The sequence below is a fragment of the Podarcis muralis genome, chromosome 2, assembly GCF_964188315.1.
Source record: "Podarcis muralis chromosome 2, rPodMur119.hap1.1, whole genome shotgun sequence".
Lineage (NCBI taxonomy): Eukaryota > Metazoa > Chordata > Lepidosauria > Squamata > Lacertidae > Podarcis > Podarcis muralis.
Window position 1 is genome coordinate 98,093,484 of NC_135656.1, and position 65,110 is coordinate 98,158,593.

The 65,110-nt window shown below is 42.4% G+C and overlaps 1 protein-coding gene and 1 long non-coding RNA gene across 4 annotated transcripts; one reads left to right on the top strand and one right to left on the bottom strand.

Annotated features, from left to right (window-relative positions):
* Positions 1 to 7,971: 7,971 nt before the first annotated feature.
* KBTBD8 (kelch repeat and BTB domain containing 8) lies at positions 7,972 to 32,641 on the bottom strand. Of its 3 annotated transcripts, none has more exons than XM_028719450.2 (4): positions 32,496 to 32,641; positions 23,893 to 24,103; positions 20,121 to 21,235; positions 7,972 to 12,649 (listed from the first exon to the last, which is right to left on the bottom strand). In XM_028719450.2, exons 2-4 carry the CDS (start codon positions 24,039 to 24,041, stop codon positions 12,186 to 12,188), a joined length of 1,728 nt encoding a protein of 575 aa, XP_028575283.1. In that variant the 5' UTR covers positions 24,042 to 24,103; positions 32,496 to 32,641; the 3' UTR covers positions 7,972 to 12,185. The 3 variants fall into 3 exon arrangements, with proteins under 3 accessions (XP_028575283.1, XP_028575282.1, XP_028575286.1); XM_028719449.2 differs by lacking the exon at positions 32,496 to 32,641 and adding an exon at positions 32,377 to 32,428; XM_028719453.2 differs by lacking the exon at positions 32,496 to 32,641 and adding an exon at positions 32,231 to 32,293.
* A 181-nt stretch (positions 32,642 to 32,822) lies between these two features.
* LOC114591860 (uncharacterized) lies at positions 32,823 to 51,030 on the top strand. Its single transcript, XR_013392009.1, has 4 exons — positions 32,823 to 32,910; positions 36,420 to 36,512; positions 41,129 to 41,259; positions 50,771 to 51,030. It is a non-coding gene; the product is annotated as an uncharacterized LOC114591860 (long non-coding RNA).
* The last annotated feature ends 14,080 nt before the right edge of the window (positions 51,031 to 65,110 follow it).

Consider the following 65,110-nt stretch of genomic DNA (forward strand, 5'->3'; position numbering starts at 1 on the left):
GTGCAGTGGAGAAGGTAGGGAAGGAACAGGGAAGAGCCAAGATTTTGGCTCATACCTTTGGCTGTGTGCACATGAAGTTTACCCATTATGGAGTTACAATTCCTAGTTCCCTTAGCAAACTACAGCTGTGATGATTCTTTGTGAGAAGTCATGTGCTTTAACTGTATGGTATATACACAGCATTTGTTGGCCTTTTCACTTGTCCAGTTCTGTGTTTTCAGCAGCAACCTGACACAGGTAAACTGTACACCAAGTGTGCAGAAGGAGTTTTGCTGTTTAATTTATGAACCTGCCTTTGAAAATATTATACCTGGCATATCTAAGTACAAAATCTGGTGCTAGGAGAGGTGTTTGTGTGTTTCTGGGATTGATTTCTTCCCACCTTTTGATACACTAGCTCCCACCTCCACCCCACAAGGCAGCTTACTAACATACAATGACATGGGGGCTGCTTCTATCCCCTATCCTCTCCGGCACATAGCATTGTTTGGGGAAGCTTCCCTTCCAGTGTTAAGGGATGTTTATCTGCTTTCATCTCCTATCTGCTCAGGACTCAGGAGTTCAAGTTTCTTCCTTTATCCATGATCGAACAGCCTTCCCAGTAGTGATGTATGGAAGTGAGAGCTGGACCATAAAGAAGGCTGATCGCCGCAGAATTGATGCTTTTGAATTATGGTGTTGGAGGAGACTCTTGAGAGTTCCATGGACTGCAAGAAGATCAGACCTTTTCATTCTTAAGGAAATCAACCTGAGTGCTCACTGGAAGGACAGATCGTGAAGCTGAGGCTCCAATACTTTGGCCACATCATGAGAAGAGAAGACTCCCTGGAAAAGACCCTGATGTTGGGAAAGATGGAGGGCACAAGGAGAAGGGGACGACAGAGGACGAGATGGTTGGACAGTGTTCTCGAAGCTACCAGCATGAGTCTGACCAAACTGCAGGAGGCAGTGGAAGACAGGAGTGCCTGGCGTGCTCTGGTCCATGGGGTCACGAAGAGTCAGACACGACTAACCGACTAAACAACAACAGCAGCCTTCTGAGATGAGAAATGGCCCCAATTGTGGTTTGTAAATTGTCTTCGAATTCAGACAAAAGAGCAAACCACAGATTGTAGCTTTAGATGCTGGTTTGTCAAGCCCTTAAATACCACAGGTTGTACACAGTCCAGATACTAAAACAAACCATGGCTTTATGGTTTGAGTTGACAATAACAGAAGGGAAAATTCCCAAGGGGAAATTGGGTGGCAGGTTGAGGGATTATTTTGCTGAGAACCAGTGGTGTGCTTAAATAGCTCTGTTTACGAAGTAGTTCCAGCCAATCTCTCTTCCCCACACACACCCTGAGCCATTCCCAAATCTGCTCCAGAGGGTTGGGGGGGGGCAGAATAGATCGGGAGTGTGGGGGATACAAGAGAGGCAGGGGAAGTTCCATTGCTCAGCCAGAAGGCCTTGTGCTTACAGAACTGCTTCATTGGATACCGCCCAAATTTTTGGCTCTATTTACTAAACACAAGTAAAGTAAGCATGATAAATTTGACCACTCTTTTTGGGCATCAGAAAACTTTCCGATCTAAACTACCTGACACAAATTGTTCAAAATTTCCAGAAAACCCACATTACTGGAGAGAAAGGGAATAATTAAATAGCGGAGAAGAGATATATTCGCAGGAGGAGAGGTGGCATCCAGAATCTGGAAGGCACAGGATCAAGGGAAAATGTTTAGACAAGGATAACAGAGCAGTCAACTCATCAAGTTATAGCTGAAATGTGGAAAGGGAAAATTTAGGCAAGGGGAGAGACTGGCAAGCTTGTGTGAAGTGAGACATTATGGGTGGGTTTGTATTCCATACTGTTGTAGTATATAAACATTTAGGTCTAAGGCCAATTGAACACCACAATGGGTGTAAACTGACTCATAAAACAGGTCAATATACTAGCATAAAACAATAACTTAAAATGTGTTATAAAAGACTGTAAAGTGTCTCTCTCAGCCGCAAGAGAATATTTATATATGCTTTCTAACACCTAGGAATGCGCTATTTACATGAACTTTGGCTTGCTAAGATTAAATCTTTGACGTTGGTAATCAAGAGTTTGCAAAGGAGAATAGTGGAGTAAAGGAGCTCACATAGCAATTCCTTGTATAGCAATCCTGACTTCATTCATTCGCCGCTCATGTGCTAGAAAAGCACCAACTACGTTACTCTCAGGAATGAAAGTGAACAGGAATAGTGTGAATCGTTGTTCCTGCATTAAAATGGGTTTTAGATCACAGGTCGACTAGAACAAAATTTGTGAAAAGCTGGCTATCCAATAATTCACCACGCCACCTGTCTGTAGCAAAGGAAGAAATAAAAAGAGAGGCCCACTACATGGGCTCTCCTGACGTAACCACTCCATTTGGCTCCTCCTTTCCTTGAATTGTTTCCATGCAACAAGCTTTGTGAGACCACATCTAGAGTACAGTGGTACATAGCTGTCAAGAGTCCCTTATTTGGCGGGACAGTCCCTTATCTCAACGCCATGTCCCGCTGCTGTCCCTTATTGATGAGGCTTCGTTTGGCTGCTGGCTGGGCTTTCTGCCTTTGGCTCGGAGGGGCTCAGAAGTTGAACATATCTGTGCCCGGAAAATCCCTTATTTTGGCTGCTGATCCCTTATTTTCGAGGCTGCTGGTCCCTTATTTTCAAATCTGTAAGTTGACAGCTATGCAGTGGTACCTCGGGTTACATACGCTTCAGGTTACATACACTTCAGGTTACAGACTCTGCTAACCCAGAAATAGTATCTTGGGTTAAGAACTTTACCTCAGGATGAGAACAGAAATCGCACAGTGGCAGTGTGGCGGAAGTGGAAGGCCCCATTAGCTAAAGTGGTGCTTCAGGTTAAGTACAGACCTCCAGAACGAAGTAAGTACTTAACCTGAGGTACCACTATACGGGGTCCAGTTTTGGATGCTGCCTTTTAAGAATGGCATGGCAAATTCACTGGAGTGTGTCCGGAGGAGCACATACAAGATGATGAGGGTTCTGGAAGCCAAAGTTCTAGGATGAACAATGGCAAATCACACAGATAATTTTAGTTACTGGGCAGTCAAGAAATGAAGCAATAAATAAATAACGCCTAGAGAACTCTACTGCTGATCAATACTGAGCTAGATGGGCCTAGGGCCCGACTCAGTACAGTGGTACCTCAGGTTAAGTACTTAATTTGTTCCGGAGGTCCGTACTTAACCTGAAACTGTTCTTAACCTGAAGCACCACTTTAGCTAATGGGGCCTCCTGCTGCTGCTGCTGCCGCGCCGCCAAAGCACAATTTCTGTTCTCATCTTGAAGCAAAGTTCTTAACCTGAAGCACTATTTCTGGGTTAGCAGTGTCTGTAACTTGAAGCGTATGTAACCCGAGGTACCACTGTACAAGGCAAGTTCCTATGTTCCTGATTCATAATCCTAATATGGGACCAGACTTGGCTTAGACCCTGAACCCTAAAAAAAATCCTATTGGAGAGCCATTGTGGTACACTGGTTAGAGCAGAGCTTTCCAAACTGTGTGTCACAACACGCTAATGTGTTGGCTGCAGTGTGCAGGTGTGTTCCGAGGCTGGAAAGGGGTTAGTTTAATCTGTGGTTTGCTAGTAAAACTGAATTACTGTGTCACGGAAATGATGCATGTCGAAAAAGTGTGTCACCTACATAAAAAGCTGAGAAAGCTCTGAGTTAGAGTTTCACACTAGGGCTAATGAGACCTTGATTTAAATCTACACTCTGTCACAGAAGCATATATTAAACAGTTACATATATAAGAACAGTTAAAACAGCAGCATATATAAAAACATTTCTTTAAAAACAGTATCGGTTTAGAAAAACAGCATAATAGGTAAAATCAAATCCATTGAGTTTGTAGTACTGCAAAATCTTGGGTTTTGTACTTTTAAGTTACCTTCTATCTTTTTTTATTAAAAAAAGGCAAACAAGTGAATAGGAGTTTTCCCACAGTAATTATATTCACACTCTTTCTGTCTGACCCTCTCATAAAAATGCACAGTTACTTTACACCTAACTGCACTGTTAAACCGAAATTAGATTTTACTGCTGCTAGTTCAGTCACCTAGCAAAATTATACAGCTATAAAACATATGCAAGCCTAACAACCATATCATTGTTTCCCAAACATTCAACCCAACTGATGTTTGTAATGCTATCAACTCTTCGTGGGAGTAAGCCCCATTAAACTCAGTGGATTTACTCCTGAGTAGACATAAATAAAAATGTCATTGCAGTGCATTCTGAGACGTTAAAAGGGTGGCTGGGCAGAGGCTGCACAGCACTGCTTGAAACAATGCGTCCACAGATACACCTCTTTACCCTGGCTTTTGACCCTTGCGATGTCAATATTTGGGACCCAGAAATTGTATTTCTGTGTTTGTATGTTGTTTTAAACATAATGCTGTGTTTTATTTGTTGTAACCTGCCCTGGTACCTTGGAGTGATGAGTGAGTAAATAATAATACAGTGGTACCTCGGGTTAAGTACTTAATTCGTTCTAGAGGTCTGTTCTTAACCTGAAACTGTTCTTAACCTGAAACACCACTTTAGCTAATGGGGCCTCCCTCTGCCGCCGCACTGCCGGAGCACGATTTCTGTTCTTATCCTGAAGCAAAGTTCTTAACCTGAGGTACTATTTCTGGGTTAGCGGAGTCTAACCTGAAGCGCCTGTAACCTGAAGTGTATGTAACCTGAGGTACCACTGTACAACTAAGTATGTTTCCGGGGCCCACTGACAATATGAAATCCACCAAAGTACCATTTTTTTGGAGTCAGAAGAGGCAAATGCATACTGGCCCCTGGGACTCTCCATAGGCCACTCCCCCCCCGGCTGGCCCCGCTCTGCATCTTCCCTGTGTATTTTTGTCCAGCTGGAATGTGTCCTTGGATTCTGATTAAGCTTCTTGTTTGCCGTAACGGAGAATAGACAAGACCATATGAGGATACGTAGAAACTAGCCTATATAACAAAGGTAACGGCGGCAGTGATTGCTGTGCCCGCTTTTGCCACAGTGATGTTACGGCTCTGAAAAGCTTGCTAAGAAGGGAATGTGGAGGCAAAAGATTCCCCACCCCTGGTATGAACCAAGAAAGCTCAACTCAAGAGAGGTTTGATCCTGGGTTAAATCACAAAACCAAAACTGACTATTTTGTGAATAATATCAGGCAATGGATCTGATTTTGTGAATAATATCAGGCAATAGGGCCATTTCCATACGTCGCACATTTGGATTGAAAGCTATCAAGAGGGATTTAAAATATTTCCCTCCACAGTTTTCAATGCATCCTCTGCAGGGGGTACTTATTGTGCTGGAAAGAAGTAGCACAGCTGAGTAAATCTACAGGAGCCTGCTTGTGGAGCCTACAGGAGCCAGTGTGGTGTAGTGGTTAAGAGCGGTAGTCTTGTAATCCAGTGAACCAGGTTCGCGTCTCCGCTCCTCCACATGCAGCTGCTGGGTGACCTTGGGCCAGTCACACTTCTCTGAAGTCTCTCAGCCTCACTCACATTTCTCTGAAGTCTCTCAGCCTCACTCACCTCACAGAGTGTTTGTTGTGGGGGAGGAAGGGAAAGGAGAATGTTAGCCACTTTGAGACTCCTTAAGGGGAGTGAAAGGCAGGATAGCAAGTCCAAACTCCTCTTCTTCTTATGGTAAGTTGGTATAAGATCAATTGAGGAAAGCTTGAGCAAGCATCTGAAATGTAAGGAGGGAGGGGGCCTTTTTGCGGATTTTGAAAACTATGGGGTAAAGCACAGGTATGCACCTCATAAACATGCTGAATACATTGAGCCTGGTAAATGACAGTCAGCAGATGGACGCCAGATCCCCAAACCTCCACAAGGTGAATGTAAGACCAGCCTGCTGTTATCAATCAAGCCAATCAGAAGCGGCTGGTGGGGCAGCAGAGATGGGACACTGCTGCTCTCCCAGCTTCCATACACAGTTTGTTGCTGGTACTTACTGCAAGGAGGGGGGCAAGGCATGGCGAACTTGGCATTGTGCACAGAACCATGCACCCCACAGCTTTCCCCCTATTCCTCCAGTAAGCGCCAATGACACACTGTGTCTGGGCGCATGAGAGCAATGGTGCCCCGCCTCCACCCCACCAGCTGCTACTGAGGCCAATGGCCTGTCTAGTCCAGCATCCTGTTCTCATAGTGGCCAGCCAGTTGCCTGTGGGAAGCAGTTTACAGAATCAGATATGATGTTTCCAATGGTGCAGAAAGAACACAGCCATAGTTGTGCTCTGGTTGGCTGTGTGGCTCTGAGGAAGTTTGGGTCTCTGTGTTTTAGTTGCTGTATATTGAACCTTCTTATGCACTAGGCCTGAGTCTTATCTGAAGGAGGAGGAGGAGGAGATGGTTGCTGTTTTCATTTCTATACCACTTTATACTTCTAAGAAAAGAAATCTCAAAGCGGTTGACAACCTACATTACAACAGCAAACAAAACAATCCAGAAGAGGAGTTTTGGATTTGATATCCCGCTTTATCACTACCCTAAGGAGTCTCAAAGTGGCTAACAACTTCCTTTCGAATCCCTACGACGGGGTGAGCTCCCGTTGCTCGGTCCCTGCTCCTGCCAACCTAGCAGTTTGAAAGCACGTCAAAGTGCAAGTAGATAAATAGGTACCGCTCCAGCGGGAAGGTAAACGGCGTTTCTGTGTGCTGCTCTGGTTCGCCAGAAGCGGTTTAGTCATGCTGGCCACATGACCCGGAAGCTGTCTGCGGACAAACGCCGACTCCCTCGGGCAGTAAAGTGAGATGAGCGCCGCAACCCCAGAGTCGTCTGCGACTGGACTTAACGGTCAGGGGTCCCTTTACCTTTACCCTAGTGTTATCTTTAATACTATTCAGAGGCTGGGACATGCAGAGCTCTTTTCAACAATAACATGCAGATACTAACCCTTATCCTTTCTTCCATCAGTCTAGTGCTAAAAATCTCCCAATGCTGCTTAGGCTATTATTATTATTATACTTATTAGAACCTGACTTTTCCCAAACCGGGGCTCAGGGCACTAAGGCTTGTAAAGACTTATCTTGAGTATATAGAACATTGCTGCTTGAGAGTGAGAAGAAAGGATTTGACTTCCTTTAACGTGGAGCTCAGGGCTGTTTTTTCAGGGGCAAATTCTATATGGTAAATTTTACCTATTGAAGCTGGTCTCAGCAGCCTGGAGCAAATACAGCTTTCTGAATCTAGGAGGATGGGGTGGGGTGGGGAAGAGATTACAGAAAACCAAGCAGTTTGACCCTGAAGTACACAGGCTGGTTCACTCCTGAGCAGAGCTGCGTTGGCACCAACCAAGTTATCTAAATCTATCTGCTTAGCGCAGCAGTGGCAATCTTCTATATTTGAACTAAGGGGTGCCATCATTATTAGGCTTGTGAGGAAGATTTCAAGCACTAGAATGGAAAGAGGATGGGGAAGGGAACAATGCAGCTTGCAGGAACCAAACTATGGGATGCCACAAAGCAGTTACATTGGTGCTAGGATAACTGGTTGCAAAATGCAATTACCTCTCCTTGCCCTCCACCCTTGGCTCGTGTTGGGAAACCCCAGAACAAATTTAGGGGGCACAGGGAATCTGTGTTGCACAGTCATTGTGCTAACACAGGGGTGCCCAAACTTTTTTCAAAGAGGGCCAGATTTGATGAAGTGAACGTGTGTGAGGGCTGACCAAACTGAGTTTTTTTTTTAGGATTTTACCCCAGGACATATACTGCCACGGGGGCCAGATTAAATCGACCGGCGGGCTGGATTAGGCCCCCAAAATGGACTTTGGACATACCTGTGCTAACAGAACTTTGTTGAGTACCACCTACATGTGAATGCTCAGTTTTAATACCAGACCACAGCCTTCCAGAAATGTGCTATGAACTTAAGACAATATTCATGCAAAACAATAAAAAACAAAACACCGGAACCGATCATATTTGAACAGGTTTATTATAAGAAAAATTAACATGACATTAAGTAAAAATGCAAAAATTGTGCAATTATGGCAAAATGTTTAAAAAATCCACACATTTGCCCTCAGAGGACTACAGTACTTCTTACTAACATACCTGAGCACTGAACTTCTGATGTCAATTCTAAACAGGTTTTGGAACACAAGGAGTTTTGATATTATGCAAACTACATGCACTGCACACACAACAAAGCCAGCTGTAGTTGGGTAGGGGAGCAGCCCATCAGGCACTACCACCACACAGCACCACTTTTATTTCTGTGAGGCAAAGCAGTGGAGAATGCACTTGGCGGAGTGTTTCTTCAAATCAAAAAGTTTTGGAATAAAACTTGGATCGTTTTTCCAGCCTGTTTTCCAAAAAAAAAAGAAAAAAAAGAAGTAGCATTTTAAATGGAAAAGTAATGTCTCAAGAAGCTAAGCTAGAAGAACAATAAAAAGGGCAGATAGATCAAACATAGCCTTGCAGAGTTGAGCACAATTACAGTTTTGCCATCTGTTCTCATGCTGTGCAGGGTTCGTTTTAAAATCAGATTTTTAAAAAAGCAAGTTTTATACTGGCAATTTTCACTAGATAATTTAGAAGCATGTAAACAACTAAAATGTCTTGGTTAATATTAACTGCTTAAATTATTCATGCATAAGACTCAGTGTATTTTACCCCCATGGCAAAAAAATCAAGAGTTATCTTTCAAGCGCGCTACGACCAACCCCCCAACCCCCCAGTGTGAATGGTTAGACAAAAAAGATCTTTGTATTTAGTGCAGATAAAAATGAAAATTAAGAACAAACCTACTGCAGAATTAACCACAGCATATTCTATACATCACATGACAGGGTCATTTGCTAACTTAAACTATTTTTTTAAAATTTCAAGTCAGATTGACATTTCTACTAAATAAATACAGGAGATTGTCAAAAAGCAGCAACAAGTCTTGTAAAGATTTTCAACAGAACTTTTTTTTTTTTTGAAAGACACATAACACCTTCTTTGTAAAAAATAAAATACTAACAACTTTTATGGGAGGGTGCTTCAGAAAGTTTGCAGCTAAGAGGCTTACAACAGCGCAAATATAGCCAACTAAGGATTAAGAAAAGTGAAATATGTGAAAGCAACTGGATATGTGTGAACAGTATCCCCACCATTAACTTCTTTCAGAATTTAGTCACAGCAACTATGCTTAAGACATCGAAGCCTTAGCCTTTTAGAGAAGCACTTGAACTTGCATCTAAGGCATTAGACTGACTGCACCTTACCATTTGAAGCATTGGCTTCATCTTAAACTATCAAGGGAACATTTCACTGTCCTTCATTCTTTTTCCATCGCTATTTCTTAATAGCATGGGCACACAAGACAGCCTTGTCGTGCTGAATGGAAACTGCTAAGCCATTCAGACACACTGCAGTACCAATTCACATCTCCAGTTGGCTACACAGAGACTAAGGTGCAGATTAGATGCTGTAGGCATACAGACTATTTTGCACGCAGTTCTGCAGCACTGCTACTCCACGGATTAAGCATCATTGTGGCAATGTAGAGTTATGAACTTTTGCAAAGAAAAGTGAAGAAAAGCATTAGCTTTTTAGTTACCCAGCCTATATCGTTTACTAGCCTGACATCTCAATGCTGTTAAAGAGAGACAACAATGAGGAAAAAAATATAAACACATCATGACAGATGCGCACATTTTGTCTCTTATGTTCAGGTCACTGTACCTCGAGCACGGTACATAAAGAAACCCAAAGACAAAAGGCTTCTTGCTGAATCTCTGGAAGATGAGGTATGTAACAGAACGAGGCTTTATTGTCCTTTCAGTTTCACAGTTGTGTTCAATGTATTGTGCAAGATTTAAAACGTACAAACTCAAGTGGGATCATGTTAGCACAAACGAGTTGGGGATTGCAAGTTGATACTTACTGAATATTCTAAACGTAATCTCTTTAAACCACAGTTTCACTGACATGCGTATCTATAAAGTCAGAAATAGTTATCATCCTTGGGTATAAGGCCGGTCACCATCTTTCAAAGTGGAACTTAAATTGAATCAAGATGAAAGCAGGGCATGTTTCATTCTTGAGCAACCATACTCCTCAACCTGTTCTCCCTGGCAAGGTATCGCCAGTAAGAGGTCTACTATTAATGCTCAGATCCTAAAGAGATGTTAACAAATCCTTAGTCACTCCAAATGAAAAGCTAGAAAGTCTTCTTAGACCTGGTCTGTACTTGACATTAAGCCAGTAAAAGAAAAATATCAACTATGGCTTAACATAAATGAGCAGCATGCTTGTACATGGAGCTGATGCAGTGCTTCTTTTATTCTTCCCCCATTTTCACAGTGCTGCTGGTAAGCAACCTAGAGTTATTATAACAACTGAAGAAAGGCTCCTTGTTTTCTTTCCTCCAAAATAAAGCAGGAGTAGCAAGCCAGTAACAAAACGTTGGCTTCCAATTGTTTGTTTGTTTAGAGAGAAACCGACCAGCAGCCCAGGTTTAGACATCATTACAAACTTGCCTCCCAGTAGCACCGCAGGAGCTCACCAAATGAAATGGCAGAGTGCTCATTCCAATTAAGCCAGAGTTTATTTTTAACCATGGTTTAAAACACCAGGGCTTTGTCCCAATGTACTGGATTCTTACTCTGTTCCAAAAGCTTTTATGTCTGGACTTCCTAAAGTGGCTACCCTTGGAGCACAAGGAAAGCTCAGTAGTGCAAACTTTCACATTATTCCACAAGTAACTGGAGTGCTTAAAATCAGGCAACAGTTAGAAGGATCCAACGGTACTAGCAAAAGCCAGAACTGCTTCTACATTAAGCTGACTGGGGGAAACCATTGTTTCATGAGAATTTGTCAGCTGCAAAGACAAGCACATGCCAAAACAGCAACAGAAGGAAACATAAGGTGATGAGTTAATATGCCATATTTTTGAAGGATGGCTCAGTATCATTTTCTCAACAGCCAGCTCTCACACAATACAATCTTATGCCTGTTTACGTGGAATTAAGTTATTCCATGTTCAATGGGGTTTACTCCCAAGTAAGTGGGAAAATAAGTGCAGCCTAACTCAACTTATTATGGATGACAAGAGATGTCACAAACTACACTGTTAAGTCTTACTGGAGGGTGGGCAAAAAAGTGCATTCAGCGCTTAACCTTCTAAAAGCTGCAACAACTCTCCCCAAACTAACAGACATTAATACTTTGCCTATCCTTATTCTATGCAAGAACAAATTTCACAAGATAAAGTCAAAATAAAATAGAGGCTCACATACAAAGCACTAAGATACATGCTTAAGACTAGAGACATTAATACTAATGGAGTGCTGTAAATTAGCAGTCCCATTTGACCCATTTCAAACTTACAAGTGTTAAAAATGTGCTAGCACCATTGGGTTTAAGCCCTTTATGGAGTGACCAATGTGTTCAACTGCTTTTGAAGCTATACATTTAATTGGCAGAAAATGGTTCTTCTGATGCCACTGGAAGTTCAAGAGTAGACAATCACACACACTAAAACTCACAGAAAAGGAGTGATGCAGCCACCTAATGGAGGCGTTTTTCAAGGTGGTAGCTCAAGTTCTGCTGCAAATTTTGATATTTCTGCAGTAGCTACCATAATTTATAAACATAAATATTTCAGTACCTTTATACATATGGAAGAGGTAAAAGGACCAGGAACTTGTCTATTTAGTGTCACTGAATCTAAAACAGCAAACTAGTGATATTGCCTCAGATTTTACCCGTATTTTAAATAAGTCACTTCAAACTTGCTCTCTTCACTTCAGCTATTCATGTTAGATTTTGCTCTCTGCGTTACCCCAATCCACCTACTCTTGCTTTTAGTCAAACTGTCACTCTGAAACAACATGATCAAATGACTCTAGCAAAGAAAATGCTGATAATTGCACTTCGTAACCCACACCTTTCACCGCAGGAAAACATCCATTAGGAAACTAAACTACTAATTCCCTTCTCCCCACTGCAACCTTTAAAGAGCACCCATCCCCATGTAAAAAAACCAAAAAACAAGCCACCAACCATTTCAGCTCACATTAAATACTGACAGAATTGAATTGGTTTTTTTCTTTAAAAACAGATTTTTCTGCTACCATTAAATACCAAAGTACTAAGGCCTTTTACCAATGAAAGGAGGAGGGGGTTGGGGACAGAAGAAGTCAAATAACTTTCTGAAGACACTGTGGATACAATTTAGCAACAGCACATTCAAAATGACGTCCAAGATCCCAAAGCTTATCTGGGGTTTCATACACCTTCTGCCACTGGTCAGTAACTTCATCGTACTGATAAAGAGAATTCTTCCTGCTGGTTCTGAAGACGTGTTCTTCAACAGTGACTTGAGTAGCTCGGACAAACAAATGAAGTTTATTTTTGAGGACGACGAGTTTAATGTATGGATTGATGGACTGGTCACATGGGAAATCCCTCTTTCGAGTCCACTTGTTCAACTCAATGTCGTAGGCCTCTACGGTAAACATACGCTGATGGTTTCCACAGGTTCCAGCAATATAGTAGATGGAGTTGTTGTAGACAGCTGCCAAACCCTGGATCCTAGGCACAGTCATAGGAGTTAGGAAACCCCAGTAATCTTTTCGAGGATCATAGCAGAGAAAAAATTCTCCTAGGGAGAGAAAGGAAGAGAGACCAAAGCATAAGAACTTACAGTTTGCTCTATTATGACAGTGGGCCAAGTCCAGAATAAGAGATTTCCCTTTCTGGCTTTCCAAAGGACATCTCATCACAATGTCACCCTAGCTTAAGAGTCTCAAACTTTTAATGCATTTTAAAAATAGAATTATTATAGGACTCCACAAAAAATGCTGCTTTTATGTTAGATATCCAAATATATACCTAATGCAACCCAACAACAGAGGGCTACAACTTTCAACATCCCCAACTATCAGCCATGCTGCCAAGGCCTGTTGAGAGTTTGGAGGGCTACAGGTTCCACAGTATTGCTTCATACAGTGATAAAAAAAACAAAAAGCAGCCCATCCAATTTCCTAGATAGGCTTTTCTGACTATCTAGGAAGCTGGATGAAACTGAATTTAAATAGTTAAATTTAAACTAAAATAGTAATTGTTATGCTTTCCTTATATATTAAACATGCTGGTGAAAACTCATTTATCCCAATTTAAGAGGTGAGTTGCATTAACTTAGATGACAATCTTTAATGGGCTACCTAAATACCACTGAATTCCATGAACACTGCTGTTCATTAAAACCAGTTATCAGCTTTGTCCACTACAGAGAGCTGTCCATAGCAAACCTATCTGAGTGGTGTGCACTGCCATACTTCCCCATGTAGAACTTAATTAGGCAGAAAACAGTTAAGATTTCCACATTAATTCACTTTCAGACATGTGACTCCTAGAACAGCATGCATTTTGCTGAAACTCACAGGAATATCACCACCAACATCATCATCATTTGGGATAGCTTAGTCAGTAGAGCATGAGACTCTTAATCTCAGGGTCATGGGTTAAAGCCCCACGTTGGGCAAAATATTCCTGCATTGCAGGGGGTTGGACTAGATGACCCTTGTGGTCCCTTCCAACTCTACAGTTCTATGATTCTATGATCATCATAATCGTGCCTTTTACCTTAAAGTCCCAGGACAGATTGCAAAGAGTACAGTATTGAAAACAGTTTAAAACAACTTCAATCAATAATACCAGTGCAATAACAGTTTGGGTAAAGCTAATACATTGACAAGATAAACCATGCTTTCTAAAGACATTTACATCAACCTTTGGCACTCCATCAAGCTTTTTACTTTTTATTCTGTTCTACGTCTACTTATTTCAAGTCTCTTTGTGCTGTTTCACTGCAGATTTAACAGAGGCTGATAATAGCTACTTTCCCACTTGCCTGGGAAAGTTCGAAATACTCCAGGTTAACAGGTACTGACCCAGAGTCTCTATTTTGGAGCACCTCTCCAGCAAGGTCTAACCTCTTTGTATCAAAATCAGGCAAATTAGCTTTCAGTACACATGTAGATTATCTAGCTCAGACATAGGCAAACTCTAGCCCTCCAGATGTTTGGGACTACAATTCCCACCATCCCTAGCTAATAGGACCAGTGGTCAGGGATGATGGGAATTGTAGTCCCAAACACCTGGAGGGCCGGAGTTTGCCTATGCCTGATCTAGCTGTACTTTCTTTGTCAGAAACTTTCCAATTTGTTTTGTAAACCACATTTCCAAGTGTTTCCTACCATTGGTAGATGTCCTTTGAATGTTTCCCAATTGAAGTGAGCCCTTTATCTCATTTAATTTCTTGACTCCTGCTAACCTGAGGTTCCCCCATTGGCAAAGCCCCGCTACTAATGGGGATAAGTTGTGTGGCATTTAAGTAGAGCACAGGCAGAGAAAAGAGACTGATTAATATTATTATTTCACTTGTAGGTTTTCAAGAGTCTGATTAGAGGTTTTATTTTCTGCACCTTTTTTTGCATAAGTGTGACTATTCAGCAGGAAGGACACTTTTCTTAGGCTCAGAGGCCCTCTAGAGTCTAAACCATTACTTGACATGTTCTCAGGCAGAGCTGCAGCAATAAAACATTTAGTATTTTGAACAGGAAGGACATTTAAATGCAACACCCTCCTATAAAATAGTTCTCATCAAGTTTTAAAATGGTTTAAGTTTAAAAACAGTTTGAGGGTTCTAGCAATGCTTGCCCTCTGGTATAAACTCTCTCGACTCCCTTTTTTGCAGTAGGGAGGGGGAATTCGAAGTGAAATTTGCTCAATATAGGAAAAAATGCCAAAGTATTATTTCTTTCTGATTATGAAGCCTCTTTACCTTCTGTTATGCACCAACTTGTTATATATGGCAAGATATCTGGATTCACTGTTAACTTCACCAAATCTGAGTTTATGTATATGTACACCCCGCCAAACCTACAAATGCACTGGCACAAACAACTGGCCTGAATCTCTGTAATATCTACTTTAAATACCTGAAAGTGAATATACCTAAGAATCTATCAAAACTAGAAAAAATGAAGTTTACTGCCTTGATAAAAGAATTCACAATGCTCAAAAAAATCATCTAAGTTTACATTCTTGTGGGTGGGTAGAGTTTCTTTAGCAAAAATGATGCTCTTACTGCACAATCTTTCTTTATTCAGAGCTTAGCAATTCATTTCTCACATTAATTAATTGGCCAAAAAATACTAAATTTTATTCATGCAAACCAGAGACCTCAACGACCTCATAAACCCCTTTATAATCAAGAAAGTAGGAGGTAAAGCAATACCTAACCTAAAAAGGTAAGGACTTTGCTCCCTTACGTACGTAAATATTCTTTTGATTTTACAAGGCTCAGACCAGGTCCCATGGTTAAAAAAGGAGGATGATACGTCAAGACTTTATGCATTCACTCCCTTATCAGAAAATGAACAAGAAAACATCAGAAGACATTATTAACCCATTTCTAAAATCAGATTTGACCATATGGGAGACTGAAACATTTACCTTTTGATTTCCTTTAGTCCCAAGAACTCAACATTCTTCATTGTGCACAGCAGCCAAATCAGGCTCATTTGAAAAGTGGGAAACAGTGGGATTATATAAACTCAGAATCTTCTACATTTATCAAAAGCCCTTTACAGCTCCAAAAATAAATTTTATATTGGGAGATATACCAGGTGGCTGGTTGGAGATACACATTATAAATTTTCTAAATCAGCCAAATATAAGGATTCAAGCATTACACAGCTTAAGTAGTTTTGAGCAACTACTCAACTCAACCAACCTTCTGGGAAGGGGAATCAACTTCCAACTATATAAAATCCTCACACAATTGACTACCCGACTTCTTACTTCATGAAGACTAAAATGGGAAAGAGATTTTTGAGACTTAGAGTAAAAACTCTGGGAACAAATTTGGAATAAGCTACCATTTGGCTCCATCTCAATTAGAACTCGAGAAAAGCACATCACTGGTACATGTGCCCAGACAGATTATATGGACTTAATCTTAACTCCAATACTTTGCCACCTCATGAGAAGAGAAAACTCCCTGGAAAGGACCCTGATGTTGGGAAAGATTGAGGGCACAAGGAGAAGAGGACGAGATGGTTGGATAGTGTTCTCGAAGCTACCAACATGAGTTTGACCAAACTGCAGGAGGCAGTGGAAGACAGGAGTGCCTGGCGTGCTCTGGTCCGTGGGGTCACGAAGAAGAGAAGAAGAAGAGTTTGGATTTGATATCCCGCCTTTCACTCCCTTTAAGGAGTCTCAAAGCGGCTAACATTCTCCTTTCCCTTCCTCCCCCACAACAAACACTCTGTGAGGTGAGGCTGAGAGACTTCAAGGAAGTATGACTGGCCCAAGGTCACCCAGCAGCTGCCTGTGGAGGAGCGGAGACGCGAACCCGGTTCCCCAGATTAGCAGACTACCGCTCTTAACCACTACACCACACTGGCTCTCAACGAAGAGTCAGACACGACTAAATGACAACAAAATCTTAACACATCAACCTCTGCTGGCAAGAATGCAATTTATCTTGCTCTCTAGTACACGTGGTGGTTTTGCCCCCAAATTATTCCCTTTTGGGAAAAAGTTCTTCAAACAATTAATCAGATGTTGCAACAAACGCTGCAACCAGACCCAAAATTAGCCCTACTTTCTTAATTTTACCCCCTAGATTAAGAACGTAACCAATAAAAACCTCATCCTCCATATATTAAATGCAGCTAATTACTTTAAATGCAAATCTTTTTGAAGCCTCGATTTCACAAGTATGGGGCATCATGCTTATGGATAAATTAACCATTTAACAAAAGGAATATTGATCTGGGACTCACACCTTCCACACAACATGGTAGCCTTTTGTTAACTTTGTTAAGACAATTGAACTTGGTTTTCACCCTCCATCTACTCATGGAACCTCATATAGACACTTTCATATTATTGCCTTTCTTGGAACGTCTAAAACGGCAACCATCAGCTGGTATTTTTCTTTCTTTTCTGTACAACCGCTAAGTTCTGTTTTCCTTATATGGGTATGTTTTATTATTTGAAATTAAAAACCAGTTTCAAAAAATGAAAGATGGGAAACCTTCAGCTGGAGGTTGTCTGCACTCTTAACTTTCATTATGGCCCATGGACAGATATGATGGAAGTGCTAAACCAACATCCAGAGGGCCATTGGTGCCCCACCCCTGACCAAGTATGAAGGCAGCCCTGTTTAGGGAAGTTTTTAATATTTGATGTTTTATTCTGTTTTTAATCTGTTGGGAGCCGCCCAGAGTGGCTGGGGAAACCCAGCTGGATGGGCAGGGTATAAATAAATTATATTATTATTATTATTATTATTATTATTATTATTATTATTCAGGTCAAGGAAGAATGAGAAGTATTTGTCTAAATGTATTTCACCTAGTCCCAGGCAGCAGCCCCACTGTAATAGATAAACACAATTTCCCAGGAATTCTGCTTCTTTTTCAACCCTTTCCACCTCACTACAGGAACCACCTCACTACAAACACTTTGCATAATGTTAGAGTACAGAAGAGGTGGGACTGAACCAGATTTTATCAGTAATAGGGACTTAAAATGTTATGTGCTACGAGTCCTCCAAGACAGAAAGGAAGCTGCAGTACATCTACCTGACCTTTTTTTGCCTGCCCTGCTATTGTCTCTCTTTGAAGCAGCACAATAAAGCTAGGGGGGGGGAAGGGGGGGGACTGCTGATGTCAAGTGTGGATCCATTTAAAAAGGAGCATCAAGTCCCATAAAAATGTCAGATGCATGTTATCCTACTATTAATTTCAGCCATTTTCACCATCCCATTTCCACACACACTCTCATCTTGTTATATTATAGGTCTCCATGAATCTCCAGAACACTCCTACCAAATCCAGGGATTTCCTGGATTAACTAGGTTTGCTTCAATATCAATCACAAGGCTACTCTAAAAGCCATTTCTATAGAGGCAGCCTACCAAGTGATTTGAAACAGAGAAATTCTATTTAAGCCAAGGGTTTGGTGACTTGAGGAAGGCTGCTCTGTTGGTAGGGGCAGCACTGGGGTATATATGCATAAGAAGGATCGGATGGATGGATGGAAGATAGGCAAGCAAAGAGGATGACTCGTTTATTCCTTCCCACCCATAACTAATTATTGCTGGCTACCCTTATTTATGAATGTGCATATGAACTTAGAAAAATGTGGCACAGATTAGAAAGAATACTTGGGGGGGAGTGGGAGCAGAAATCACCTGGCCACAGTGATCCATGCGATGGTCACCTCCAGGCTTGACTACTGTAATTTGCTCTATGTGGGGCTGCCCTTGAAGCTGTCCCAGAAACTCCAGCGGGTGCAGAATGCTGCAGTGAGGCTCCTCACGGGGTCTCTGCCATGGGAGCATATTCACCCAGTGCTTTTCAAGCTGCACTGGCTCCTGGTGAAGTACAGGGTCAGATTTAAGGTGCTGCTTTTGACCTTTAAAGCCCTTCACGGCCTAGGACCCTCGTACCTACGGGACCGCCTCTCCCGGTATGCCCCACGGAGAGCCTCAAGGTCCATAAATAGCAACACCCTAGTGGTCCTGGGCCCTAAGGAAGTTAGATTAGCTTCAACCAGAGCCAGGGCCTTTTCAACTCTGGCTCCGGCCTTGTGGAACGCTCTGCCTCATGAGACCAGGGCCCTGCAGGATCTGATTTATTTCCGCAGGGCCTGTAAGACAGAGTTGTTCCGCCTGGCCTTTGGCTTGGAGCCAATTTTATTCCCTCCCTCTCTTTTTTTTTTCTTTTCCTTCTCCTCCTGCGATGAGGCATTTTAATGAGGCATTTCAATATTTTAATGTTGTATTTTAATTTTGTTTTAAGTTGTAATCATTCAACTTGTTTTTATTATTGCTTGTTAGCCGCCCTGAGCCCGGCCTTGGCTGGGGAGGGCGGGGTATTAATAATAATAATAATTATTATTATTATATTCAGAGGCAAGTGCTGCATAGAAGATCCAGAATTTCCTTATACCCAGTGATGCAAGGTTTCTGGGAGGAAAAATCTCAATGCAAATTAGGCTAAATTGCATAAGATAATATGCGCTGATAATTTTCTGAGGCCCTAGAGAGTGACCTAATTTAGTGTGTTTTACTTGCATTTAACAAAGAAAGCCAACAACTTTGTACTCCCACACTTGTATAATACAGTTGTACCTTGGAAGTCGAACAGAATCTGTTCCTGAAGTCCGTTCAACTTCCAAAGTGCGGCTTCCGATTGGCTGCAGGAAGCCCCATTGAACGTTCAGCTTCCGAAAGAACATTCGAAAACCGGAACACTCACTTATGGTTTTTGATTGGAACATTCTACTCCCAAGGTGTTCGGGAGCCGAGGTATGACTGTATTTTATTTGCAACTGGCATCCAATCACTGTTACTAATGAACTTATGAAATGGAATATTTTCCAAGGAAAAATTAAGCACTAGAGAATTCTTACAAATTGTCCATTTTGGCAAATGTTCCACCCCCACATCACTGCTTATACCTAATCTGACTAGTCTTTTCTGAATGACAGTAACTTCCCAGGTCCTCACACAGTGACAGGTCTTTGCCAGCCTTGCTACCCAAAGTCCTTTTCACTAGTATTGTTAGGAAGTAAATCTAGGACTTTCCACATGCAAGCCATGTACTCAGCCACTGAGCTATGGCCCAGTCAATGACGCTGCTCATGTTTCCTAAAATCATTCACTTTGTGGTGTGGACAGCAATCCCAGTACATTCTACCATGACTCTTAAATAATGCAGTATGTTGTAACATCAACTACACACAATACCATTTTTCTCCTCCATCAAGTAATAACTACTGGCAGTATGTGTCAAACCAATGGTAAGCCATGGATACAAACTAGTATTACCTAGTATTACCAAGATAAAAAAGCAGGCAATACATAGGTCACCGAGTAATTAACTTCCCTTTGCCTACAGTTTAGGTGGACATAAGTAGAAACTTTCCTTTATACAAGCTATAACCCTCAATAAAGTTATTCAGAAGTAAAGGCCTGAATGAGAATTTTTCTGTGAAAATTTCCACTTGTAGATGCTCCCACACATATACCGCAGGGACACAAAGCATCTTACCCTGTAAAACATAGATATTGTCTTTATATTCCACAGCATTATGAAACTCCATTGCTACAGGCATTGGACAGACAGCTGTCCAGCAGTTCTCTCGGCCATCATAACACTCCACAGATTTCAGGGAGTTGCGCCCATCTCCTTCATACACCCGACCACCTATTGCATACAATTTACCACAGCAATGAACCAGTTTGCAGCCTATTCTGGCACGAAGCAGTGGAGTCTTAGGGATCCATCTATTGCCTGAATGATCATACATCCAGAAGTCACTTTCTGCCCTGTGGTCTATGGAGACCTCACTGCTGCTTGGTCTGTACCCTCCAGCAATGTAAATGTCATTGTCGGGAGACACAAGAATCCCCACTTCCCGCAAATCATTGGGTGGTTTGCATAGTTTGAACACTCTCCCTGTGACGGAATCTAAACAAGGCACTGTTTGCTTCTTTCCTGAGTGTTTGTGGGCAGCATCAAAGCAGATGATCATTTCTGAAGCAGTCATTCCAAGCCGTTGGGTATAGCCATTGGCACTACTTTCTCCTTTCTGTACACAGTTTTGGGCTATAGCCTGTGCAAACATGGGAGGAATTTTCTCTACGAATGCTTCATCCAACAGGGGCACGCGGATGCATTTGGCAAAAATTTCCGGCAAGTGGACTTCTCTTTTGTTGGGTTCATGTTCAAACCATCTGATAATGCTTTCATAGACATGCTCTTCCTTGTCAACGTTTAAATCATTGCTGTCCAGGATGCTTATGAGTTGGTCCTTCCTCAGTTGGAGAAACTCTTGTTCTTTGGTGACACTCAGGAACTTTTTACGAATGTAATCTTGTGAGCTCACTTTCAGTTCCTGATGCCCATAATGATCAGCAAAGATAAACACTCCAATGGAGTTCTGAGGATCCAAATGACTGATCATGTATTTAGCACACTGGTCCTGGATAGAAGGGATCTGGAAGATACTAGCTGCAGTGAACAAAGCTTGGACATTGGCCTCTGTCAGTGTTACTCTGGAGGTATATGCATAGTTCAGTACTAAATGCATGGACTCTGCTTCAACACCAACAATCCGAACTTCTTTCTGGGTACTCTCAGTAAGGCCACTAGTGAACATTGATCTACAAAACAAAAATGTGCAGAGTTATTTATAAGGAACTACTGTTAACATGCCAACAGTAAGCTAATCTTTGTATTAGCAATTACCTAATCAGTTTGGTTTTTGTAGAACACAAGACACATTTCTAAATCTTAGATTGCTGGCTCAAACAATTTACTCAGACAACTGAACAGACTTCTGACTTTTATTGAGCCACCATCCACTGATGGTATACAAATACACATGCTATTGCTCAGGGCAGGGATTGCAACACAAGTCAAGCAAGGTTTCTTTTGCAACCACTGCAGTGAATAGCTATATATTATATACCACCTACGTTGCTGTTCCCAGCAGTTCATGCTAAATAGTCTGACTCCTGTGGTAATGAATTAAATGTTCTGCCATAGTTGCATATTGCAGCAATGCAACTTTGTGAAGCTGCATTAGCAGACCACAACTACATACATGACCAGAGTAACTGCCTATCATAGACAAGCAGCCACACCCACACTGCCAAGCCTAGGTTCAGCACAGTGAATGACCCTACAGAAAAAGAGCCTCCCACCCCTGATTTAAACGATTAAGTTAATAAAGTTCTTAAGCATACAAGCAGTTTCTACTGTTCCAAGTTGGATTAGTTTTGATGCAATATAAAATACTCACGGGGCTTGAAATAACCAGTTTTGCCATTTTTCTTCCACTGAGGATACCCACAACTTCCTTGAGCTAGGAAGTGTAAGGAGGTAAAAATGGACTGAACTGATTTTCTGTGTAACAAACATTCTTGTAGGAGGAGCTAGCAGGCATAATTCAGCTTTGTTGAAATTGCCTAAAGTCATCTTATTTTGAAACTGTTGACTTTAGTCTGTTTCAACATAATGGGCAAAAAGGGGAAGAAACAGAAAAGAGGCTTCCAGCCACATACCTCTTTTTTAGGGATCAAAAAGAAGAAGGGGGGAAAGGGAAGCTCTCAAAACTCTCAAAATTGGTATAGCAAACTTAAGGGCAGACACACTTTCCCAGGCACAAAGAGCCAATGGTGCAAGTAACAAGTAGGAACTAGGGTGCAATGGGAGAGTTCTATAGTTTGTACTTTACTTACATGGTCCCCATTTACTCAGTTGCCTCATTTCATCTCCTTTACTTCATCAGCAATTTCAGACTGGACAGGAATAATGCATTCCTGTTTGTCTGCAGTTTCACTCAGTGACAAACCCATGAAGGGACAGAGAGAAATGTGGTAGCACTGGTGCAGAACCTGAAACTGGCCAGAGATCTTGGGTCTGTTTTGGTTTTTTCTACACGGATATACCTTCTCCAGACTTTTAGAGTGGTAGAACAGCTTGGTGGACAAAGGAGGAGACCCTATTTTCCCTAACGGAAAGCAGCCCTTGGCATATTTTTCTTGGTTTATGTTTGTTGCTGTTCAGTCAGAAGTCTTATTTTTTCACGTGCTATGACCTAACAACTTAGCACCATAAACAAAGCCTAGGCATGATTTCTGTCAACCAGGCAACTGTCTTTCCATTCTTCAGCATAACACAGTGGCATGCAAAGTTTGCTGGAATGCAGGCAAATATAGTTCCATTCTTCTAAGCATGTGCAATATTTTTTTAAATAGTGTATTTGTTCGCCTTTGGGAAGAAGGGCAAGATATAAAATCTAAATAAATAAATAAATAAATAAATAAGGCTATGTTCACTGTTGCAACCTATCTGAAATCACATTACACCAGCAACCAATTATAATTGCCCAAGAAACTCATTACTTTTAAGCCAAAACTGTCAATGATTTATTTTTGTTTTCAATGTATTCATTACATAAAAGGTAAAGGTACCCCTGCCCGTACGGGCCAGTCTTGACAGACTCTAGGGTTGTGCGCCCATCTCACTCATGAGGCCGGGGGCCAGCGCTGTCCGGAGACACTTCCGGGTCACGTGGCCAGTGTGACATCGCTGCTCTGGCGAGCCAGAGCCGCACACGGAAACGCCGTTTACCTTCCCGCTAGTAAGCGGTCCCTATTTATCTACTTGCACCCGGGGGTGCTTTTGAACTGCTAGGTTGGCAGGCGCTGGGACCGAACAATGGGAGCGCACCCCGCCGCGGGGATTCGAACCGCCAACCTTTCGATCGGCAAGCCCTAGGCGCTGAGGCTTTTACCCACAGCGCCACCCACTAAATAACCCAACAGAAGAACTGAATACCACCTCTGTATTGCCAGTTCCATACCTGTCAGATTTAACATTTCAGTTGTGATCACTATACATTTCCCTAGTGGCAAAAGTAGACCTCCGGATATAGGGCAGCATATAAATTCAATTAATAATAATAATATTAATAGCGGCCTCACTCTGAGCATAATACAAGGCCGAATGTCCAAGGCTGTAAAGCACTCTTGCAAATTAGCAATACTTCATACATTTATAATACCACAGTCTACCTCATTTATTCAACTGGTTAGCAGAACATCTGCCTGGAGAATAAGTTTGGTGAAAATGAATAAATCACATTTCATATTGATATGGAAACATGATTAATCAATCCAGAAGTTTGTAATGCACAATCCTCTACTGCCATTATTCCTAAACCTTAAACGAATGTCTGCACATTAATATTGAATGCAAAAGCTAAAATATAATGCATGGAACATTAACACAATGCATTGCTCTCAAAATGTACCTGAAGTAAGGACTGATTGCAGCAAGAACATTCCGATGACAAGAAAAAGTTTTCCCATGATCTACTTCCACCACAATATCTGTCAGCTGTCTTTCATCATACATTGCTTTGAGCTGCTGGAGAATGCTACAAGCATGGGAGGGATCCATCCCAACGCTGGCTGTGCTTGAAACAGGAGTTCCATTCAATATTTGTGAGAACTTGCTCGGTTCTGGTAAAACATTGAAACAAATAAAACTTAGCACAGAGTAAAAAGAGAAGACTCACAATCTTCTTGCACGTTTTCATGGATCAAGAAACGAGTCGTATTTTATACGTTATGAACACTAGTTCTTACACCTCGAAGGTGACAGGAGCAGATTATTAAGATGCCTTCCCAAGACTTCACACAAGCTACAACACATACTAGGCCTTACAGATTTCTTTTTTCATCAGTCACCTTGTGGTAGAATTCCATACATCTCTTAGGCAAGAGATTCAGTACACATTAAACCATGGTTTAACATCACATGGATGAGCATGAACAAGCCCAAGCAAAGCATCAGCCTTGCACACTCCCACCCACTCACATCCCTGATACAACAAGAACTGCAACTTTTGGAAGTTTCACTTTTCAGTGATCCCAGCTTAGTGCCACATTCGAACCACACATCTTTTAAAGTGAACTCTGGTAAATTTAGTAACACACCAGCTTCTTAACCCATCAGCACTTCACTGATTTAGCATCAATTCAAAGGTTGGCAAATGGTTTCTTCAAAGTACTATTCTGTGAATTTTTTTAAAATTAAATTCCTGTACTGAAAGAACTGAAACCATTGTGGACTTTCATTTCTTCTTAAATTTGGGCACCCCTTTCTTAATTTTTTAAAATCATATTTGCATGGTAGCAGTGCTACTTTTGCAACCCACTTCAGGTCCGGCAGCAACACAACAGTTGGTCCTGAGGGACCAACTTAAGAGGGCTCAATTGTTTTTGTACTTATCCCAGTGTATCTGTAACTGAAACACTCACAGACTTCCAATAACCACACCAACTGGAATTGAAAGCTGTTTTATATATTGGACATAGTGACACTTTCTCAACAGAGAATGGGCTGGATGAATTTTCTACAACTTTTTAAGGACATGCCAGTTGCCTCACATCAGCATCTAACAATAGGATTAATTAAGAGGGCTAAGCTTCCATTATTACAGAACGACCACAAAACAGGCATTAAGAACATACTACGCCATGCAAAAAAATTAAAAAATTAAAGGTGCTCTATAATAATGAAATCTCATTTTTGTTTTGAAAGCTACAATTTTAACCATCCACAAAAATTTCAGAGGAACACTTCAAACATCTTCTTCATCCTGTCCCCACAGAACACCAGAGTTCTTAGGGTTCAGATTTAGATTGAATGAAACCAGGGTCCATTCTTCCCATATATTCAGATAGTATGAACCAGTAATCTTCAGCTGGTGAACAGGACTATGCAATAAATCACAATATGTTGAATTGTATTGAAATAACATCGTGGTAAGTGTTTCAACAAGGCAATATACCATTGAACAAAAGCTGAAGAGTTAACAGCTTCCCACGGGGTAGCTCAGCTGAACCATACCTTGCAGATAATTTGCAGGCACTGTCTCCAGCATTTTTTGTTCTCTCCCTCCACCCTCCTACCAATAAAAAATGACAATAAGCCCTCACACAAACCAGCAAACTCTTTCAGCTTCACCAGTATCTTTCCACTTAGAGCTCAGCTAATCATGCAGAGCCTGCAAACAATTCCACAGCTAGACAATCAAAGAGGCAAAGTAACCAAAGAACTGGAAAGCACTTCTTTCTTTCCTCACCAGTGAAAAAAAGAGGAAGAGTTTTTATTTTTATTTTCTGGAGGTGTTTATGTTGTTGGTTCCCCCTATATAGCTTTCTTCCATATTAAGAAGGGTGCTTTTCTGAATGTAAAGGAGACTCGCTTGCCCTCCCTCCCTTTGATAAAAAGGGAGAATTGGTGGGATGGGGGCTTTTGAGGGGGCCTTCTGGGGGGGAATGGAGGGAAGAAGATTTAGCTGGCTGCCTTATGCTGAAATGGGAGGTTGGGCACTGTGTGAGAATGATGAGGAGGGTATTTTCCAGTAAGCAGTGAAAGCAAATGTGTGTCTACTCACAAGCAAGCCCTACTGAATTCAATGGGGCTTACTCCCAGGAAAGTAAAAGTATATTTAGTTGAACTCAGTGAGACATGCATGCAGATTCCACGTAGACCTCTGAGTGAGGAAACAGATGCAACTTGACTAGTAAATCACTTAAACTACTCATAAATTAGTTGAAAATATAATATATAGAAGTTTATTTAATATTTTTATTAAATCTACTACTTCCTTACATTTTAAGGCCCTCCACCACTCCAGGGAGCCTGATGAAGGCCCTCAGCTGCTGCAGGGAAGTGTGGCGCACCCTCTGTGAGGAGGTACAGCGGGACCCTCTGCTGCCACGGGGAGGCACAGCAAAGCCCGCTGCTGCTGCGGGTAAGCAGGGCACACCCTCCACCGATGCAGGGAGGTATGGCGAGACCCTCTGCCACTGCAGGGAGGCATGACACGACCCTCCATCACTGCATATATTGTGATATAGGTGAAAAGGTAAAGGACCCCTGGATAGTTAAGTCCAGTCAAAGGCGACTATGGGGTGCGGTGCTCATCTCGCTTTCAGGCCGAGGGAGCTGGCGTTTGTCCACAGACAGCTTTCCGGGTCATGTGGCCAGCATGACTAAACCGCTTCTGGTGCAAGGGGACACCATAATGGAAACCAGAGCGCACAGAAATGCCGTTTACCTTCCCGACACAGCGGTTCCTATTTATCTACTTGCACTGGTGTGCTTTCGAACTGTTAGGTTGGCAGGAGATATCATGAAATTTAGCTAGTGATATATTGTGATGTTGAAAACAAGATATCACCCATCCCTACTGGTGAAACAGGATCCATTCATCTGACCTAAGGTGGGTGCAAAATTAGAGCTACCACAGTACAAATTTAATATAGAAAAGGTCCCCAAATGCATGTCTGGGCTAAAGGTGAGTCCCAAGTCTGAAAAGGTTGAGAACTACAGCTCTAAACAATTTTTAAAAATCACTCCATAATTATTAATCACTTTACACAAAGCAGTCAAACAAGAATCTCAACCCCTCTCATGCCTTCAGCTAAAATGAAGGTTGTACAATATATACTTGGGAATGAGAACATTATGAGACTCTAAAACAATGTAGATCTACTGGATGTATTCACTTCACTATGACTGCATTATTTATCTGTGCCCTACCATTCATTCATTTGCTGTTTACAATGCCCAAGTCATGAATATGTTTTCCTATTTTCATTAAAAAAAACTTTTTCTTCATAAGCGGAAGAACTTAGAAATTGTAACTAACAAAGTAGATCAGCAGAATTAGAAATTGTAACTAACAAAGTAGATCAGCAGAATTAAACACCTGACTGATAAACACAGGAAGATGCCTTATACAAAGTCAAAACAATGGTCCACCTATAGGCCGAATTGCTGTCATCAAGATGAATGTATTGCCTAGAATGCTGTTTTTATTTCAGACATTGCAGATTGTGGACAAGATGGACTGTTTCAAGAAGTGGCAGAAAGACATATCTAAATTTGTCTGGCAGGGCAAAAAGCCCAGAATAAAATTTAAGATATTAACTGATGCAAAAGATAGAGGGGGGTTTGCCCTGCCGGACTTAAGACTGTACTATGAATCGGCAGCTTTTTGCTGGTTGAAAGACTGGCTACTTCTTGAGAACACGGACATTTTGGATTTGGAAGGGTTTGACAATAGATTTGGTAGGCATGCATATATATGGTATGACAAGGTAAAAATGCATAAAGGCTTTAAAAACCATATTGTCAGGAAAGCATTATATAATGTTTGGATGAGGTATAAAGATCTATTGGAAAGTAAAACTCCCAGGTGGTTATCACCAATGGAAGCCAAAGAAGTGAAAAAACTTAATATGGAGTCTAAATGGCCAAAATACTGGGAAATTTTAGAGCAAGATGAGGGAAAAATCAAACTACAGAGCTATGAAAAATTGAAGTTTAAGGTACGAGACTGGCTTCACTATTATCAAATAATGGAGGTGTTTAAACAGGACAGGAAAATTGGCTTCCAGATGGAGAGGTCAAAACTAGAAACAGAACTGTTAGAACCCAATACTAAGAACTTGTCAAGAATGTATAATTTGCTGTTGAAATGGAATACACAGGATGAAACGATGAAATCAGCCATGATCAAATGGGCACAAGACATCGGTCATGACATTATGTTTGCCGACTGGGAACAGTTATGGACCACCGGTGTTAAGTTCACGGCATGTAATGCCTTAAGAGAAAATATTATGAAAATGATTTACAGGTGGTACATGACCCCCGTCAAGCTTGCAAAAATTTATCATTTGCCCAATAATAAATGTTGGAAATGTAATGTGGCTGAAGGTACCTTTTACCACCTCTGGTGGACCTGCCCGAAGATTAAAGCCTTTTGGGAAATGATCTATAATGAAATTAAGAAAGTCCTTAAAAGGACCTTTCCTAAGAAACCTGAGGCTTTTCTCTTGGGCATGGTGGGCCAATTGGTGTTAAAGAAGGATAGGACTTTTTTATGTATGCCACTACAGCAGCAAGGATCCTTTTAGCAAAGTATTGGAAGACACAAGAACTACCCACGCTGGAAGAATGGCAGACGAAGGTGATTGACTATATGGGACTGGCGGAGATGACTGGCAGAATCCGTGACCAGGGAAAAGAGACAGTGGAAGAAGACTGGAAGAAATTTAAAATATATCTTAAAAATTGTTGTAAAATTGAGGAGTGTTAAGATGTCAAGGAGTTGGCAAATAGAGAATTGCAGCTGTAATCAATAAGTTAAAGAAGAACTTAAAAGAAATTGAATTGAATAATTAGTTAATTGGAGGAGTTGCTGAAGAAATGTAAAACAAGGATGCAGAAAAGGGGAGGTATGGGGAAGTCCGGGAAGTAAGGTGTATGAAAATAAGATTATGAAGTTATACATGTTTATATGTTTGTATGTCTGTGTATTGTGTATTGTTTGTTTTTATTTTGTGTTTGGAAAACCAATAAAAAATTATTTAAAAAAAAAAACAATGGTCCACCTAGCTTAGTATTGTCTACTGATTGGCAGCAGCTGGAACTCAACTGATGTTTAGGGGCCTTTTCTCGAAAATAATCAATTTCCATGGGGGATGCGGCCAGTTGCTTAATCTCCATAAACCTTGCACTCTGTTGTACTCATGCTCTGTCCCTGGACTTCCCAGTAGTATCTGAACAGCCACTGTTAAAAGTAGAATGCTGAAACAAGAACCTTGGCCTTGACTTTTCTTAAACTTAAAAGAACTACTAATTCCTTCATCATGGCAAACTAAGCATTTCTGTCAAAGCCAAAGACACCATGTTCCTAGCTCCTGCACTGCTAATTTTTTTTAAAGGGGGGTTGGGGACAGGGATAAGATGTTTGTACTGAGGCAACTAATACTAGGGCAAGGCGATTGATGTAATGGTATCAGTTTGTAATCCCCAAAATCAGGAATTTGTATTAAGTGCAGCAGAATACATTTTTAAAACCCCAACAGGCCATAACAAGACCTCCCCAGGCATTATGTTTGCTTGTCTTCCTCATATTTATTGAAAACAGATAGCCTGATTATAAGGTTGGAAGCAAGAGTTGGGTTTTCTTACCTTACTCCTCTTTTATCTTTAGCTCCAAGACAGAGCTCTCTGTGTATTGGTAGAGTTTCCAAATGCTTAGATACAAGTATCCAACCCATTAAGAGTACAGTGGTACCTCGGGTTAGGTACTTAATTCGTTCCGGAGGTCCGTTCCTAACCTGAAACTGTTCTTAACCTGAAACACCACTTTAGCTAATGGGGCCTTTTGCTGCTTCTGGAGCACAATTTCTGTTCTCATCCTGAAGCAAAGTTCTTAACCCAAAGTAATATTTCTGGGTTAGCGGAGTCTGTAACCTGAAACATATGTAACCTGATATGTATTACAGCGGTACCTCAGGTTACAAACACCTTGGGTTACAAACTGTGATAACCCGGAAGTAGTACCTCGGGTTACAAACTTTGCCCCAGGATGAGAATGGAAATCACGCGACGGCAGCAGCAGGAGGCCCCATTAGCGAAAACACACCTCAGTTTAAGAACGGTTTCGGGTTAAGAACGGACTCCCGGAACAAATTAAGTTCGTAACCTGAGGTACCGCTGTAATAAATGATTTGCAGTTTTGGTTCATAATTAAAGCTTTAATCATATGCCACTTCTGTACTATGAGAAACAATTCTGTACTGGGGAAGCAAACCTGCTTATGATTTATCACCACTCAATGCTGGCTAGAGCAAAACTTCATATGGATTGGAAATGGGCTAATGTTTGTAACCAACTGACAAAAATAAAATAAAAGCCCTGAAAGACCTATTATGCATTTTACCTCTGTGATAAGATCTTAAAAAAACTGACATAAATTGCATTTAATCTAATTATCTTTAAAATCTATGCCACAACCATTAGTACATAACGAAAAAAGACGACCAAGCATAAAAATCTTGCAAGGAGTGCCAAGAAAAGTAACAATTAAGCAACCTTTTGTTAAAGCAACAAAGCAAGCAGAATTCCCAGAGGGGAAGATTGGGTATTTAAACATATTACAAATCCCATTCTACTATCAAAACACTCTTAATCTGGATACTTCTGCTTCCACTATAAAGTCTGAGAATTCTTACATGGTACTTCACCTATCTCTTGCACAGTAACTGACTTATCCTGCCCAAGTTTTACGTCTGCTGAGACAACCACTCACACAAACTTTCAGTCTTTGAAGTTCTGCCCTATCGACCCCTACAAGGCGCCTCTGAAGAGTTTATTCCTGATCTCTTCCAGCATTTGTGGGTCAGGGCTGGTTTTTGGGAAGATCTCTCTGCCTTGCAAATTTTTCATTCAATATTTTAAGAAGATGGCTGGTGTCAATTTGTATGCTATATTGTATTGCTTGAATACCACATGTGGCTGAGGAAATTCAGCCAGATGGGCGGGGTACAAGTAATAACGTTGTTGTTGACCTTTTGGGAGCCTTTTTCTTCAAAAAGTGGGACAGAACTTTAACATGAGTTCACAATTGCCTGTTCTTGGAAAGCCATCCTACAATGGAGACAGTTTGGAAGGTGTTCTGCGTGCCCAGAAAGTGCAGCTTGAAATCACAGCCAATCTTCATGATATAGTTGGGGGTTGGGGTTGATAATGCTTGCCAAGCAACTATGGCAACTGCATTTTGTAGATTCTTGACAATAACTGAACAATGCCTTTTTTTTTTACACATAGATATGGCTAAGCTGTGCCTTTAAGAACTAACTCACAAAGGTTTCTCATGTTTAGCAGCAATTTATTTTATTTTATTTTTTAAGAAATGTATCTGGGAATTCTGCATTTGATAGTGAATTCATCTACAGCCTCAGATAAGTGTCTAATCATTTAATGACATCTAGTGCACTCACCACAGGTCCTCCCTGTTTCCACATACCCCAGGACCCTACAGAGGAAACATATCTTCAAGCTACTTAACTCAATTTACATGTACATTCATAGCACAGACACACTGCATATTGACAAAGTCCTATGCATTTCAGCTATACATCCTCCAAATCCAGACCCTGTTGCTCACAGACACTGGCATGTGCACGCCAGAGATAAGAGATGTTTGGAGAGGCTCCTTCTAATTATTATCCTTTTACCTCACCCCAGCACCCCCAGCCCTCCTTCCTACACAACAGGAAGCGATCCCTCTTCCAAGATGGCACCTGTGGCGAGTCAGACCCCACCCACGCCCACCCCAAAACCCAAGGGCCACTTATCCGATTCAAAACTGCCGCCGTCCTACCCACACAAATGCTTAAATGAATTAAAAACCTGCCTAACTAACTGGGGCTGCTAACCTACAAACACTTACCTGCCAGAAAGCCCTAGTGAGCACAGTGGGGCCTATTTCTGAGTAGGGGGGACGTGCATAAAGCTTCTTGGCTGACACCTCCCACACTTGTCTATACCCAGCTAATAACACACACACACACACACAGCACAAGGAAGTGCCATGGGCGCTGATGCGTCTTAAGTTGACAACCCTTCCCAGCACATTTGGACTTCGCAAGTAAAATAATAATAATAATAATAATAATAATAGCCAACAACACCAATCTCACAAAGACTCCCCCCCCCCACACACATATAATCAGCAACGCCCCCCCACTTTGGTGCACCCCCACCCCCCGCAATACCCTTGCAATGGAACTGCTGCCCGGCCCCTCCCAGCAGCCAGGCCTCGAAAGCCCCTCGCGGACTACCTCGCGCGCCCACCTACCCCCCCCACGCCCCGCCCCGCCCCACGCCAACCGCCTTCAGGCCCCGGCCCAGCTGCGCCCACCTCCCACGGCAGCCATACTGCGGGGCGGGCGAGGGGAAAGGTGAATGGGTGGGCCCACCACGAGGCTGAGGGGGGGGGAGGAGGAAGAAGAAGGGGGCTTCTCTCTCTCACACACCCACCCTTTATTGGCTTCCTCGGCTACCCTCCCGTCGAGAGCGCCGCCAGCGCGGCCTCCAGTCGGCTCCGCCAAAGGACGGGCTCCCCCGCCCGCCCTACTTCACAGACACGCCGCACGCTCGCGAGCGCGGATTGGCCGGCGAGCGCTCGGTCGCCGCTGGGAGTTGTAGTTTTAATATGTGTGCGCGCGCGTGCGTGTCGTCTGCGTTCTGCGGGGTTGGGTGTGCTCCCTCCCCCTTGCGCTTTCCGCCCCAGTCGCAGCCGCGGGACTCCCGCGAAGTGCATCTCGGGAATCGTAGTTCTGAAGTGAGCGCGCGGCTCTTCTCGCTGCTCTGAGGAGATAATCCGCAGAGGTCGCGGTGGAATGACTTGAGTGTGGTCCGGTGCTTCGGCGGGGCTGGTGCTTTGGATCAAAGGGTGCGGTGGTTTATTATTGCTGCCGTTCGTATTAATTTTATTTTATTGGTTAAATTTGTATACACCGCCCTTGATCCCAGGTTCTCAGGGCAGTTCACAGCATTATTAATTTTATATACATAAATATTTATATTATATGCGTGTTTGAATATATGTATATATACACACACACACACACACACACACACACACACACACACATACACGATATATTTGTCAAGTCCACAAGTTTACATAGTTTTAATAGGATAATGCATTTTTTCTGCGTGTGGAAACGTAAGTAAAATGTAAGTTGGAGGCTTACGCTATTCCTAATGAAGGTTTTCTCCACCCCCATCGCTCAGCCCAGACACTGAGGTCCAGCTCCAAGGGCCTTTTGGCAGTTCCCTCACTGCAAGAAGCAAAGTTACAGGGAACCAAGCAGAGGGCCTTCTCAGTAGTGGCACCCGCCCTGTGGAACACCCTCCCATCAGATGTCAAAGAAATAAACAACTATCTGACGTTCAGAAGACATCTGAAGGCAGTCCTGTTTAGGGAAGTTTTTAATGTGTGATGTTTTATTCTGTTTTTAATATTTTGTTGGAAGCCGCCCAGAGTGGCTGGGGAAACCTAGCCAGATGGGCGGGATATAAATTATTATTGTTATTATTGTTATTATTATTTCTGCTAGTGAGTTAAGTGCATCAAGAGTCCTAGAAGAAAATAGGGATCGTTTTCAATGCAGTGTTCTTTTTCCTTTAGCATAATAGTAGTGATTGCTGTCACAACGTTTTACATAACTGCTGCAGGTGCTGCATCCTACTCATCCTTTGAGGATTTGGTTCTGTTTGACATCAGGCAGGCACCTTCGCTGCACGCTTTCCAGCACCTCAGTCAGTTAGAGCGTAGTGCTGGTAATGCCAAGGTTGCAGGTTCAATCCCCAATGGGACAGTGGCACATTCTTGCATTGCAACGGGTTGGACTGGATGATCCTCAGGGTGCCTTCCAACCCTACAATTCTATGATCCTAAAAACACTTTGGTTTAGGCAAGCCAATCCAGACATATGTGATGTTGACCTGTGTTTTAAACTGGTTTTTAGCTTATCGGTTGATTTTAATTAATTTTGTGTGTGTTTAAATATCCGTTTTTAACTGGTTTTTTAAAAAATAGATGTTCTGTTCTTTTTGTAAACTGCTTTGAGGCTTTCTTAAAAAACGACAAACCACTCAAGCTAAATATATATTTTGTAAAATAAATACGTAAAAATAAAGCTGGGCCCAAAAGGCTCCCTTTTCTAGATCTCTGCTCACGCATGAAAATTATCAGGACTGACCTGCATGCTTACCTGAGAATAAGCCCTATTCAACACAGTAGAATTTTCTTCCAGATAAACATCCATAGGATTCAGCTGCATGTGGCCACTGTATTTCAGTTTAACCAGATCAGGGATGTTGTGAGGATCGACTGTGCTTTGAAACTTTCAGATATAAATAAAATATAATTTATTTCAATAATAAACAGTGTATCTCAGGGCCCCTTCAGGCATCCTTTTTACTGTGATGATTTGTTCTAATGAGGGTTTGAGGGTAGTTATTTGTGATCCTGCTTTTAATACTGTTTGGGTCTGCAAAAGTTTCAGGATCATTTCATTTCCAATTGGTGCATGTCCTGTAATTTCCTGCTGAAATCCTATAACTTTTCATACCACAAATGTTTGAGGGCTTCTTTGTTTCTTTTCATCCTGATTTTGTTGTGTATAGCAGCTGTAAATAAGTTTAGTTATTTTAAAGCATTTATAAACTGCTTAATGTTTCCAAAAGTGGAGTACAGTCTAAAAAACAAACAATATATCATCACAGTAGTAAAAGAACAAAAACACAACCAAAACCCATTAAAATAGCCATATAAAAAGGTAAAGGGACCCCTGACCATTAGGTCCAGTCATGGACGACTCTAGGGTTGTGGCGCTCATCTCGCTTTATTGGCCAAGGGAGTTATTATTATTATTATGGATAATACAGCTTCCGGGTCATGTGGCCAGCATGACTAAGCCGCTTCTGGCGAACCAGAGCAGCGCACGGAAACACCGTTTACCTTCCCACTGGAGTGGTACCTATTTATCTACTTGCACTTTGACATGCTTTCAAACTGCTAGGTTGGCAGGAGCAGGGACTGAGCAACGGGAGCTCACCCCGTCGCAGGCATTCAAACCGCTGACCTTCTGATTGGCAAGCCCTAGGCTCTGTGGTTTAACACATAAAAGCAAATAAATACAAATAAAACACAGAATCAGAAGATTTAAACACATAAAGAAGGGTACAATCTTATGGGTTAGGGAAAGTCTGGGCAAAAAGGTATGTCTTCACAAGACATCTGAAGTGACTGGTGGTTGCTACTTCACATATGGCAGAGGTAGGTACAGAGACAACAGTAGAAAATGCCTCTTTTTGAACCAGCACCCTACTTTGTTAACATTGGGTCAACATCTTAGAACAGGGGTCAGCAGACTTTTTCAGCAGGGGGCCAGTCTACTGTCCCTTAGACCTTGTAGGGGGCCAGACTATATTTTGAAGAAAACAATGAACTAATTCCTATGCCCCACAAATAACCCAGAGATGCGTTTTAAATAAAAGCACACTTTCTACTCATGTAAAAACACTAGAATAACTCATCTGGTATTCTGTACTTTGACTGGGGCAGATGGGGGGAAATTTGCTGATCTTGCAAGGAGGATTGGTTGCCAGCCGGCAACATGGGGGTGGGAGAGATGTCTGGCGCATTCATGCTCTTGATGATGGGCTTCACAGAAGCATTTGGTGAGAAAGCAGCATGCTGTGCCTTTCTATGCTCATTTAGCTATATTTTTGTTTCTCTTGTTTTATGTATTCAAAACTATTTTTTTAAACTTGCTGTTAATTGTACATTGCCTTCAGTTCATGTCCAACAGAAATCCCACTAACACATTTTAAAAATAAATGCTTAAATCTAGGACATGAAAGAATGCCAAAGATGGGACGCCTTTGTGCATCTGTAGAGTGCCTTGCCCTAGTTCTTGGGTAACTCCATTATTAGCACACCTCCATTTTTAGCAGGAGAGGCTTCCAGGTGCGTGCCAGTATCAGACAGGCTCCTGATGTGAGAACCTTAAGCACTGACCCTTCCAATGTATTATTGACAACCTAAAGAAACATTCAGAACCAGCACCTTTGGGGAGTGTGGCAACGTGGTCCCATTTTTACTTTAAGAGGACGGCTTCAGCCTCTCTTAGCAATTATCAGCAATGCCCAGGCTTCTTTTCGATAATAATACCACATAACACGGGAATGATAGCAACTCTGATGAGAGAGCTGTAAAAGAAAATAGAACCTCACTTCTGCAAATCGATTCTGCTGCTTTCCAATTTCCCCATTCAGCATTGCTATGGGCTGTGAAATTGACCAGCGCTGTATAAAAATGAAAGTGGAGGAAGAATACCTACAACTCCTACCTTGTAGCAAATGACATTCTTGGATATTTGTCCTTCTCAGCCAGCGGTTCCTGCTTCCCTGAAGCCCTCACTGTTTCCTATCTCCTGCTGCAGAGGCTGGCTGGATTAGTGTGCAAAATGAAGCAATGAAATGGTGAGTGTTGTCTAATACAGATATGGATAATTTAATCTTGTCTTTCAGAAAGGAAACTTTTCTTCTCACGGTAGATTTCCTTTGTAACGCTTCTGACTTGGATGCAAGGGGATGGGGCGGGGAATTATAACCACCAACTAGATTTTTATCTCCACCTCACTCTGTAGGGCCATCTATCGTCAGTGGCTAGGGTGGCCTCTTTACATGGCTGCAAAATAAAAGTGGACAAAGAAGGGCAGAGACTTGCATTGAAATTGCGTCTGCTAATTTAGAGGAAGGATGCAAATTAAGAAATAAATACTGTAAACATAAATAAAATGCATCTTATCATAATGGGGAAGACTGTCCAGATGACCTGTATGCTTGTTGAGGCTGCTGTCCTGATGCAAATTGTTGATAAGCAGCTTCAAAGGCTTGACACTCCTTTCTTAACTTCCTTATCCTTAAACTGGGCTTGGACCAGAATGTCCTTAAAATAGAGGCAGTAGAGGGCAGTGGGGCAGTGTAAGTGGGGCTCTGTTCCCAACACTGTGGTTGCTGCTGCCTTCTGAGATGGAGAGAGGGAGGCACAGGGCAGCCAATGGCAGCAGGAGAGCAAGATTGCCTCTGCCACCATGCTGTTCTGAGCTTCCTATGACTTCATGGGTTCCTCCCCCAAATGAATTGGCATTTTACTAATACTTTGTATAAATCAACAAGATAAGTATATATTTTAGGACGAACCTTATTTTCTTAATTGTAATCTGTTTTTAATATTGTGTTTTAAAATTACTGTAACCCGCCCTGGTACCTCATGATGCAGGGTGGGTAAGGAATTTAGTAATAAACAAACATGTGCAAAATAAATAATATTGGCAGGATGGCAGCTAGCTTATAAGTCTGGGAGGCGCTCCACTCTAATATTGCCTGTATCATTTAAATAATGGCATGCATTTGGTTCACTTTGCAATTAACAGTTCCCTTAGACTATGGTTACCTGATGTCTCCGTTTCCCGGGGACAGTCTTACAAATCTGTCCCTGGACAAAATCCGTCCCTGGAATGTCAACGGATTTCATTTAATGTCCTCAGATTTATATTTTAAGTATTGTAGATATATTACTCGGGAATGAATGCTGCATGATTGGTTCAACGGCACAAGACACATCATATGGGGCCTTCCGGCAAGGCAAAATGGCGAGCGCCACAGCAGCGAGCAGCTCCTGAAGCCAGCCAGAGCCAACTGCGCTACCAGGCTGGCTCTGGGCTGCTGAGACTGCCACTGCTGCCGCCACTACCGAGGGGGAACTGGGGATGCCCGGTGCGTCAACTGGGGGAACCACTGACACCCCTCCACGACCCAAATCAAGCCGGGCGCGAGAGCACCCAGACGACTGCCCAGTGGCGCTCTGGGGCTAGGAAAACCCTGGAGCCAACGCAGGGAGGAGAGGAGAAGGAGAAGGAAGAGAGAGAAAGAAGAAGGAGAAAAAAGAGGGGATCCCCGACCTTGCCATGCTGCTGCTGCTGCTGCTGCCGCTGAGGAAGAGAGGTAGGAGAGCACCGGGAGGGCAAGGACAAGTGGCCGAGCCCAGGCCCAACCTGAGCCTACTCCATGGCAGTTAGAGCTCCAAGAGAGCATGCCGGGGCCCAGAGAAAGGCCGCGCGATAGAGGAGATCACAGTAGAGAAGATATTTCTTATTTTTTTAAAAAAAACTTTTTAAAATAACTTTTTTTGTCTCTCTTTTTAAAAAAGTGTCCCTAGATTCTTTGAAAAAAATCTGGTAACCTTACCTTAGACAAGTGTCTCTTTATTGCATCTCTATCCTAGGAGGAGGTGGGATCTTTTTTAGATGGTCAAACAAAACTAACCTTGGCACTGCTTTGATACCCAAGACTTACTGTTACAGTCTCAAGCCAACAATCATGATGATATGGTCAAATGCTTTGTTTGTTGATTTGCTGAGCTTGGGATAGCTTTACTGCTGGCAGAAGCAGAGAACTATTTCTGCCAAGGAGGTTCTTTCAGGGGTCCTCAGCTGCTGCCTCAGGAAACATAGCCATGATGTGCTAAATGCTAATATTTACTAGCACCTTACATTTCTGGCACTGTAAGGATCCAGGACAAGCTAAAATTGAATTGGAATCTTTCCAAGATCATGCCCTGAGGCCAGTCAAGGGAAGTCAGCACAAAGCACATAATTCACTCCCTCATTCATTGAGCCTCTCAGATATCAACCGGTGGAAGAACTTAGTTTCAAGAAGTTTATTTCATTACACTGTAAAGAAACTAGACGAGAAATAAATTATTATTCCTGTTGTTATTTAGGCTTGTTAGTTGCTTGTTCCATACAGGTCTCCAAGTGACTTGCAGCATATTTAAAAACATAAGCATAAATAAAATACATTGTAAGTGACAGTATACATGTTACAGAGAACTGCTCCAATCCTGCTCTAGTGCACAGAATGGTGGCCTCAACAGAAGTGTACATCAAATATTATTTATTTTCAAGATCCACATTTATTTGTGGATCTTTAAGGCAGACTGTCGTAACTGGCTCACCAGCTCTGCAGGGTCTAATCATCACAGTGACAGCTGCTTTCACCAGGAGGTGTTCTGTGACATGGGAGTCCTCACAACATCACCTCCACGCAGAACACCATCCTCCCAGCCAGTATAGGACACCACATCACTGCTCATTCTAATAGTGAATGTGGCTGAACTGCAACCTCAATAGCAATATTTGACAGATCTCAGCCAGCCCTGAAGCCTGATATGCCTCACCCTTTAAGCTGTCGAGAAGAAGAACAGCAGAAGCCTTGAATAATTTGCCATTGTTCAGTCTTTCAAAAGCAGATGAAGTGTGTCATTTACTGCAGCAATGCTATCTTTAGGAGACATGTCCATTAAGTAGCACTACGGTAATTAAATACACTGATACATAGATTTAATTAGCCAGCTTCATATTTAAGGACAACACTTTGGTGAGGGTGTTTTGTGTGTGTGTGTTTCTTGAAGAATCCTTGAGTTGATGCTGCTCATTATTGGCGGTTAACTTGATCAGGGAAAAGCAAAGAAGAGAGATCACTGGGGGGCAGTTGCCCTTGAAAGCAAATTAATCTTTTCACACTGAGCGCAAAGCATGTCACATCAGAATCGACCAAAGAATGGCAGGGGGTAATTAATGGGGCAGATAGCCAGGTTGCCATTTCTGATTACCACATGCTGCCCACTGGATTTGATCTCGCTGAGGCAAGCTGTTGGAAACAAGAACCCCTGATGGGCAACAGTGCTGCTAATGTCAAGGAAAAGAAGCCCCGTCCTTAACAGGAGGGGCATTTTTTTATTGGAACCATTTGTTGTTTGGGGAAGACAGCCCACCCCCAACCACACGTTCCAACTCACACTCGCACACATGCCTGTGACCTCAAGATGTGTAAATTTTGTTCTCTTAAGACCACACCACCACATCTGCATAACGAATACCATTTGCGGTCAAGAGAGCTGGGTATGTTTAGCCTGGAAAAGAGGAAACTGAGAGGAGATATGATAGCCATTTTCAAATATCCAAAGGGCTGTCACATGGAAGATGGAACAAGCTTGTTTTCTCCTGCTCTGGAGGGTAGGATTCAAAACCAAACAAGAAAGGAGGTACTGACTAAATATCAGGAAGAACTTTCAGACAGTAGAGAGCTGTTCAGCAGTGGAATGGACTCCCTTGGGGTGTAGTAGACTCTCCCTTGGAGCTTTTATCAGAGTTTCCATGGCCATCTCTCATGGATGCTTTTGATTCCTGCATTGCAGGGGGTTGGACTAGATGACCCTCGGGGTCCCTCCCAACTCTACAATTCTATGATTCTACTGTGAAAGAATAATTTGGTGATTATTTGCAAATATTCCTGCAGAGCAGGGTTGTTTTCCAACCCTTCAGTGCCATTCCACCCCCACCAAAATAAAAATAAAAAGCTGCATTTTATGAACCTCGACACAACATGTTTCAAATACTATGCCTTTATCCAGGGCCGCAGTCCTCCACATAGATGGTAATTAGCAATTTGAAAAATCAACTCACTTCGTATGATTCCCCTCTTATCAAAATCCTGGCACATCCCTTTACCTTAAACCCAGTGAGTAGTTCTTTATACTAAGGCTCTTGAACTCCTCTTTGGGCAGAATTCTTTCAAATCCTTTTGGGTGGAATCCTTTCATATCCTCTAAGCTCAGGCGTTTTATGGAAATGAGCAGTGGGATTTAGCTTTTGTTCCTAGTCAAATAAAGTTTTCCAAATCTAAAATGGCAGGATAAAATGGCCATAAGCCAGTGACATCTGGATCATATTTTGCATGCCCTTTTTAAATATTAAGAGGCCAGTGTCGTGCTTTTTGAAAAGAAAAGAAAAGAGAAGAAAAGAAAAACATGATCCAAATTTTATATACATACTCCTGTTTTCAGCACAGATGGAGGGGGGAAACATTCAGAAAATACCATCAAATAGAAGGACAAGCTTCTTAATGATAATAAACCTTGGTGGCCTTAATCTTTGTTGCTGGAATCTCCTGCTTCGGCAAGTTCACATTCTCACTGAATTCCAAACAGGTTAAAATATGCCATTTGGCATTCCGTTATATCCTCCTTTCAGACTTCCCATGAGCATCCATAAGAACAGGGTGCAGAAATCCTTGGAGCTTTTGGTCTGATGCAGCAGGAATCCTCTTAAATGTTCTTATAATCTGATTCCAGACTCATGGTTGGATCCTTGTATTGAATTAGGTGAGACATACTCTTTTGTCTAATGTAATGTACTGCAGTGTGTAATGTAATGTTCAATGCAACAGAATTGATTTGGCTGCATCCCTGCCCCATAAGTGATGGGCCATACCCACACCATACATTTAAGACAGTAGACAGTCCGAAAGGATCCTGGGAAGTATAGTTTCTTAGGGGTGCTAAGAGTTGTTTAGAGTCCCCTATTCTTCTCATGGAGCTACAGTTCCCAGAGTTCCTTAGGAAGAGAGCGTGAATGTTAAACCTCACGGGTGGGCTAGCCCTGTGTAGTTTTGGGCAGGGAATAGGGATCACCTAACAAATCTCAGCATCCTTAACACACTACAGCTCCCAGATTTCTTTGGAGGAAGCCGTGGCTGTTTAAAGTGGTATAATACTGCTGACATGGATGTGGCCGTGGTTTGCTTTTTACAGCTCTCCTCATTTCCCATAGAAACAGCCTTGGAAATATATTTGCATTTGGCTGTGTATATGACAACTTTTCTGTCCCCCTGTCTTCAAAGCTGCTTGCGGTCATAAAAAGTAACTTAATAAAAGCCGTAAGTGCATCAAATAGATGGACTTTTTAAAAATGATGTAACATTCGTAATAAACTGGCTACATCTAAGAACCATCAACCAGCCCACACAGAGAATCAATTAAACATCAAACGCTTGTTTAAAAAGAACAGTTTCCAAAAGGTTAGCCATGTTAGTCTGTTGCAGCAAAAACAAATATTCATGTGGCACCCTCAAGACAAGCAGATTTATTATGGCATAAGCTTTCATGAACCACAGTCCATTTCATTTGGCACATGAAGTAATCCTGAATGTGCAAGAAGACACACATATGGTGTTCTGGAGGGTGGGAACACAGAGGAGCAAGTTCAGAAGGAAATGAAATGCAAAAAGAACAGGCAGTGATGCTAAATAATTACAGTGATCAGTTAGCAAGGGCCACAGCATTGGTGGTGGCAAATCCTGGCACTGATAAGCTAATTAACATGTGCTATTTTTATTTTTATTTTGTTAAAACTAATCTTGATTCAACCTGCAGGTAACATTACTTAATTGCCCCATAAATGGTAATTCGATCACTTCCTGCTGGAGTTTCTCCTTGAATTTCAATTTATCAGACAATTGTGGCTTAAATTGTGGCAGCTGTTTACCAGCTCCATCTGGTACGTAGGCTGAGACCCTATCTGCCTGCGGACTGTCTCGCCAGAGTGGTGCATGCTCTGGTTATCTCCCGCTTGGACTACTGCAATGCGCTCTACGTGGGGCTACCTTTGAAGGTGACCCGGAAACTACAACTAATCCAGAATGCGGCAGCTAGACTGGTGACTGGGAGCGGCCGCCGAGACCATATAACACCGGTCTTGAAAGACCTACATTGGCTCCCAGTAAGTTTCCGAGCACAATTCAAAGTGTTGGTGCTGACCTTTAAAGCCCTAAACGGCCTTGGTCCAGTATATCTGAAGGAGCGTCTCCACCCCCATCGTTCTGCCCGGACACTGAGGTCCAGCTCCGAGGACCTTCTGGCGGTTCCCTCACTGCGAGAGGCCAAGTTACAGGGAACCAGGCAGAGGGCCTTCTCGGTAGTGGCGCCTGTCCTGTGGAACGCCCTCCCATCAGATGTCAAAGCGATAAACAACTACTTGACATTCAGAAGACATCTGAAGGCAGCCCTGTTCAGGGAAGTTTTTAATATGTGACATATATTTTTATCTTTGTTGGAAGCCGCCCAGAGTGGCTGGGGAAACCCAGCCAGATGGGCGGGGTACAAATAATAAATTATTATTATTATTATTATTATTATTATTAAATTAAAATTATCATTTTTAATTATATTCTCATTACATGTGTCATCTTGCCAATGCCAGGATGCTTGTGCTACCTACCACCAACCCTGCCTTATTTAATTGATCACTCTTAACTATTTTGGTTTCCATTGATCATCATTGTCTGGTTGACATTGATTGAAAGGCAGGGAAGAAATCACAGAGGGAAGGGGATAAGACTGTGCAGCACAGATCCATCCATCCCGTCAAGCACTGCCCACTAGTGGATGGCAAGCAGTGAAATAGATTTTGGAGGTATAGAATGTAAAGTGCTTTTACATGGACAAAAGCGCATACAGAAAAAATGGAATCTGTGGGAGCCACATGCGCATTAATGCTGCATTACGGACACATCCTAGCTAGGTATGACTGATAAGAAAGTGAAGGGCACAACAGCACTCCTGCCTTGCTAGCTTCACATGACAAGGTCTGCCCAAGAGATCAGAGACTCACCATCTCCACTGATATTAATTTTAAAAAAGTGGGCAAATGGACAAGTCTGACATATAAGCTCACAGCCAATGACCCAGCAAGGTGGATCTGACAAGTGTGAAGAAGTGCAAATCTCATGTTTGGCAATCTTCCTTTCAAGAAGGATCTCCAAGGAGTGCATTGATGAATTTTTAAAGTGGCACGTTGGTGCTAAGAGGTCAGATGCTGAATCAAGGAATTTCATTTCCATTTGCTGATGCACTTTGCTGTCAGAGTGGGTGGTGGCTGATCAAGCATGGTTAGAAATTCTCAGTAGTTGCGTTGTGCTGGAATCAAAAATTCGTTTCTTATTTGGCAGATATCCTTCCCACCGCGCGCCTCTAACAAGACGACCCTACATTCCACTACCACAACCCCTCATCACCCATCATAGGTTGCTATAGTAATTGTAGCCTTTAGTTGAGTAGCCTGGCCTGCTCCCTTCTCTGCCGTTCCCCCCCCTTTCCCTTCGATCAAAGGAGAAGATAAACAGTTTTCATTGTATCACCACCTCTTTCTGATGCTTCACACAACTGAGCATCTTCACAAATCTGCCACTTGAGACTTAAATGCAAAATGAAGTCACTGATTCCAAAGCAGAAGCTTTTGAGACACATGAGTGGAAGACCATTCAGAAGACAGAGGAAAGGAAGGAAACGAACAGTGTATACTTAACACTGAACAACAGTGGGCCTTACTTCCAGGTGAATGTGCCCAGGATTGCATTGTAATTCTCACTGATTTATCTGTAGGAGTTGTTAGAATTCAGCAAAATTGATTTTGCCGTCATTTTCTCACACACATTTGTTTTTGTTTGGTTTTTTGGTGTGTGTTTTTTGCAGACCTGTGAAAATGACAAAAACCAACCCATGCCAACACATCCTAGGGAAAATTGAAGCATCTGGAAATAAGCCAGCTTTACAGAGAGATGTTTCTAGGTTTTGTTGAATTGCATCAGAGCTGGATATTCTCTGATGCAGATCTGTGGTCCACACTGAACCTGTGAAAAAATGACTTTCCAATTCTAGAAAATTAGGCGTGTTTCCAGACTGCCACTATTTTCAGGGGGGTTTTCAAGGGCATGCTGGAAATTTAGCATTGCACAATCAAAGTGGATTAAAGTGCTCTGTCATCTTAGAACAAATCCACTTTTTAAAAGGACTTTTTGCAGTTAGGAAAGGCACTGAAGAGTGCGAGATGAATGTATATTTTATGGGAAGATGCATAAACACCCTGCAAACAGATCAAGATCAATGCTCATGGCTATATAACTCTCACAAACAAATCAGAATGAACGCTCAATAAAATACTGGATATCATCTAACACCCGCGTAAGCTTTGTGCAAGCAAATCAGGATGAATGCTCAATAAATGGGTCATTTGGACAAGCCCTAGGATCCAGTGACATGCTGGGGCAAGCTGATCTGAAAGAGCCAATTTTACACACCAGTCACTACTAGCCATAAGTCAAGCCAAGCAACATTTTCTAAAAATAGCAGCTCCATAGACTGCAGTACAGACCGACAAGATATTTGCTCTGCATTTGCAGTGGGGCATCCACAGAGGGAATAAATGAGTGCCTTGGTTGTGGCTTAAATACAGATCTCCTGAGCTGGAAAGCCAAAGCAATTAAATTACTTTATTTCCTCATTCCATTTTATTCCAGTGCCTCTAGCCAAATCCATGCCTGGCTCAACTCCTAGGGTTTCCCACAGGGGTTGAATTTGGATCAGTAGGGCATCAAAAAGCCAGCTGATGAAGTTATTGAAATAGCTTTTGCCAAGACATTTTATGTGATTATTGATTATGTCATAGGGCTCATTTAGCCCAGAAAGGAATTATTCCACGTCGACACTTTGAAGATATGCGACTGTAGCATCAAATAACAGCCTCGCCCTTGACACAATAGACTGGACAGTCCCAGAAGAAGAAGATCTGCTGAGTAACTTTACCAAGCTACCAGATAAAGAACAAATAAACATACTCAGTAAATTGACGAAACTACAGGCCAGATTGACCGAAATTCACCAACAAGGTCAACAAAATGCAGTAGAAACAATACACAATCAAACTTTACACTTACCAGCCTTCTCCCCAAAATGCATAGTCAAAAAGAGAGCTACTAATGGAACTTTCAAATGTATAGATGCAGAGCTTCAAATCCAGCCTCCTTTAGAATATGAAATGGCAAGGAAAAACTCCAGCAATGAGACCACAAATTCCTGGCTGAGATATCAAATACTAGCTCCAAACGAAATAGGTACCCCTTATTTAAGTACTACAAAGGACTCTAACATTGCCGAACAAAAGATGACCTCCAACAGACCTGACACACTGAGCTCAACACCAAATGAGGCCAAAGAAATGGAAGTAGAGACTGAAAACAGTCCTACTGTCCATAACAGTCCACCAATCACAGAAATTTTTCAGGAACAAGGAACAGTTAAGGAAGAAAATCAAGAAAGGGAGGAAATTTTAATTTCCCGCACTTTAAAAAAGAATCTAAAAGATCCACCATTATGTTCCCCACCGAAAGCAGCGACAAATGGCTGTATCTGCACAAGACAAAATCCCTCGCTGGACTCAATAACAGAACTAGAATGACTAAATGCTGTCAACCAGCCACCAACTCAAAAACGGATCCTACGCTTGCTGTCCTGGAATATTGCAGGGTGGGGAAACAAAGACGGAGACCCAGACCTAATGAACTTCTTTAAAGATTTTGAATTAATACTTCTACAAGAAACATGGTCAACTAGAGATATTAAAATCAACGGATTCACCTCCTATACGAAACCCGCATTGAAAACAAACACGAAGGGCCGGCCGAAAGCAGGGTTCTGTTGTATGATCAAAGACAACTTAGGGTTTGAAATCAAGCAGCTAGAAAAATGCTTACCACTTGCACAAGCTCTACTTTTAACTCAAAAAGACGATACTTTGCTACTTGTAAATGTCTATATCCCCCCAACCAAAAACAACAGCAGCAGTGAAAATTGGTCACAACTAACCTTTTATATAGAAAATTTGACCGATAAATACCCAAATGCTTCACTGATAATAGCAGGTGATTTTAATGCCAGAGTGGGAACCAACAATGAACAACTATGTAGCAAACTAAATTGGAATACTGATAATGATATCGCACATGCCCTGAAAATAGGACGATTCTCCAGAGATAGGGTTGTAAACAACGAAGGCCTACGCCTACTTGAATTATGTAACAACTTTAATTTGCAGATTGTGAACGGTTCAACAAAAGGCGATAGAAGCGGGGAGTTTACATACTTCTCCCCCCGAGGATGCAGTGTCATCGACTATATTCTTGTCCCTTATAACATTATAAATTCGATCATGGACCTCAAAATTGGAACGCGTACTGAAAGCGACCATCAGCCACTATCGTTGTCTATTAACTTAAAGGACGAAACCAAAATAACCAAGTATAATATCATAGAACCTTCTCATTACAAACAAATGACCCAATTAAAATGGTCCCAGGAAATGAGTGCAACAGTGGGGCAAAAACTTACAGCTAACCTGAGAAAACAAATATTATCCAACTTAAAGACCACTAATCCTTACAGTGATATTCCGAAAATTTATAATGAAATCTTCCAAATGTTCGTAGAGCTTAGTACTCCACCTAAAGTTTGGGTACTTAAACATAGCGCTAGCCCTTGGTTTGATGATGAATGTTTCCAGCTAAAAAGAAAACTGCGCCAAATATTTAAAAATAATTGCACTAAACTAGAGCCCTCTTATCTTGATGAAAAAAGAAAATATCATTACATTCTGGCCGAAAAGAAACAGAAATATGCAACCCAAAAATGGCTACAATTATTCGACTCAATTCAGAGTAAAAACAACAAAGCGTTTTGGAACCTAGTGTACGGAGGATTGAAAGCCGAAAATCAATTAACTCTACCACTAATTGTAGAATCCAAATGGTCCCAATACTTTACATCTGTATTTAACAATCTACACAGTGAACCTAAAGGAAATGAGACCACTAAAAATAAAATCAATAAACTCCAGGAGTGGCCAAGGGTAGAAGAAGAGGAAATTAGAGAGATAGTTAAAAATTTCAAATCGGGGAAATCTCCTGGGCCAGACGGTCTACCAATAGAATTATTCAAGACCTATATAGATTGGTGGGCAGAACCCTTAGCTCAATTGTTTACTCTCATAGATAAATATGGGATCATACCTGAGATAAGGTTAAGATCAATAATTATCCCAATCTTTAAAAATGGCGACCCAAAAGAACCAAGGAATTATAGACCGATAAGCCTATTATCAGTGATAGGGAAAATCTACGCTAAGCACCTTTTATCTAAACTCCTTACCTGGATGAAAAATCTAAATTTACCAGGGAAAGAACAAATAGGTTTCTCCAAAGGTTGCTCTACATTAGACCACTGCCTTATACTTATGCATTTGGTTGAAAAATACAGATCTCAAAGGCAATCTAAGATATATGCTGCTTTTGTAGATTTTCGTGGTGCATTCGACTCAATTGACCGCCCAAAGCTGTGGAGGAAACTCGCAGAATTAAAAATTGATCAGCGCTTATTGATTCTAATACAAAATCTATACTCTTCCAATACCTGTCAAGTCAAACTTAACACCAAAGGTCACCTTTCATCAGACATCCCAAACTCGAAAGGGGTAAAACAAGGGTGTATTCTTGCCCCCTTTCTATTTAATTTATTTTTATCAGACTTGCCAGATCACCTTCAAAAAATAGAATCACATGCCCCTAAACTTAATCAGAAACCAGTTCCTCTGTTATTATACGCAGACGATGCTGTTCTACTATCATTAACGAGCTTGGGTCTGAAACGTCTTATATCTTCTCTGATCCTTTACTGCGAATGTAACAAACTCTCTATAAATTATGAGAAGACAAAAATTTTGGTCTTCTCGAATGGTTGGAAATTAGAGAAATGGAAAATAAGAGGGCAAGAAATCCAACAAGTGAAAATCTATAGGTATCTGGGAATCTTATTCCAGAGCAATTTAGGGTGGGCAAATCATCGCACAAATGCCATAAAACAGGCAAAGTGCACCTCATCAGCAGTTGCCCGTTTTTATTATCAGAAAGGCAATCAATTTATTCCTGCGGCCAATCAGATATTCCAAACAAAAGTGCAATCCCAGATATTCTATGGAATCCCGCTATGGGTCCAAGCATATAACAGTGATTTAAAAAAGATTCACTCCAGCTTTCTGAGACGTATTCTTGGACTCCCAGCTGTGATCAAATATGAAACAATGTGTGCAGAAATAGGCATACACACAATGGAATATTGGGCCTGGTCCACCTCAATAAAGTACTGGTTACGCTGCCACTTTCGCTGCCCTCCATCAAGTCTGCTCGCTGATTTGCTCAAAGACTCCTATAAATCAAGATGGTATCAGTACCTCGAAAAAAAGATTGAATCTTTAGGCATCGAGCTGGAGCCTCTGTACAATTCTAACGAGCAATACATTTTTCATAATATCCTAACTAGACTAAAGGATGTCGAGAGACAAAATATTATGGCAGCTGTAAACAAAATTTGCTCCCCCATATTCTATGATTTAAATATCTTAGATAGCAGAGCCAATTACGTCACTAAATTAATAATCCCAGCCCAACGTAGGGCTTTTATGCTGGCCCGTTTGAATGTTTTTCCCTCAGCATTTGTCAGGGGAAGATATCAAAACATTCCTAGAAACAAGAGATTCTGCAGATGTTCTATGAATGTCCCGGACACTGTAGAGCATATTCTCTTTCATTGCCCATTGTACAGTACGCTCCGTCAACGCGTGCTGTCCCCTCTTTTGGGTGGTCCGGAACCCCAGCAAGGTGAATGTGTGGGATTCTGCCTATCCGACGTTGACCAAAGGGTAACGGCGGGGGTAGCCGAGTTTTTGGTAGCAGTTCTCCAAGGAGCAGGTTAACAAGGAAAATCACTGACTCTATATGCATATATATATATATGTATGTAGCCAACTGCTGCCTTTTTATATATATTTCAAGGCTTTTATATCTTATTTTCTCTTTTATGGTTTTATTTGTATAATGCCTAATAAAGGTTTGATAAGTAAGTAAGATTATGTCATAGGGATTGCATTCAGCAGGCAATTTTTTAACATGGTGCCCATAGCCTTCAGATGATGCTGTGGTGATGAAGAAGAAGAGGCATTGTTTATTTTATAGGGTCTACATTTCCTTTATGCGCACAGTCGACTTTCATTGGTTTTATGCATTTCCACCACTAGTTTAAAGAAGGAGCCACCCAAATGAGCAAATGCGACCTCTGAAACCGTGCTATTTCAGCGCTAAGAATAAAACCCAGGTTTTGTACAATCTGGAAAGGATTATCTTCAAAATGGATTTCAGCCTTGATTTGAAAGGAGACTAAATATGGGTGTGCTTTCTTCTGTAGAAAGCCTCCTTGACTTGTGCGTGCGGTCAGACTGGTTCTGCTGCTTCAAAGGCACTGCAGATTGTAGAATGAGAAAACAATTGTATATTTATCTTTAATTAGGGGGAATGGGCAGGGATGCTACAAGCGCAGGTTCTCTAAAAGCTGCCTATATTTTAAGGTTTAAAGTATTTTTTTTCCCTCCCACTGAAGCTATGGGGAATAGAAACTCAGGGCATTATCAAAATAATGCATCCTGTCAGTGCAAGGATTTATGCTTGCATAATGGAACTTTCCACAGGGCACTCCTGGACAGGTAGAAAGTAGCACAGCTCTCAGGTGTCCTCCAAAGACACCAGCACCTTGATGTTTAAAGAACTTTATCTTGGCGAATTCCAGCTGATCTGATCCGCACCTCCCAGATTAATGCATAATTTTCCATGACTGTCACACTTCCCATCTGGAAGTTCAGGTGTAAAATAATAATAATAATGAGAGAGTGAAAACACTTAGAAAAGCATGTTTTAAATTTGTATTAAATATGGACTATTGTGTGCAATTTTCATGCAGATTAATGGGGAAACAGGGAAAAAAGGATTTACGGGTAAGGCAGATGAAAGAGATATGGATTGGGAATAGATGGGAGGGACCCCTGGACTGACTCACTGTAAGGCAGCTTCCTGTGCTCCTTCTGATGTGACCTTGCTTGGGCAGAGTTCGCTGTGCAAAAGTGGCATATAAATAAACTGACCTTAACACTTTTATATCCATGTGCGGATTCATCCTCCAGAACAAGCTCACTCTCTTCAAGATGTGAGGAAGGCAACACGTGAGCAGGAGTGAGAGGAAGGTGCTTCCATTGCCTTCCAACTTAGGGCAGGTGAGTGGGTGAAGCAGGCAGTCTTTCTTAGCAGGGTTCCAAACCACACGGGGAGCCACTAACAAACAGAAATATCCCTGCCCAGTCACTGAAGTCTTTAAGGCATTCATGGTTGGGATTGATGGTTTGGATCCACCAGGAGCCATATGTTTAGACTTGGGGGCTCAATTTAAGGGAACTCCCTTCTAGCTGAGCTCAGACAGGCCCCCTTCTGGTTGCACTTCTGGTGCCTACAGAAGACATAAAGTTATTATTCCAGGGAGTTTGATTTTAAAATTTTAACTTGTTTTTATTTTTTGTATCATATCTTAATAAACTGCTCAGAGGCTGTTGTAGTTATGCGGAATATAAATCATTTCAGTAAATAATAATAAAAAGGCATGAGGTAGAGTTACCACAGTCATCCTTGCTGCTGCCCCCACATGTTTCTTTCCCTGTATTGATAATGCCTGGAGAGGGTTTCCGTCTCCTCATCTTTTAGGCAACTCTGTTGTATTATTAAATCAGCAGGGAGTCCCCAGCTCTGCCTGGGCGTTTGCAGAAACCATAAAATATTGTGATTTTAAAATATACCATATTTTTTGCTCTATAAGACTCACTTTTTCCCTCCTTAAAAGTAAGGGGAAATGTGTGTGTGTCTTATGGAGCGAATGCAGGCTGCGCAGCTATCCCAGAAGCCAGAACAGCAAGAGGGATTGCTGCTTTCACTGCGCAGCGATCCCTCTTGCTGTTCTGGCTTCTGAGATTCAGAATATTTTTTTTCTTGTTTTCCTCCTCCAAAAACTAGGTGCGCCTTGTGGTCTGGTGCGTCTTATAGAGCGAAAAATACGGTATATATAATGTGATGTACCAGTTTGGACCTATCACACCAAAAGCCAGGCAATGTCAAACCAAAGTCATGTTTTGGTCCACCATATTGATTCAAAATGGCGCCCGGCATCCAAACGTAAACATCTGCTGCTGCGACCTTGGGAAGTGTTTTGCCAAGCTAGATGACAATATCTCAAGAGGTGGACAAGCCAATGGAGAACAGGCTGACAGACAGACAAACCTATTTCCAAATATATAGTAGCTACAGAGGGAAAGGTTCCTAACATTTAGAAAGGGCACCAAACTGAACATAGGACAGTTGTGGCACAGTCCTGATCACCTACCCTGTTAGCTGAGCTGCTTGCAGATAGGCAAAGTGTGTGTGGTTAGAACTCTGTTTCGCCTTTGCTTTGCAAAGCCTTGAACATTCACCTGATACTGGGCTTATTTCCCTTTGTTCTGTATCTGAAGCCGAATTGCTGGATTAGTTCCACTCTGTAAATTCAATGCATAACTAAGCATACCTAGCATGGCTTGAGGATATCCACTCAGTGGGGAAGTTTGAAACCTAATAGTGGAACGGGAATAAAAAAAAGGAACTCCCCTGTGACTACGGTGCACCCGCGTGTGAAATCCTGAGCTGTCATTTCAGCAGCCTGTCAGTGTGCGAGCAGCAGATTGTCGTTGGGCGAGCTGGGAAAGCAGAATGAGCTGCAGTTCTAACAGAAGAGTTTTGAACAATGCTGTCGCTGGCTGGAATTGCCAGTCAGTAATTCCCCCACCCTGCTGGGTAAGCTGCCTTACGCTCAGTGGGGGCTGGTGCCTATTGAGACTGGTAGGGCAGAAGGCAAGGAGGCCAAGAGTAGGTGGAGAGTCAAAGGTAGGCAGAGCTTCTTGCTGACGGGTTGTAAGAAGGCAGGCGGATGGGGGCTGGCTGAGGGCAGACAGAGTGGGGGGGAGCAGCCAATGTGCCCTCAAGAACCAGCCTCCACTGGCCCATCTAGCTCAGCATTGTCTGCCCAGACTGGCAGCAGCTGTCCAGCATTTCAGGCAAGTCTTTCCCAGCACTACCTATGGAGTTGAACCAGGCATCTTCTGTGTGCTCCTGCACTGAGCTATGGTCCTTCCAGTGTTGTTGGCATCTGTCTGTCTCAAGAGACAATGAAGTCAGCCTCTGGCGGTGAAGTCAAATCGCTGCCTTAGCAGCACCAAAGTGACCTCCCCAGGGCGCAAGCCTGGGCAGTGTGTGTGGAGGTCCTGGGCTGCCCAGACAGCCTCCATGATGTGGTCCAAAGGACGGCAGAACAATATGTTTGGCGTCAGCTTGGTTGCAGGGGTTGCCAGAGGGAGACGTACAAGGCGCCATCCAACTCTCTTTGAGACTTCACTCTGGATTTGTGTGAGGTTTACTACTTAGCCTTTTCTTCTCCCGAAGATAACATGCAAGGCAGCAGAGGTTTGGACCAGAGTTTTCCTTCTCCTAGTTGGGCTCCCTTCCCAGAGCTCCTAGTTGGGCTCCCTTCCCCTCACTTCCCTCTACAGCACATGCAGAAACCACCTTCTTGACCGTTGGACCCACTGTTGGTCTCGTCTGCTCAGTCTGCCAGGGCCTGTCTTCTCATTAAGGGGAAATCCCTAATGCAACAAGGTTGGGTTGGGTCCTTCCTAATGAGGTCAGTAGAATTTGCCCTCGTTTCGTTAATGGAAGATCACAGGCTAGTCATCCTTGATAAGAATGCTTGTTTCAGCAAGGACAAAATTCAGGCCTGCTTAACTGCAAACTTCTCACAGCTGGGCTTTCATCTTTTGGAGGAAGAGCCAAAGGGGAAGGTTTTACCACAGCCTTAGCAGAGAGATGGAGCAGGACAGAGGACTACACAGTCTGCTCGGCACATAACTCTTTCCGTCTGACCTTTATTTTATAGCCTAAAGAGATAATAGCTGAGTTGTATGTGACACAGAGATGGGGGTCAAATTCAGCTCAGTTGCATCTAAAGACAAACCTACCTAATTTGCAATTTCTGAAACAGTGCATTCTGGGCAATTCAAACTTCTCTGAATGTTGCAATGCAGCTCTCCAGTCAAGTAATGTGTATATGCTAGGGCAGTGTGTGCATATATTCATGAGAATCATGTTTAAAAATGCATTGCCTTGTGGGAAATTGCTTTGCAAAAATGTGTGTATTGGGAGAAATTCATGCAAAAATGCTGATGAACTTTCATGAGGACTTTAAAAATAAAGGAAGCATAAAATGGGATGTGGAAAACAACTTCAGATTAGGAAAACGCAAAACTGAGAGAAACCAAAATCAATATAGCAACATAGGAAGCTGCTTTATACTGAGTCAGACCTCTGGTCCATCTAGCTCAGTATTGTCTACTCTGGCTGGCAGCAGCTCTGCAGGATTTCAGGCAAGAGTTTCTCCCAACCCTCCTGGAGATGCTGGGGATTGAACCTGGGAACCTGGGACCTCCTGCTTGCAAGGCAGATGCTCTACCGCTGAGCTATGGCCCTGGCCCTTCCCCCTCCCGAATGACAGATTCCCCCATCCTTAATGTCATGCTGTCATGTTGTTCATAGCACTGGTGTTGGTACCCTGTTATCGTCAACAACCCTTGCTTGCTATATAGGATTATACTGACAGGCATGCCGAACTTTCATTTTCAATCAAATCCTCTTTCTGTGGGAAGAGAACAAAGCAGGTCTATTACATCGGGCCTTTTCGCCATTCTTGAAATTACTGAAAAGGGCCCTCCGTTTAGGTCGTGATCTTTTGTGGTAAATAGTGTTTCAGGGCAGTGTTAAGGCAATCATGCTAGCCTCTGAGAGTAGATATTAGGGGTGAGGAACTTGTAGCCCTTCCATCATTCCCAGCACAGACAGCCAGTGATCAGGAATAATGGAAGTTCTCCAGCAACATGTGGAGAGCTCCAGGCTCTGTAGCCCTGGAAGAAACGGCTTGAGTTTGATTGCGAGGACTGGCAAAATGTAATTTCTTTTCAAATAATTTTTACTGCTTTTCAAATGAGTCAACAGAGAATTTAAAAGAAGAACCGAAAACTCCCAAGACAAAATGTAGAAAAGCAAGAAGGGAGAATTAAAGCATGTTAAATGTATTTTTCAGTGTCGTCATGAAGGCATATAGTTGTAGAATGAATCATTGGCATTACGTAGAAGGGATGTTCCCAGTAATCCTAAAACAACTGTAATTGGAGGGGGGGAGGATTTGTTGTGCCAGTGCAACAGAGCATGTTAATTCATTTTAATGCCCTCTAGTGTGACATTTTAACAACACCTTTTAATGTTATAAACCATGAGTGTAGATCTGCCTTTGGATGGGTTTGAAAGAGGATCAGACTTATTCATGGAGGATAAGGCTATCTATGGCTATTAGCCAGGATGGCTATTCTCTGCTGCCACAGTTGGAGGCAGCAATGCTTCTGGATAGCAGTTGCTGGAACACACAGGAGGCAGGGAGGCTCTCTTCTGCTCAGATCCTGATAGTGTGCTTCCCATAGGCATCAGTGAGAAGCGGATGCTGTCCTAGATGGGCCACTGGCCTGATCCAGTAACCACTTCTTATGTTCTACTTAGAAGTAGGCCCTGCTGAGTTCATTGAAACGTACTCCGAAATAAGTGTGTCTTGGATTGCAGCCTAAATCCTGTAACGGAAACTCAATCACATAGTTTAAAAGGACTCTTTACAAATTGGGGAATATCTTCCTTGGTGGGTGTTTTTGTGTGTTTGTGTTTTTAAGCACTCACCATTTAGCAGAAAGCTCTTGAACTTTGTGGGCTTCAGAACAAGCGATGAGGCTTTTTCCAAAGGCCAAATCAAACCACAAAGGGGGAGAAAAAAGAGACAAAAAACCGAATCCAGAGTCAAAATAGTGGAAATACATCTTAGAAGCACTGGGAATTGTTTTAAAAAACACCCTTTGATTAGAAAAGCAACAAAAATGCTAATCTGCGATTTAAGAGGGAAGCTTTTAAAGTGTCTCACAAATAGCATGAATTATTCAAGGGCAGGTTATTGTTTCTTTTCGGTTATTTTGCATATGATTGAAGCTTCAAACCTGGTGCAAATACACAGATTCCAGTTAGAGCTGAAGTGGGAAGAGAGACATGCAAGGGTCCCCCAACATGGATTTTCAATTCTCTTTACTCCCGAAAACCTAGGATCGCTTGGCCTCCTACAAGCAGCTCCAATCCTGCTCTAATTGGCACTTGCTTTGATTCGTACAGTTGTAGCACAAGTTCTGCACTGAAGATGCTCTTTGTGTTTCAGATGAAGAAAGCGAGGAGCGGTAGAAGTTGATAATGGGGGATAGAACTGAATGCCAACTTCAAGACTCTCTATCCCCGCCACACTCAGTTATAAGGTTGCATAAGGCACCAAGGAGCAGAGCCTCCCAGCCTGGTGCTTAGCACAGAGGTGCCTAACCTGTGGCCTTCCAGATGTTGTGGGACTCCAACTCCCATCAGCGCCAGCCAGCATGGTAAGGGATGATGGGAGCTGCAGTCTCACAACATATGAACAGCAGCACATTAACCATACTGCTGGCACCACCAGCGCTTGGATCCCCACAAGCCAGACAGTTCAGGATCTCTGGAACAAGTATACCCTCTAGGCTACCATTCTTCTGGCATGAATGCAGTCAGCTGACCTCACAGACCAAGCCTTATAAAAGCCCTCACAGCTAAATCAGCTTCTTGGTCTGAGCAGGACAAAATCTCCATTTCTGCAATTAAAGCAGGTGGTTCTCATACACAGAAAAGCGGTTATCAGAATATGATTGTCTCGTGACAAGCACCCCAGCAGGGCACAAAGTTCTGCTCATTGTATGGCTCTTTAAACAACCTGTGCTGCCCTTCCGCATTTTGCCTGTCAATTCTGAGATGATATTTGGGCAGTGAAAACCCTCCGCTGTCGCTCTAGATTATGATCTGCTGGAAACCACTAAGTGAGTTTAGCCTTTGGACTGTCCACATCTTACTTCCCTGTCTTTAAATTGGAGGGAAAGCCAGCTTATCGGCAGGACAGCAAGTGAGGATTTGCTTCTTTTGAAGGGGGCTTGTTCTTGAAAAGGGGAATGTGCGTGTGTATGCGTGTGGTGATAAGGGGGAGCTCTGTGGCAAAGGAACCCTTGGTAAAGCTTCTGATTAAACACACAACAGTCATGCCAAAATTATAGGTGACAATTACTGTAACTCGATTAGGAGCAACAGCAACTGCACTTTCCCTAAATCACTTTTCCGAGTCTCCTAGGAGGCCCCAAAGATGTAGCATATGAGGTTCATTTAATCTCTAATGTCGTAATTATCGCTACCGACTAAAGAAAACTGTGACAAAGCAAGGAAATAAATTTAACACTTGAGATTTTAATGAAAATTTTATAGATAACCCAGTCGGCTAAGGCGTGTTTAATCAGTCTCATTGGTTTTTTTGAAGGGCTTTGCTGGGCTGTTTGCTCCATGTGACTCGGTGGCAAAATGCCATCCCACCACCACCACTGGGAACTGTGGCAAATGCCACAATTGTGCGAGTCATGCACCGAGGCACATGTGCTTTGCAACACGTGTTTCTAGACTTGTATCATTTCTCTCAGCAGTTGGGATTGGCTTCCAGGCACTTGTAGCATGTGTCCATCTGTACATTACTAATAACATGTTAAACTCTGTTGGATCAATCCACCAACCTCTGATGGGTGATTTAAAAGGATTGGGTCTTGCATCACATTTGCTGCACGTGTGTCCTCGTATCAATACTCAGCAGAGTTACATGTCAGCGCAGCTCCTTCCTTGGAAGCTTCTTCGGGGTTGAAGGTACAAGAAGGCAAGTGTAAGGCAAGAAACACTCATGGATGCTGTAAAGATTCGGTCAAGTGTAGGTGTTTACTTGACAGGCATAAAAGCATATTGGTAGCAAATATGTACAGACATTCACCACTGCCATATTCAATGTATGCTTAGAGTCCAACAAGAGTCCAAGACTCTCTCTCTACTTCTCTCACTGCATGGCGCAAGCAAAAGACTCACAACAAGTTACACAGAACTATTGTTATCAGCACTTCCTGTCATACTGCACATGTCCGAAGAACAGTTCCCACAGAAAATGTCCTTGCGTAGACAAAACAATCTCAGCCTTTTGCTGCTTCTTGAAACGTCTTTGTTTCTGGAACAAATGATTCTCACACGCCCAGAGAATATCCAACAAACTCATATGTAAGGATTGGTAACATCAACAGAATTGTCATGTGAGAAGCAGACCTGTGTTAGTGCATAAGCAACAGGGCAGTTTTGCTGGCCAGTGAGATCAAATAGAGAGACATGGTAGCTAATGTCCTCAAGTGAATTTCCTATGTGGATATTGCTTCCATGCAGGAGATGGTGTGTACAGCTTCACATATGGGAAGAGCACTCGTTTTTATATCCAAATGGTTTGAAACTCCCAATATTTTATTTGTACCTTCTAATGCTGTACTCTGGTTTTTCTCTGCTCACAAAGGCCATATAGAAAGAAACCCCAACTGGCACTGCAAATTTGCAATAGAATGGCTGTGTGACTGATGCTTGCATGTGAAAGTGACCACATTCAGAGCACAGAAGTGCTCTGCCCATAGGAAATGTGTGGCATGTGGACTAGTCCTAGATGTGCACCAGAGTGGACTATTCTCCCCACCCATCTTGTTGTGGGCAGGGTGTACTGGGTAAGTCCACTCAGCTCTTCACAAGTCATGCAGACTACCTGTGCAACACAATAGTGTCTCTGCTGGTACGTGCAGTAGAGGCAGGTCATCAGAACCTGTGCCCTGGATATGTGGCCATCAGAGAAAGGAGAGTTGGTGGTTGCTAGCAAGCATACAAGCAGATTGTATCATGCCATTCTTCATTTTGCACAGGTTGTGAAATCAAGGGCCTTTCTATTATGACCCCTGCTATACATGAAGAGGGTCCATGTATAGAAAGGACCTGCTGGGTCTGTTCCCCCAGGTTGCACAGCTTCATTGTCCTGCAGGAGCCTACACTTAAACACACACACACACCTATTTATTTAAAGTGCAGAATTATCCATTTGGTGCTCTTTTTAATCAGCTGCATCTTTAAGTGTTAGGGTTAAACTGTCTTTGCAATCTACCATGAGAATCTTTATTGCATTTTGCTCATGCCTCCTATGCTAATGGTTTTTGAACTGGCCCAGTAAGTAACAGGTAAAATTGACTGACTCCTATAATCAGTGTGAAAGCTAATAAATATTTAGGGAGTGTCATAAACGCAATGAAAAGCAGAATCAAAATGGTAATAGAAGCCAGTCAATGAATTGCTGACAAGAGACTGAAGGTAAGTTTCTCCTGCTGATTTGGTTTGAAAGGAATACAATGGAGCAATATTTTATCCACCAGCACATAACATACTGGCCTGCCAATCTTTCATAACATTGCCAGCCAAATTAAATATCCTTTATGGGAATTCCCTGGATTGGGTTTTATCCTTAAATTGCTCCCCCTCGAGACCATCCTTGCTGGAAAAGTAAGACAATAGATTTTACCACCGCCATTATTGTCCCCCCCCCCCCACAATAGAATTGTTTGCTACTAACAGTATGTAAGGTGTCGGACAGGCCAGAGACATATAAGGTGATAGCCAACTTAAGTCACATTCAGAGTAGACCTATTGAAATGAATGGGTAAGTCACTGAAGTTCATTAACATCAGTGGATCTCTTCTGAGTATGACAAACATTGGCAAGATCACCTCTAGTCTTAGAGGTGAGCAGCCTTAAAATAGGATTGGGGTGACTGACGCAGAAAATATGGTCCAAACCTTGGGAGGCTAGGGGAAGATGTAACATTTTGCAAGGTCCAAAGCCTTGCTGCTTGACTATATATTTAAATATGTGTTGTGGGAAAGCATATTTTAAGAGCATATGTTTATTGTGATCATTTTTCTTCTTCTTACACCTTACTGTAACTACAGCAATGTGATCAGCACAGGAAGACAGGCACAGGAAAGCAAAGGAATGTGCGTTCACCTGGGCCAATTTACCTGTCAATAGCCATAGCTGCTCAGGCCTATTTCACATGTTACACAGCAGCAAACCTAAACATAGAGTTTGGTCAGTTTGGGATGCCTGACAAACTCAGCATCCCTGTAGAATTTGTATGTTCTCGTGAGTTTTTCACATTTACATGTTAAGATTTCTAGCTGTGTGCATAAAACATTTTAGGTGTACACCTAAAAAAAAGTTATATGAAAAGTGGCCCTCTGCCTGTAGAACCAATGATCTAACTTGTGATAGATGTGCTCTTGATGAAATAACTGTGGTCTGAAATGTAGGGGAGGGGAGTGCTCCTTCCTCTCTCAGAATGACACCCATGCTTGAAAGAAGATAGAGAGCCATAGAAGGCAACTGTAAAACACACTGTCTCTTCCATAGAAACATAGCAACCTGCCTAATACTGAGTTGGATCATTCGTCCATCTAGTTCAGTGTTATCTACATCGCGTGAGGATCCTTTGGCCTTCCAGATGTTGCTGAACTGCAACTCTCATCATCCCTGGCCATTGGCCATGCTTGTTGGAGCTGATGGGAGTTGTTGGAGCTGATGGGAGTTGTTGTTCAACAATGGATCCCCACCCCTGATGCCCTGGACAACTGCTTTGCAAATTTCAGAGAGGTGTGAATGTCAAAGGATGGCTGCGTTTCAGATTTGAGGTTTGTTTCTTTCACATTTGTTTGTTTCTTTGTTGTATTTATATTTTATTTCTCTGGGCAGTTTGCAAAAGAAAAAGTATCAGCGTTTTTTTTCAGATGCCACAATGACTTTGCATAATTATATTTTTAAAGTGAGAAATCAGAGATGTGTTGGAAGTTGTTTGGGGAAACCTTGATGGTTTTACAAGGAAAACATTCCAGCATTTGTAATATCCTATTCCGTACACATCAAGGTGAGTTTGAATGAAAAGTGCTCTGCTGCCATCTTCTGGGAGCTTGTGTTCAAAAGAGCCCAAAGTGTTGGCAGTTGGATGAGAAAAGGTTTCTCCATCTTCTCCTCCAGCTTCAAAACAGAGGCACTCTCAGGCACAGAATGAATGAAAACCTGCATGCATCACTTACTGTTTTTTCCTGACCTGATGAAAGCATGTTCCTGATGTGTTTTCCCCACAGGATAGCTTTAGAACTGCCATGTGTTGGCTACTGCAAGCTGTTATTTCCTTCCCATCATTTTTTAAATGTAAATCTTAACAAATGCTACAATCCCACCTGCCTACATGTGAATTTAATCCCAGCTGATCGATAGATGAGCAAACATCACAAAGCATGCAGGCTCTTTGCTGCTGCAGGAACAAATATCCTTCTATCCTTTTCTTCCCAGACGTGCTTTTCTGTCACACTTGGAAGGTCAGTTTTGTTGAAATCACCCATGAAGCTGATCACAAGCCAGTGGTCATGTATTAGGGCCCACCAGGAGCTCAGTATACTTAATTGATACAGAGGTGGGGAACCTTTAGCCCATGAGAACATTTACAGGCCTCTCAATTTGCTCTAGTAGGTCATTTTGGCCAAGCCACGACCAGCTGCCTTGCACCTGATCTACCGTATCATGGATGAGGCAGGATGAGGCACCCGCCTCCAGCGGCAGAAGCCCACGAGGTGGTATCTACCTTTCCTCTTCTTCCCACCCTGCTGCCAGCAGAGAAGCGACACCGGTTTCCAGTGAGCTCTCAGATCTCACAAAAATCTTGTGAGAACTCAGGGAGATCTCAGAAGACTTTGGTGAGATCTCACAAGGAAAGAGAGGTGTGGCGTGAGAGGTGTGGCGGCAGCTGCGGGTGGCAGCTTGTTCCCATTTCATCTCAAGTGGCAAAACAGAACACGCCAGCCCTGGCATCAGGTCATAGCTGTCAACTTTTCCCTTTTTTTACGGGAAATTCCCTTATTCCGAATAGGCTTCCTCGCAAGAAAAGGGAAAAGTTGACAGCTATGCATCAGGTGTGGGGCAGATGAAAACCTGGTGCATTCTGTAGGCCTGTCCTAGCCACACCAAACATTTGTTTTTTTTATTAATGTCATTAAAGGTTGGGATAAAAACATAGATATATGGCAACAGCAAGAATGACCTAGCACCTCACCCACAACTGCCAAACAGAGGACAAGAGGAGAGCTGTTTGCATCCATGGAAGCCCCTCCCACCCCACCACTGAGAAGGCTCCCCTTCATTTTCAACACAAACGTCCTGTGACTTTATACACACAGAACCTCATTGTACTTGTGTTGCTTCTTCCCTCTGGCAATAACCTGAATAGGGCTAGTATGTATCACTCATCACTCACAATGAAAAGTGTCCTCTCAGGTTGTCAAACATGACACCCCACGATTTAATGTTAGAGTGGGAGGCCTTGAGCTCTCCAGAGTGGTGGTTATTTTTAATTGAATTTATATACCGCCCTATACCTGGAGGTACAACTCCTATCATCCCCAGTAGGGGCCAAAAGCCCTCCATCCCTGCTTTAATGTTTCATCTCTCCCCTTTGTGCAAGAGGAAGTTTCCATTGTGCAAGAAAAAATCCTGGCAACCCTCACATAGCAGCGCATTGTATTCCGACCTTCCCCTTGCACGCCCCCATCTCATTTTGCTGAATATCCTGTCCCTCTGGCCCTTTCACATCCCGCAAGCTGCCTAAGAGTTAAGAATGAAATGAAGCCACAAATAAAATAATGATAATTATTTTATCAGTTCCCAGGGTATCGTCTCGTAGTAAACCGAGCTTCAGTTAATAAGCAGGCAATCTTCAGAAGCACTGAGCTGCTGCACTTTCAAAGCTAATTTAACTACTCCATTAAAAATGAAAACACATTCAATTTAAAACACCCACAAGATATGAAAAGAGGCAGGGAGATGGGAGAAGATGAGTAGAAACACACACACACACACACACACACACACACACACACCTTCCTGGAGAAGACATGAAGCACACCAGTAATTCTCCATCAAAATGCAGTTCCTCTAACTGACCATGGCACTTAAAAAATGAAATAGAAATGTCAGTATCAAACAGAAACACAAAAGAGAGGATGACCTTTGATCAGGTGTCTGCCTGTACCTTTGACAGGGAGATTTGCATCCAGAGATTTGCAGTTTATGCCGGACAATGACAAGGGAAGTTAAAGGAAGGATGAGGTTGGCTCTTTTTAAATAGCCTGGCAGATGAAAGCCATGTTCCTGAGGCTCATTTTCAAGCTGTTGAGATTTCTTTGGGGAAGGGCATTTCTCGTGCCCTGGAACTGTTGTTCAGTCACCTGTTTTGCCCGACTATCTCCAAGCCAAAGCTTCCATAGAAGAGATTTGGGGAGTGGGTAGGGGGTAGGAGTTGGGATGGGATTGGTCGCCAATGCACCAAATTATCTGGGCTGCAATCTGCAGAAAACCACCACAGGGCCCTTTTCAAAACATATTGAGATACTGTTGATACTTGGGCACAAATAGAAGAGTACAAAATCCATGCCCCTAATGCCAGTTGTGAAGGGGGCAAACCTGCTTAGGTTGCTGGTTTCCTTGCCAAAATGCAAGAAAGTTGTGAAATGGAGCCTTGTCAGACCTTAGAAGGGCACATACACACATTCCATGATGTCAGAGCAGCTCAACCAATAGCCTGCAGAGGGACAATCTTCGTAACAGGAAAAGTTTGCTGTTAAGATATGTAACTGAAATTGTGCCTTTGCAAGGTACAAGCCATCTCAATCAGACGTACTCGAGGACAAAGCTGAAACACATTGCGTTGCTACAGTCCCTGACCAATGAATGCTTCACACACAAGTATCTTAATCCCCAGAAGCCTAGCAACTCAGGTTTTAAGGCTTGTGGTGTACTAGAGGCTGTATACAAACCAGTCATTCAGTATTGTTTGCTAAGTCCTGTGACCATAAGAATTTGGCCCTTTTTTAAAATAATAAAAAAGCTAAAATACCAGGAGCAGGAAATTGGGTGGCATAAAAACTGTTTGGATTTATTCCAGGTTCCTTTCAAACAATGACATGCAGGCTAACAAAACAAAGTGATTCGGAACGTGACATCAAGCAAAATGTAGGGCAAACAGCAAGCGTTTTGTCTCCGCAGATAAATGGAGTTCTAGGGAGCAGGTTTCAGCCTGGCGAGCGTTAGAGGACACCATCTGCAGCCTTCAATGTCAGAAGCATTAGGGGTTAGTGGCAATTGTGTCAAGCATAAACATTTTACCAAAGCTCCAGAACCGAATATATTATGCAGGTGTTAATAGTAGAGTAGACTGCCTGCCAATCTCATAAATATCCAGATGTTCACATAACTCGGCCACATGTGCAGTAGCTTAAGCCCAAGGCACTGGAAATTCAAGCATGATCTAATGCAAAATCCACGCCAGTGATATTTGGTTCAAAACGGGAAGCAATATTCCTTAAACAATGAGCTCGTGTTTGGGTTTTCGATGATAGAAAGATAGCGAAGGTGAGAGGGTGCCCTCTTGTGCTCCAAATATGGCAGAAAAGCTGGTTCGGGGGGGGGTGTCTATTCCAGAGAAGAACAATGCAGGAAATGGGGTTGGATTGTCTCATGCTCAGAGGAAAAGCTCTAAGGTGAACAGTGATTGCAGGATCCAGCCAAGACAGGCATTTTTATGTCCCGATAATACTGCAGTGCCCTCATGCAGATCTATAGTGCAGCTATACTTGGAGTACTGTGTATATTTCTGGTGGATGCCTCTCAAAAATGATATTGTGGAACTAGAAACTATGGAGAGAAAGGCAAATAAAATGATCAAGGCGCTGGAGCAACTTCCATATGAGGAAAAGATTTAGATTTAGACTGTACTCCATAGCATTTCTGTGTGGATGTACAGTGGTACCTCGGGTTAAGTACTTAATTCGTTCTGGAGGTCCGTTCTTAACCTGAAACTGTTCTTAACCTGAAGCACCACTTTAGCTAATGGGGCCTCCCGCTGCCGCCGCGCCACCGGAGTACGATTTCCATTCTCATCCTGAAGCAAAGTTCTTAACCCATGGTACTATTTCTGGGTTAGCGGAGTCTGTAACCTGAAGCGTATGTAACCCGAGGTACAACTGTATGAGTAAACGATTGTAAGGACAACTGTATAAGTAAAAAAAAAAATGTGGCTAGCAGATACCTAGATCATGTGATTTACCAGACCTAATCCCACAACGTCCAACGGATCCTTCTGGAAAGCCAGTCTGGTATAGTGAACAGTGAATCAAAGAGGGATCAAATCCTTACTCTGCATGAAGCTCACTAGCTGACCTTGAGCCAGGCCCCACCTCTCAAGTTTAAGCTACAAGGCAGGATAGTCGTGAAAATGGAATGGAGCAATCCTATGTATGCCATCCCGAGATCCTCACAGGAATGATGAAATACAAATTTTGTACGTAATTATTATTGTTGCTGTT

Bases quoted from the DNA above. Each gene is read 5' to 3' on its own strand.
- KBTBD8 (XM_028719449.2), bottom strand. The intron at 21,236-23,892 runs GTACATTTTGAG...TTTGTTTTGTAG, and splicing joins GCAATCAGTCCTTACTTCAG to ATCAATGTTCACTAGTGGCC. The intron at 12,650-20,120 runs GTAAGATGCTTT...TTCTCTCCCTAG, and splicing joins CAATATCTATGTTTTACAGG to GAGAATTTTTTCTCTGCTAT.